Genomic DNA, 70,210 nt, shown 5'->3' on the forward strand with positions numbered 1-70,210 from the left:
TGTAAGACCCCCAGAAGCTCAGGCCTCCAGGATCTCAGCCCAGGACTGCGGTCAACCCAATCACCAGGCAGAGTCGAAAGCTTGATGCAAACTGCATCAAGGCTTTATTATAGTTGTTTAACGAGCTAATCCCATGTTAGCTCGGGTCTTTCATCCACCCACCATGGTGGATGGCTAGGAAAGACAGCTCGAAGCATCTGCATAGAGATCTTATAGGGCAGCGTAAGGGGAGTGTCTAGGGGTATGCACACGCTCAGGATTGGTGTGGATCCAGGCTTGGAGGGTTTGCCCTACGTTGATTGGTCAACTGGTTGTTATGGCCCAGAGGCCCTCCCAGGGTGGTTGCTATGCTCTGTGAGTCATTGCTGTGCACTTATCCATAAAGCACACCCAGAGCCGTAAAGCATAGCACCACCAGCTAGCTTCTGATTGGTTGCTTGCCACGAGGCGGGCATCTGACCTCCTAGTGACTAAGACTAGGTCAGACAAGCACATGTTCAGCTGTCATGGCTGCCGAAATGGAGAGCTGGTCTCTTCACTCCCTCTGTAGACCAGGATGGCCTCGAATTCAGAGATCCACCAGCTCCTGCCTCCTGAGTGCTGGGATCAAAGGCATGTGCCACCACCATCTGGCATTTTAGGCTCTTTTGAGAAAAAAAATTGAGATAGGTCCTCACTAACTAGCCCTGGCTGTCCTGAAACTCTCCAAGTAGACCAAACTGGCCTGGAACTTGCAGAGATCTAGCTGTCTCTGCCTTCTGAATGCTGAGATTAAAGGTGTGTAGTGTACCACCACCATGCACAGCAAAAAAACTTAAAAACTTTCTTACATTTTATTGTGCATCTGCATATCCACAGCATGCCTGTGACAGTCAGGGGCCAACTTTCAGTAGTCAGTTCTCTCCTTTCACCACGTCAATACTGTGAATCAAACTCAGGTCATCAGGCTTGGCAGCAAGCACTTTTACCTAAGGAGCCATCCAACTTTTTTAGAAAATGATCTCATGTAGCACAGGCTGGCCTTGCTATGTAGCCGGAGAAAACCTTGACCTTCTGATTTTTTTTAGGATTACAGGTTGTGCCACCATGCCCGGCTCCATGGGTTGCTGGAGATCAGACTCAGGGCATGTTAGCCATCACTCGATCACTGATTCTGATTTATATCCCCAGTTAACTTCTCTAGACAAGTATGCAATTTCAATTTGGTATATTTTAAAATAATTGGTTGCCTTGGTATTCTACATTCAAAATATATCCCACTTTTTGGAAGCAATAAATAACAGGGACTTTTCTTTGGAAGTCAGCTAGGTTTATTAGTATGTTTCTCCTGCTCTATATGTACTCCTGGATTTTTATTTTCTCTTTCCCCGCCTCTTTGTGTTTTTTCTTTCTTTCTTTTTTCAGACGGGGTTTCTCTGTGTAACAGCCCTAGCTGTCCTGGAACTGGATCTGTAGACCAGGCTGGCCTTGAACTCACAGAGTTGCAACTGCTTCTGCCTCCCAAGTGCTGGGACTGAAGGCATGTGCCACCACCTCCTGGCTCACTAGTGGATTTTTGTGCTGTGAAAGAATTTGACAGTCTTTCTCATTTCAGTTACGTTGAAGTGGAATGATCAATCCATTAGCATTGAAGGCATTGGCACACACCCTTTTTGACAGAGTAAGATGTCTCTTCTTGGGTGTGCAGGGGGCTTAGACAAAAAGATACTGGAAGCAAGAAGATAAACAGGAGGCCCTTGCTATTGTTATGGGGAGAACTTTCCCTTTTATTTGTTTATTCATTCTTTTTTTAAAAGATTTTATTTATTTATTATGTGTACAACATTCTGCTTCCATGTATATCTGCACACCAGAAGAGGGCACCAGGTCTCATAACGGATGGTTGTGAGCCACCATGTGGTTGCTGGGAATTGAACTCAGGACCTCTGGAAGAGCAGTCAGTGCTCTTAACCTCTGAGCCATCTCTCCAGCCCCTGTTTATTCATTCTTCTAGCCAACAAATGCAAAGTATATATGCTAGACAGACTTCATGTATCAATTCATTTCATCAAAACTCAATGAGGTATGGCCGGGCGTTGGTGGTGCACACCTTTAATCCCAGCACTCGGGAGGCAGAGGCAGGTGGAACTCTGTGAGTTCCAGGCCAGCCTGGTCTACAGATCGAGATCCAGGACAACCTCTAAAGCTACACAGAGAAACCCTGTCTCGGAAAAACAACAACAACAACAAAAAACCTCAATGAGGTAGATATTAATAGTAGTATTTTACATACCACTCACCTTTGAGAAGTGAGTGTAGTATTAAAGGCTGTGGAGAAACAAGTTCAAGGTCAAAAGCCAAAATAAAACCAAGAGTAGGTAGCACAGTGGTCAGAGATTGGGGCTGTGCCTAGTGTGTGAGGCTGAGCAAAGTCAGCATGTCTTTACATTGTGCAGGGCATTGAGTGATAGCATTTGAAATGAAAGAATTGAGGTGAACTTATGCAGGACTTTGGTCTTAACATTTGGCTGGCCAGGCATTTCTTGACTGCTGGTAGGATTCTTGTTATTGCCATGCCTGCTGCATCTTGAGATGTACTTATTCAAAAAGACATTTCTCCAAAGTTACAGTAAAAGCCTGAATAAAGCCAGGATTTGAACTGAAGTCCTGCTTTACACAGACAGGGCATAACAAGGGTTGGTGGGGTCAAGGGACGAGGCCTGTGTTAAATGTGATCAAGGGACTGGAAGCTGGGTGATGAGGACTTGGGTAGTGATAGTTAAGTTCATTGGTGGAGAATCTATACAGTGAATAAGGGGCACTGAGAGGTAAGGGACAGGGTTAATGATGGGGCCTATGGTGCAAATAACTAATGAGTCTGTAGGGGACTGTAGTTGGTTTTTAAGGAGAGTGGTTGGGGATCTGTAGGTGACTGATGAGGTGCTGACAGGCAGGGGCTGTGTAGAGTGATAGCTATCCACAGACACTGTTGTGCTGGCCCATAAGGTGAGTGATAGGGTATTATGTTGTGAGAGATTGGGGCTTGGGGAATAATGGTACAGCTGAATGAATTATGATAGGGTATCTGGGAGGTGAATGGAAAGGCCTATAGAGTGAGAGTTTTGAAAGGTTCATGATGGGTGAGTCTGTGGAATGAGTGAGTAGGAGTCCGGAAATGATTCAGGGAAAGCTCTGTCAGGTGAATGGTGTGGAGTCTGTGGAGTGATATGAATTATGTAGTTAGTGATGAGGCCCATGGGGTCAAGATGAGGTCTATGAATGAGTGATATCTGCAGGGCTAGAGCTGGGGATCTTTAGACTTTGTGGTGGGGATTTTTACAGTGAGTGTTGGGAGTTTCTTTGGCTGTGTGTAGTAGTGTGGGGGATATATAGGATTAATCAGAGTAATGCAATTCCAAAAAAAATCATGCTTAAGTTCTAATTCCCAGTATCTTATATCATGACTATATTTAGAGTTAGCGCCTTTAAAGAGATGAAATGAATTCAAATGAGGCCGTTAGGTTGAGCTCGAATGAAAATCTGGCTAGTGTCCTGATATGAAGCAATTAGGACATAGACATGGTTTACAGAGGGGAGACGACGCTATGAACACACAGTGAGACATAGCCATCTGCAAGCCAAGGGCAGCAGCCTCATGACAATCAAACAAAATGAACACGAACTTTCAGCCTCCAGAGCTGAGAAAACATGGCTTCTGTTTGATTGTTGTACTGTGGATTAAACGGAGGACCTTGCACAGACTTGCTGAGTACTCTACTATAGATTTATGTCCCCAACCCTTTTTTGGGGGGGCGGGGGAAAGACAGGGTTCCTCCGTAAAGCTCTGGCTGTTCTGGAACTATGTAGACCAGGTTGGCCTCAGAACCCAAACATCTGCTTGCCTCTGCCTCCTGAGTGGTAGGACGTCTGGCCCTCTTTTTACTTTTTGACACAGGGTCTCACCAAGTTGCCAAGGCTGGCCTTGAAATTGAGATTCTCTTGCTTTGGCCTATCAAATAACTTACCACACCAGATCCAGGAAATTACTGTTGTCTTAGCCACATGGAAGCCAGACACAACACCTGTAACCTCAGAACTTAAGAAATGCAGGCAAGGGATCAGGAGGTCAAGGTCAGTCTCAGCTATATGAGCAACTGTCTACACCCCCATTCCACAGTCTCTTGTTCTATGGTGTATTGTTAGTACATATTTGATATTGAGTAGGATGGATGCTACTGTAAATAACATCTAAAGACATGGAGGTAGTTTTGTAACTGGATAATGGGTAGAGGAAGAGCTTTGACATACATGCATTAAAAAGCCTTGATTTTTATAGTTGCAACGTTGTGTCACCCTATGTTAAACTTCAGTGTGACAATATTAGGAGGTGGATATAGGATTTAGTGCCAAATAAGAAGAGACCAGAGAAGCTGGGCCGTGGAGGCAGAGGCTGGGAGTTCAAGGCCAGCCTGGTCTAGAGAGAGTTCCAGGACAGCCAGGGCTGTTATATAGAGAAACCCTGTCTCAAAAAACAAACAAATCCCCCAAAGAACAAACAAAAGATGAAGTTCATTAATGAGTGATGAATATGGCTCAGGGATAGTCTTGCTTAAGACCCTGGATTCTCTTTGATCTCCAGCACTCCAACTTCACCCCAGAAAGTTAATTCCATAATGAGTGAAAGATTTCAGGATGAGGGATGGGATAAACAAAGTTTGCATACAAGAAAGATGTGGATTTAGGGAGACTAGCGGGCAGGAATGTTATGGATTGAACTGTGTCCTCTTCAAGTTCATGTAGTCAAGGCTTTACTTCCGGAACCTTGGAGATAGTGTCTTTTTAGGCCAGAAGAGGGTGCCAGATTTTATTCTGTGAGCCACCATGTGGTTGCTGGGAATTGAACTCAGGACCTCTGAGAGCGGTCAGTGCTGTTAACCACTAAGGCATCTCTCCAGCCCCCTGGAGATAGAGGCTTTAAAAGATGTGAGGAAGTTAAAAATGAGGCTGGTCTCTCAAATGACTGCAGAACCTGGAAAAGCTGTTGATGCATAACATACTGCTATTATTGTCTTTATGTATATATATATATATATATATATATATATATATATATGTGTGTGTGTGTGTGTGTGTGTGTGTGTGTGTGTGTGTGTGTGTGTGTGTAATTTGAATTTTTGGAAACTTTAGCTGTGCTGTCAACTTTGGAAAAAAGTATCTCAGTTTACCGTGTTGAGTTGGCATTGTACAGAAATTAACATCCATATTGATCTAGAAATGTTGAACTTAATTTTTTTCCATTCGTACAGGGGTAATGCACTGTATTAAATATGTAAGGTCTTATCTACGTGGGTTTGATTACAAAAACTAATAAAGTATTCTCTAAATAAAAAAAAATGAGGCTGGTCCAATGGGCCCTAATCCAATCTGAATGGTGTCCTAAGAGGAAAGTTGCTCACATACCAATAGCAGAAGCTAAGCACACAGGGAAATGTGAGAACACAGAATGCAATGCTAGGAAAGAGGCTTCAGGGAAAAAAAAGCCAAACCTTCCGACACCTACTGACCAGCTCCAGTACTGAGAACTTCCATGTCTGTTGCTTAATGCTCAATCCATATCATTTTGTTATGGTGGTCCAATCTAATATAAGGTAACTACAGGGTTACTGGCAGGACTTATGGGATAAGTGACAGGGTGACCTTGAAGCAAGGTCTGTGTTCAAGCTTCTACAGGGTAAATCATGGGAATGTGTGGAATTAGTGTTAAGGGTTTGTAAGGTCAGACATGGGATATCTATGTGATGATGGAAGCCTATGGATGATTGATTAAGTGATGGGAGAAGTCTGTGAGGTTAGTTACATGCCATTGCTAGGATTAGGAATTAAATATCTCTCAGTGTTATAAAGATATTTTATTACCCGGTTTTGAAAATTGCCACCATCGTGGACACCCCTTCTCCACCTTCTCATATCTTTTCTTCAATGGTTCCCCACACATTCCCTACTTTCCCCCACTGGCCCTTTTTGTACCCATCATCAGCCTGAGTGTGACAAATCAGATAGTTCTGACCCTCCAACTTGTGGGAGGAGGGCTTGAATCTTCTGGGAGGTGGGCAGGGTGCCTCATCAGTGGTGTTCCGGCCCACTATACTGCTCTTTAGTTATGCTTGCTCTTAGTTTTCATGACCTTGCTGTCCAGATTGGTCTGGGCATGAGTGAGATGCTTTATGGCATCAAAGATGAGGATTGCAGGTACCACCAGCCATATGCCATTTAAGAAAACAAAGTAAAACCAGAAATAAAGGGGGTGGCCTAGCTCCCCATGCTGAAATCCATCATGATACTCTGTCAGGAAGTACAGCACATCCCCGTACATCTGGCCTGTGGGAGGAAAGAGAAGAAAAAGCCCTTGTGAGGACAAGGAAACTAAGCCAAGGCTCTCTCCCATGGCATTTGCCAAGTCATATCTCAAGGACTCAGAGCCCAGCCCAAATTCTGATACTGAAGCTGGGTATCTGAGATAACAAAGTACAAATTGCAGAAATCAGTGTGGGAAATCTTTCTTCCCTTAAACCCTCCTTCCCTCCCGTGTGTGTGTGTGTGTGTGTGTGTGTGTGTGTGTGTGTACGTGCACGTGAGTGAGAGAGAGAGACAGAAACACAGAGAGAGAGACAGAAAGAAGAAAGACAGAGAGGTGTCTTGGTATGTAGCCTAGGTTGATCTCAAACTCACAATCATTTTGCCTCAGTCTTCTGAATGCTAGGATTACAAGCATGTACCTCCACACCCAGAAAGAGCATGGAGAATTCAACTCAGGAGACCTCGTAGATCTAGAATTGAAGGCGAGTATAAAATCCTAGAATTCATGACAACTTGGGATTTCAGGACTAAAGAGAGCTCGTATATGCAAAGGAAAAAGAGCTAACACTTTAGGTCCTGATCCTAGAGGACCCAGGAACTTTGGGCAGCATGGACTATATCAAGTAACTTTCATAAGACACTGATGGAGAGCCGGGAGGTGATGGCGCACGCCTTTAATCCCAGCACTCGGGAGGCAGAGGCAGGTGAATCACTGTGAGTTCAAGACTAGCCTGGTCTACAAGAGCTAGTTCCAGGACAGCCTCCAAAGCCACAGGGAAACCCTGTCTCTGTCTCGAAAAACCCAGAGAGAGAGAGAGAGAGAGAGAGAGAGAGAGAGAGAGAGAGAGAGGAGAGAGAGAGAGAGATGAGAGAGAGAGAGAGAGAGATTTGGATGTTTCAGAATACCAAGGATATTTAGCACATCTCACCCCTGAATGGACACTTATAAGATCTCACCCACAGGGATGTGCCTGTATCTATAGATTCCCCCATTAACCCTTGTAGTGGCAGGTATAGGTTTTCTTCTCACCCAGAGAGACCACGAGCTGTAGGATAAAGCGGAAGGATTTCTGGTGGAGAAAGGCAATCACTACCCACAGGCTGAGCGGTCCCCAGAGAAAAGCTGTGACAGTCTCCATAGTGATGATGAAGCCATCATTCCTGCAAGAGAAAAGATGGACACTGGCATCAATTGTACTCAGCCCACAGAACAACTGGTTAGTGTCCCCAGCTCACCACTGCCCCACGTCAATGCAGGTTTCCCCTGCAAAGTACTTACAGGATGTATCGGCTGTCTCCCTTGGAATACTCTTTCCCTGAGGCAAACAGATCCAAGAAGAATCAAGTCAGGAAAAGGAACTCATATTTCTGATAATCACTGTATGACAACAAACTATGGGGCTTTTTGAGACAAGGACAGCTCTGGCTGTCCTGGAACTCACTCTGTAGACCAGGCCGGCCTTGAACTCACAGAGATCTGCCTGCCTGTGCTTCCCAAGTGCTGGGATTAAAGGCATGCACCACCACTACATGGTGACAACAAACTTTATAATATCCCTATGCCTCAGGTCATTCAACTGTACAATGGAGATAGGAGCTTTGGTTTTAAGGCTTGTGTAGACTGTATAGACTGATACACAACAATGGTGCTACGACTGCATGGCACCCAAGGCATAAGGTATAAAAGGAGGCATATATAATGGAGAAAGTCAGATGTGGTGGTGTATCTTTTTTCAAGACAGGGTTTCTCTGTAGCTTTGGAGCCTGTCCTGGAACTTGCTTTGTAGACCAGGCTGGCCTCGAACTCACAGAGATCCAAGTCTCTGCCTCCCGAGTGCTGGGATTAAAAGCATCTGCCGCCACGGCCCTGAATGATGGTGCATGTTTGTAATCAGCACTTGAGAGGTAGAGGCAGGAGGATCAGAAGTTCAAGTTCATCTTTTAGTTAGTTACATAGCTGATATTTAGAGGCCAGCACAGACTGCATGAGATACTGTCTGGAAAAACAAACAAACAAAAAAACAAAACAAAACAAAAAAAACAGAAGATGGCTGCCAGGCAGTGGCAGTGCACACCTTTAGTCCCAGAACTTAGGAGGCAGAGCTAGGCGGATCTCTGTGAGTTCGAGGCCAGCCTGGTCTACAGAGTGAGTTCCAGGACAGCCAGGGTGACAGAGAAACCCTGTCTGGACCCCCCCCCAAATAAAGAATAAACACGAATCATTAGAGAGCACTTACTGCTAGCTACAATTCTAAGTGCCTTACATAATATGTATGGTATTTACTATTGTCCCCTTTTACAGTCAAGTAAATGGAGGCTTATTTGTATAGCTTATACATAAATAAACTTACTTTTTTGATGTTAGGGATGGAACTCAGGATGCTCTACAACTGAGCTACACCCCTGCTCCTAAAATATTGGAGTTTGGGAGAAACATGGTAGACAGAAGGTAGATTTTCACTGTATATTTCTTTAAATGGTTGGATATAGACTCATGTGAATATATGTGTGATTAAAAAGTTAACAGGCTGGGTGTGGTGGCAAAGACCTTTAATTCCAGCACTTGGGAGGCAAAGGCAGGAGAATTTCTGTGAGTTCAAGACCGGCGAGGTCTACATAGAGAGTTCCAGGCCAGCCAAAGTTATGCAGTGAGATCTGTCTCAAAACAAACAAACAAGGAAGTTGTGGGGGTGGATAGAGGGCTCAATGGAGGATAAAGCACTTGCTGCTCTTGCAGGAGACCTGGGTTCAGTGTCTGTATGGAGGCTTACACCGGTCCCTAACTGCCCCTAACTGTTGGGGGGGGGACCTTTAACGCAAGCACTTGGGAGGCAGAAGCTGATCTGTGTGAGTTTAAGGTCAGCCTGATCTACATAGCAAGTTCCAAACCAAACCAAACCCCAGACTCAAAAAGAAAAAAGAAAAAGAAAAAAGCCTATGATGAGCAATGAATGTCATGAGTGCATTTTGGGCTGGGAGAGATAGTTCAGCAGTTAAGAGCACTGACTGCTCTTCCAGAAGACAGGGTACTCACATGGTGGCTCACAATCCTCTTTAACTCCAGCCTTGTGGGGTCCCAATTCCCTCTTTTGGTCTTTGCAGGTATTGAATACATGCAGTATACAGACATACATGAAACTAAATTTAATATTATTAATTTTAAAAATTCAAAAAAGGATTTTGAAAAAGCCTAGCCATCCCTATTTCCAGTTTCACCATCTGGTTCCTTTTTCCTGCCTCCATAGGCATGCACACGGCACGAGAACACTCATACGCATAAAATAAAATTAACTATTTTATTTTTTAATTTATTTTGACTTAGGGGTATGTCCATGTGTGTGTCACATATATACCAGTACTTGGAAGCCAGAAGAGGTCTCAGATCCCATGGAGCTAGTTTACAGGCATTTGTGAAATGCCTGATGTGGGTGCTGGGAATTGAACTCAGGTTCTCTGGAAGGCAGTAAGTGCTCTTAACCACTGAGCCATCTTTACAGCCCTATTTTATTTATTTTCAAGTGTGTGTGTGTGTGTGTGTGTGTGTGTGTGTGTGTGTGTGTAAGTTCAGTAACCTCAGAGGCCACAAGATGGCATTGGATCCCTGGGACTAGAGTTACAGAGAGTTGTGAGCCACCATATGGGTGCTGGGAATTGAACCTGGGTCCTCTGCAAGAACAGCTAATGTTCTTAACCCCGAGCCATCTGCCCAGCCCAAAATTACTAAACCCTAAAAACTAAAACAAAACAATCCCAGCATAGATAACAACTGCTTAGGCTTTAAAAGGAAGTTAACAGAATAAAAAAGAAAGGAAGCAAGCAAGCAAGCAAACAAACACGGGGGTGGGGTGTGGGTTTAAATACCAAAACTAATCTGTACCCAGAAAATTCCCTCCCACAGTACAAGAACTCAGGACTCACAGAGTTGGGATAAGACAGCTTGGTCTTCAAGAAGGATGCCATGGTAGAAAGAGAACCAACCCTCGATCACAAGGTGAATGAATGCACACACAGCAAACCAGCACAGGGCCAGTCGACGACATTTTCCAAGTGGGGCAACGGAAGCTCGACTGGACAGCAGCCAAGTGGTCACAATTAGGACCCCAGAGACGGAGAACAGGCCAACCAGGATATACCAGGTAGGGAGGTCATTAGGCACAAAGTTGTCCAGCCTCAAGTGCCTGGGCCAGTATGGATGTAAGGGGCCCATATTGGTGGTCATGTTTCTATGGGCCGCTGGCTGCTTGGAGATAAACAGGAAGAAAAAAAGGAACAGAAAAACCTGGGCAAACAGAAAGCACATGGTGAGATAATTAAACCAAATCCAAATAGTTTGCAACAAGAAATGTAGATGAACTGGATCTATTATTTGACAGAATTACTGTAAGACTGGATTGAAAACAGGTCAATTTTAGTTAGACCTACTGTTGCAGGCATTTAACCCCAGCACTTGAAGGCATGTGGATCTCTGAGTTTGAGGCCATCCTGGTGTACATAGTGAGTTCCAGGTCAGGCAGGGCTACACAGTGATACCCTGTCTCAGAGGGAGGGGTGGGGAAAAAAGAAAAATAAAAAACCCTAATTTTGAGCCATTTCAAGAATATAACTGGGGCTGGAGGGATGTATCACTGGTTTAGACCACTTGTTCTCGAAGAGGACCTAGGTTCAATTCCCAGCACCCACATGGTGGCTCAAACCATCAGTAACTCCAGTTCCAGGGGATCCAACACCTTCTTGCTTCTGTGGATACATACATACATACAGGAAAAACACTCATACATATAAGATAAAATTAATCTTAAAAAACAACAACTAAAATATGAACCTGCATAAATAATAAAGGCTTGTCCCAGGCCTCTGGGAGGCATAACAATAAGAAATGGACCTGGCTGGAGACTGGTAAGACTGAAGAGCTAGTTAGGAAATAGAGCGGGCATGAGAAGGGAAAAGGTCCTCCTGGCTCTCTGGGAATTATGTCAGGGATTTTTGACATACTTAGCCAGTCCACCTGTAAAAGAACTATGCCCTGTTTTTGGAAAACAGCAAAAACAAAACTGTCAAAACCGGCTAATGGACTTAAATCCAAAGTCCTTGCCAAACGTGTGTAAGGATGCTTTGACCAACATGTTCTCCGCCTTCTTCACCTGCAAGTCTGTATGCTATACTGAAATCTGATCTTCAAGGACAGCGGCTTTAAAAAAAAGGAAAGACACAAGCACATACTTTCCCTAATTTTTCAAGTTAGTTATGACAATATGTGGTAGCACATGCCTGAAATCCCAACATTCTGGAGGCTGAGGCTGAAGGATTGAGTTCCAGGATAGCCTGGTCTATATAGCAAGTGCCAGGGTAGTCAGAGCTACACAGCAAGATCCTGTATTCAAACAAATAAACTTAGAGATTAAGTAGCTTCCCAAGAGCCCCAAATTAGATAAGATAGCTTCCGCTGGGAGAGGAGGTGCGTTCTTATCCTAACACTGTCGTCAAGTGCAGCTTTCTGCTTTGATAAACTCACAACTGCTTCACTGTAATACATTCTAACATTTTCTTACATCACAGATTTCAAGGCCTCGGGTGAACCAAAGCAGAGGCCCCTGAGGCTCCAAGGGGGCATCAGCAGGCGCACTGCCCGCTACAATGTGTTGTATTTCCTGTTACTAGTCACAGACTCAGCCCTCAGGGGGTCACAATCTAGTGAAGGACACAAAGAGATCAGTCCTGCCCACGGACCGCATTGGTTACAGTCTGGTGGGATAGTCACTGTCAGCAAGCCGGATCCCAGCACTTGGGGCTCAGTTTGGTGGAAAGATACAGGACCACAGATAGCCTGAGTCCACTGCGGGAGACAGTGGCTGGGATCATTCAGCTGGAAGCTACTGCTATCCTGGGGTCCAGGAAATGCAGCTGGCGGCGGAGGGTATGGGGGGGGGAGATGCAGAGACCACCAATCAGAGCTACAGCCCCCAGCATCACATTCCAGAAGTCAAAGACTCCAGGCAATTAGTGTGCCGTGCCGCCAACAACCCAAAATGAACAGCAAAGGCAGGGTCTCTCCGGCAGCGCTAACCGGGAGAAAGGGGAACCTAGCCCAAACACCACCAATCACAAACAGAACCTTTCACTGCAGATGCCCAACGAGAAGGCGAGTCTTCCATCGTCTGGACAACCGCTTTAGGGCCCAGGTTCCGCGGGGTAGGGCAGGGCTCGCATGCAGGCGACTGTCGTGGAGGGTGTGGGCACGTGTGGGGACTCGGGCACGCTGGCGGGCGGAGGGCACTCACCTAAGCGGCGCGATCTCAGAGCGACTTCTTAGCACCGGCTTCGGACTTGCCAGTCAGCGCCTATGGCTCCCAAACAGCCCCAGTTTTGTCCAGCCCTCGCGACTTCCCCGCCTAATGGGGCGGACCAATGGTGAAGTGGAGGAGGTTGTTCCTGCCAATAGGAGTCCTCCGTACATCTCAAGCCCTGTCCTCGACCGTGGTGCCATCTCCCCTGTTGGCTGAGACTAAATCAGGAGTGGGGAGGAGACCTGAACCCTCCCAGCAGGAAATCTACTTTATTCTGAGCTTCAATTTCCTCGCCCTCTTATCAATTGCAGGAGATGAGGATAATGAAGTGATAAACCCTCGACATTTGCTAATGAATGGCCCTCTATCTCTTAGTTTTCTAGGCAACCAATCAGCTCCCAGGCCCAGCCTCAGTCCGAATGCAAAGAAACTATGACAGGTAGATCCGCACAAACCAAGTGCCCACCTGAGTTCAGAACTCCCCAGTTCTAACAGCAGCGGCCATCCTCACCAGTCCCTACTTCAAATCGAAACTATTCAGAACCCAGAACCCTTGCTCCTGCTGACCAATTGGTGTGGAGATTCTCAACCGTGCCAGGTCTTCTTCTTCTTCTTCTTTTTTTTTTCTTTGAGACAGGGTTTCTCTTTATTATTTTGGAGCCTGCCCTGAAACTTGCTCTATAGACCAGACTGGCCTCGAACTCAGAGACCCACCTCACCTATCTCTGCCTCTCAAGTAGTGGGATAAGTGCCAGTTTTTTTTTTTTTTTTTTTTTTTTTTTTTTTTTTTTTTCCCCGAGACGGGGTTTCTCTGTGTAGCTTTGGAACATATCCTGGCACTCAGTCTGGAGACCAGGCTGGCCTCGAACTCACAGAGATCCGCCTGTCTCTGCCTCCTGAGTGCAGTTCTTTTGTTGTTGTTTTGTTTTGTTTTTGGACACAGGGTTTCTCTGTGTAGCTTTGGAGCCTATCCTGGCACTCGCTCTAGAGACCAGGCTGGCCTCGAACTCACAGAGATCCGCCTGCCTCTGACTCCAGGGTGCTGGGATTAAAGGCATGTGCCACCAACGCCCGGCTACGTGCCAGTTCTTAAGAGCAAAACAGAAGTATGACGCTAAACCAGCCAGTCGGCAATTCGCCAACATTCAGTCAGAAAACAGACTTTTCTCAGACTCGATTTATTTATAACCTGCAACCCTTAGTCCTGAGGACCAATAGGAATCTACCCTTCACGTCTTGCCCTCCCCCTCTCCTAATCTGAGCAACCAATCAGAATAGGGATCCCTCAATTCTTTATCATTTATTATTAATCCCCTTGCCCCAATCTGTTCCTGTTCCACATAAGCAATGGCAGGACACTGCCATCCTGAACCCTTTAGCCAGTCATGAACAATCTTAAATTCACCGCAAACAGATCATAATCGGCTTCCCTCCCACAGGACTTTCAGCTTCCCAACCCTCATCGGTGCTGTACATTCTTTGCTTTCTCATCTTCCCCTCCGACCAGTGAAGAACGAGCCTATTGTGCATTTCCACTTTTATTTGATAATAACAAACTGCATATAAAAAGGGAGAAGACAGGCGGGGAGGACCCTAGATCTGCTCCTCTCTGCTTCACCAAGTATCTACCACTCCTAGGCCCCACCTCCTTCCCGCCTGGTGGTGGGGTGGGGATTGACAGGCATGGAAAGGCTGTGTGTGTTTGTGTGTAGGGGTGCTGGGGCTCAAGAATGGAGAGGGGTCAAGGAGAAGAGAAAGGGTCTTCCCTCATTTGGGCTGGTACCCTAAGGAGGAGTCTTGAAGGGAATTATGAAGGTCATATGCCTCAGCCTATGAGACGGTAGAAGATCCAGCATCCAAAAGTGACCCAGTGACTGGCCCAGCTGAGCTCTGACCACTTGTGGACAGTATATGCCATGCCGTAGCCCTGTGGGAGAGAAAGAGGTCATGGTTCTGAAATTCCAGGATACAGTCTCTCAGGAAAACCCATCCTTTGCCCAGGGAAATTTGGTACTTCCTCATAACCCTAAGTCACAGAAGGGTCTAGGTATTTACAAAGAGTAACCAGATAAAGTTTGGTTTTTTTAAATTATTCTTTAAAGATCATTTTAAGGGGCTGAGTGTATAGCTTGATGGGAGGGTGTGTGTTTACATGCAGGAAGACCTGTGTTTTGCTTTCCAGCAGCAACAAAAAAAAAGTCATTTTAAAGACAAGATGATGTGGTGGGTTATGCTTGTCATCTAAGTCATTTGCAATATGAAAACATTGAAAATCTGAGTGTCTACCAATAAAGGACAGAATAAACCATGTTGAACTCTTGCAATGAAAAAGAAAAAAAAAGAATGAAGACACCGTGTGCTTAAAAAACTGGGGGAAGGCAGGTGTAGTGGCACACAACATTAATCCCAGCACTCGGGAGGCAGAGATAGGCTGATCTGTGAGTTCAAGGCCAGCCTGGTCTACAGTGAGTTCACTGTCTCAGGGAGAAAAACCTGGAGGAAAAAAAAAATATATTGTATCCATGTTTGATATGCTTTGAGGAGATAGTTGATGAATAAATGAAAATGATCGCTTGTGAATTTTGCAGTGAATATCTACAATGCTTACATTTTTGTTTTTGGATGCTAAGGATCACTTTCTAAGCATGGTACACAAGGGCTCTACCACTGAGGGCTCTACACTCCTAGAAAAAAGTATTTTTTGTCTGTTTGTTTTGAGATGGGGGTGTCTCTACATAGTCCTGGCTGGCCTTGAACTCACTATGTGGACCAGGATGGCCTCAGACTTACAGAAATTCACCTGTCTGCCTCCTGAGTGCTGGGACTAAAAGCATGTGCCACCACATCCATCCCTAAAATGTTTTAGGAATGTTAAAGAAAGCCTGGCATGGTGGAGCTTGGCTTGTAATCTCATGTATTTGGGAGGCTGGAGCAAGGAGGTTCTTTTTTATGTAAAAAGAAACCAAAGAGGGCATGATAGCGGACATATGTAATCTTTTTTTTTCCCACACAGAGTTTCTCTGTGTATCCCTGGCTGTCCTCCTGGAACTTGCCCTGGGAACAAACCAGGCTGGCCTTCAATGCAGAGATCCATCAGCCTCTCCCTCCCAAATGCTGGGATTAAAGGCATGTGACAACACTGCCTAGTGACACATGTAATCTTGGCACTAGGGAGATTTGAGATTTGAGAACAGTTTTCAAGCCAGCCTGGACTAATGCAGAATCCAAGAATAAAACAACAACAAAACAAAACCAAACAAACACAGATTTTTTGAGACAAGGTTTCTCTATGTAACCCTTGCTGTCCTTGTAATCACTATGAGACCAAGACCAACCTCTTGAACTCATAGAGACCTACCCGTCTCTGTTTCCTGAGTGCTGGAACTAAAGGTGTGTGCCACCATGCCAGGCTACAAACCCAAAATTTTCTACTCTCAATTTGAATGAAAAATTTAAAATGTTTTTAATTAGGAAAAAACATGAATGTTTATTTTCAGTTAAGAATTTAAAAATCAGGGCTGGAGAGATAGCTCAGCAGTTAAGAACACTGGCTGCTCTTCCAGAGGTTCAGAGTTCAATTCCCAGCACCCACATGGTAGCTCATAACCATCTGTAACTGCAGTTCCATGGGATATGATGCTCTCTTCTGGTGTACATACACACGTAGACAAAATACCCATACACATAAAATATATAAATGAACTTTTTGTTTTGTTTTGTTTTTCGAGACAGGGTTTCTCTGTGTAGCTTTGGAGCCTATCCTGGCACTCGCTCTGGAGACCAGGCTGGCCTCGAACTCACAGAGATTTGCCTGCCTCTGCCTCCCGAGTGCTGGGATTAAAGGCGTGAGCCACCAACGCCCGGCTTAAAATATATAAATGAATAAATCTTTAAAAAATAATCTAAAAAATAGTTCAAGGCTATCAGAGCAAGACAGCTAGGACTACACAGAGAGACCCTGTTTTGAAATCAACAACAAAGAATTTAAAAATGTAACTACTAGCAAGGTTAAGGCAGGATGTGGAGTTTCAGACTAGCCCCAGAAAGAAAGGCATTCTATCTCAAAAGAAAGAAAAAAAAATGCCCGGTGTTGGTGGTGCACGCCTTTAATCCCAGCACTCTGGAGGCAGAGGCAGGTGGATCTCTGTGAGTTCTAGGCCAGCCTGGTCTACAGAGGGAGTTCCAGGACAGGCTCCAAAGCAATACAGAGAAACCTTGTCTCCAAAAGTGAGAAAAAGTAAAACTTAACTAAAAGGAAAGCAAAATTTAGATTCTTCAAAAATCATATGAATTAATTCTCAAATTGTTCTCCATTGTAAAATGGATATACCTGGAATTTGTACACTTGACACAAATAAAAATATTATTGAAGCCCAGCAGTGGTGGCCTTTAATCCTAGCACTTGGGAAGCAGAGGCAGGAGGATCTCTGTGAGTTTGAAGCCAGCCTGGTCTACTGAGTGAGTTCCAAGATAACCTCCAAAGCTACAGAGAAACCCTGTCTCGAAAAACCAATATATATTACTGAGCTGGTATTACTGAGCTGGGTGTCGGCACATACCTTTAATCCTAGCACTGAGGAGGCAGAGGCAGGCAGATCTCTCTGAGTTCAAGGCCAGCCTGATCTATATATCAAGTTCCAGGACAGCTAGGGCTATGTAGAGAGAACCTGTCTCCAAAATGTATAGAAATTTTAAGGTGAATTTTTTTAAAAGTAGGATCTCAATTATGTTGCCGAGGTAGCAACATTCCTGGGCTCACATGACAGTCCTGCCTCAGTGTCCCAGTAGCTGGTACCCATAGGTGTGCATCACCATTCCAAGGAACATACATGGGAAAACAGAATCCAGGGCTATGGATGTAGCTCAATTGGAAGCACACAGGAAGCCCCGGATTGCATCCCCAGCACAGCATAAACTGGGCCTGGAGGTACATGTCTATAATCTAGAACACAGGAGGTGGGGACAGGACGATTAGAAGTTCAAGTTTGGCTTTGGCTAATAATGAGCTTGAGGTTACCCTGAGCTACTTGTGTGTCTCTGTTTTTCTCTCTTCTGGGGTACATGCGTATCTCCCCCAAATGCCTGCCTCACTCACACACACACACACACACACACACACATACACCTGGAGCTGAGGCTGGGGCTGGGGCTTTTAACACAGTAGAGTGCTTACATGTCTTGAACCAAGCCCATGGTTTTGATCTCTAGCAGCCCATAAAACTGGGTGTGGTGGTACATGCCTGTAATCCCAGCCCTTGGGAGGAGGTAAATAGTGAGTTTGAGGTCAGCCTGGAATACATGAAACTCTGTCTGAAACAAAAGTAAAACCTGGGGCTAGGAGTATATAACATGAGGGATGCTCTGGGTTCAGTTTTTAAAAAATAGAGAAAAGCTTGCATTTTGTGTTGTACCTTAATAGAATGAATTTTAGAGGGTGAATAAGTAAAAATTACAGTTTGCTCAAAGGAAAGAGCCAGCAGTGTAATTAAATTTGAGGGACAATGGGAAAGATGGAGCAAGGCATTTGTACAAGCTAAGACACATGACCTAGGCTTGGCCTCACTGCCTTGGTCTTCAAGGTTCTCCCAACTGCCATCCCTGGTCCACCTCCCAGCCCAGGGCCCCGCCTCACCTGCTCCTCTGTGGTGTCGTCCACATCGACATCAAACAGGGAGCCCAGGTAGGCCAGGTGGAAGATAGCCAGGGCCCCAAAGAGCAAGTTTAAGGCTCGTACCCCCAGGCCCTGTGGGGGACAGATGGATATATTTGGCAGCTGGACCTGCCCACTGTCCCCCACCACCACCTGTGCAGGGAAGCCCAGGGGGGGACACAAGGCACTGTGGGTCCCGGGAATGACGATGCCCAGGGTACCCCCAGATAGGAAAGAGATGGTTCAAGGAGCCTCTTATGGGAGCTCAGAGGCATCCAAGGACGAGGGTGTTGGTAACCACGAGGGCGTCCAGGTTGGGGGAGATGCGAGCGTTCAGGCAGAGGAGCAAGAATGGTGGGACTTTGAGCCAGGGGTTATGGTGATGAGCATCGTTGCCGGTGGGAGATAAATATGAGGTTGTCTGCATTTCTTATGGCAAATAGAATGAAAGCAACAACAAAACCAAAACAAATCCCGCCCTGACCTAGAGGGCCTGTCTTTCCCCTCTCCCCATCACTCTCTGCTCAAGCCATACTGGCTTCCTCACTGTTGCCCCAAGATTCCTCTGTTGGGGTGGGACTTTACACCGGGTATCCCCTTTTCCTGAGATGCTCCCCTCCCTTACCTCCTTCACTTAAAGAACTCACAAGCTGCCTCAGCCATGGAGGCTTTCCTGATCTTCCCAATGAAAAGGGAAAACCACCACCGCCATTCTTCCCATCCCCTTTCCCTTACGCTTGGCACTAGTCACAACCTGACAAACTACTGTTAGCCTTGACTGACTTTACTGTCTCCCCAATTAAAATCTTTGTCCCACGGGGCCAGGACTTTGGCTTGCTTTGTTCACCACTTTGTCTCCAGCACCTAGAACCAGCAGGTGCTCAATAAATGTTCAGTGGGGGAACGAATGCCAGGTGTGTATACAGCAGGTGCTCAATAAATGCCTGTTAGAGAAACAGATGCCAGTGAATAGAGGCGAGGTTTTAGGAATGGCTCAGGCACCAGAAGAGGAGGAGGCTGGGCACCCAGAGACAGATAACAAGATGGAGACAGAAGTGACATTTTGGAAGGGCAGTGTTGGGTACATGGTTACCCATGATGAACTCTCACCAAGCGATGCCGATGTGAACAGTCTGGCAGACAACGCTTCGACAAAATGCAGGCACTGAGGATCTGAGCCAGGCGCTTTCGGAGGACTGGACAAGGTAGAATGGCAGGCAGTGAGGTTAGCCTTAGGGAACACTGGATCCAGCCTCCCATGAACCTTCCACCTGTACTGTACCGGGCTCTACACTCACCGTGTTCCACATATGTGATAAATGCCAGGGACAGCAATACAGCAGCCAGGTGGAAACTGAAGCCCTGGAGACCCGGGGAAGGGGACAATGAGAGTGAAGAGGAGGCTCTGATACCCCCACCCAACTTCCCTTGGTCCAGGTCTGTCTTGCTCACATGCAGGAGGGCACTGGCTGCATAGGTGACCAGCACGGCTGAGAAGGTCCCCAGGCGGAGAGCATTCTTGAAAACATCTGCAGGTGAGAGGGATACAGGTCCAGATTGTCTGGAACTTTCACCAGCCCTTCCAGGGAGTGACAAGTGGGATGAGAACTATAATCTGTTGGGGCCCTCAGGATAAAGTCTTTTATGACATCCTCAGCTGTCACGAGCCTGAAAATTAACTCCCAGTCTTCCTTCCACCCTGCTTCAGCCAGACTTCCCAAGGCTAGTCAGTGCCAACCCTCCATCCTTCTAGGTTCTCAGGGTAAAATTCTACCTTCCCATCACATCCACACTCTTTGTTGTTGTTTTGTTTTCTCAAGAGAGGCTTTCTCTGTGTAGCTTTGGAGCCTGTCCTGGAACTCTCTGTAGACCAGGCTGGTCTCAAACTCACAGAGATCCACCTGCCTCTGCCTCTGCCTCCCAAGTGCTGGGATTAGAAGTGTGCACCACCAATGCCCAGCTCCACACCCACACTCTTAGCAAATCTTACCAGTTCATTCTTCAGAGTATACTAGAATCCCACTTCTCCCCGTGCACTTTGTTGCCACCACTATTGCTGATCTGGGCAGCCCCCTTCCTGCTGTCATCCTCCTTCCCTCCCCTTTCCTTCAACTAGCCAAAGGGATCCTGTTACAAAGATGCCAAAGGGATCCAGTTACAACCCACATGACTCTCCTCTGATCTCAGCCCTGCCCAGAGAGACTGTCATTCAGAGAAAAAGCCAAAGGCTTCTTCCCAGTGGTCCTGGAGCCTCTGGAGGATCTCTCTGATGTCATGTCCTACTACTACCCCATCTTGTGCACTGAGCCTGCCCAAAGATCTTTGTTCTTCCAATTCTGGGGATGCGACCTCAGGAGCTTGTGCATGCAGTCATGTTTCCGGTCCCCCAACGACCTTCTTGCTGTCTCGTACACACCAGGCAAACTCCCACCTCAGGGCCTTTGTACCTGCTGTCCTCTCCATCTGTCACATTCCTCACCCACATATCTGCATTCCTTTGCTGAAGTGACAGTGAAACTTGCCCTGGATAAATTACTTAACTTTCCAGACTGCTGCCTTATTCCTTCCTTCCTGTTTCGCCATCATTATTACTATTTGCTTCGGCATTTATCACTACCCAACTTGCTGCATAGTTTTTTCCTAATTATCCACCTTCCAAATTGCCAGTTTCACCAGGTTAGCAAGTGCTGTGTTTTTGTTGTTGTTCCTAATATACCTTGTTTGTGAGACAGGATCTCATGTATCCAAGGCTGACCTAGAACAGCTCTATGTAACTGAGGATGACACTGAACCTCCAAACCTCCAGCCTCCACCTCCATAGAGCTGGGATTACAGGCAGGTACCACACACCCAGTTTTTAATGTGGTGCTGGGGATCAAAATCTTGGGCTTCATGAATGCTAGGCAAGCATTCTTCAAACTGAGATACACTCACAGCCCCTGCTGTATCTTCAGTGCCCATCACATAGTAGTTGCTCACTAAATGTTTACTGTTCAGATGTATGAAATGGTCTGGGTTACAAACTTTTCTGGAGTGGTGACTTAGTGACTCACAGTTATTTAACCAATAAGACATGGGCAGGTTCCAGCTTGTGACAACTTCCACCATGGACCTGGGCAGCTCCACATTCAATGGTCTAGAGACTGTCAGGTCCCTGTGGACAAAACAGACATTCCATTAATAGCTGGCATCTCAAGCTATCTGGCTGCTATGTTTTTGTCTTGACTGATCCCTTCCCAGGAGCGCCTCCCACCACCCTACACTTCCTCCAGGCAGCACCCTGTGGGAGAAAGGGTCCCAAAGCCCTCCCCACCATTCCAGGTGGTCCTTCTCCTCCGTGAAGCCAGCCCCGGCCAATGTGGCTGTGGCCTCAGACAGAAAGCCCACAAAATAGTTGCTGAAGTGGAAGGAGACAGCACTCTCGTAGGCCCGTAGCCACCTGTGAAGAAAGGGCCAGGAAAAAAGTATTACATCCAGGCCCCCAACACGACCCCCCCCTCCATGTTTCAGCATCTGGTCTTGTGGACTCACCTTACCATGGTGCCCCTAGGGCCCCCAGGGGTCAGGAATGCAGCAGAGAAGAGAGAAAAGAGAGTCAGAGAGGCCCTGGAAGTTGGCCTGAGTTCTTCATAGATAAGACAGAAACATGGTAGCAAAAGAGGCAGACTCTGATGGTCACACACATACATGGTCAGGTGATTGATTTCACATGGCTCAAATGAATGCATGAGCTGGCATATGACATGGCCCTGTACACTAAAATGGCCACACAGCCAGACAAAAATGTTCTCAGCTTCTCAGCTCTCTAGCCAGATTTAGTCACCTTATAAGACAATAAAATAAAACCGTAGTGAGACACAGACAGTTAGATGGCCACTATGCACACATACAGTGTCAATTTCACAGACAACATCAAAAGCAGAATAGTATCCTGCATTGTGAAACACAGCCTGGGCTTTCTGCCCGGCTGTTTAACTCAGGGACACTGGTCAAGTGACTTCACTTTTCTGAGTCTCTCTCACTCTTTTCTTTTTGGTTTTTTGAGATATGGTTCCTCACAGTAGTTCTGGCTGTCCTGGAACTTTCTCTGTAGCCAAGGCAGGTCTCGAACTCACAGATATCCACCAGCCTCTGCCTCCCAAGTGCTGGGATCAAAGACGTGTGTCACCACACCCAGCTGTTTTGTTTTTTGTTTTGTTTTGTTTTGTTTTGAGCTTCATTCAGTATCAGACATAACCAGGAGCCAGTGAGTAAGGGGAGCAAGTCATACAATCAAACAGCTAGCAAACAGCCAGATACAGTCCTGGTCAAACAGGCACAGGCTCATAGCTGGAATAATCCTTTAGGCAGATAGCACCAAGCAGTCTGAGAAGGCAGACAAACTGGCAGAGTCAATCACAAGCAGGCACACTGCATGCTGTACAGGCAGACTAGAGTTCCAGATAAGCCAGAATCATCGACCCAGGTTTACCCTAGCCAGTGACAGCCACACAAGCCCACCACTGACAATGCACAGCCAGCCAGTCAGGATTTCAGTCCAACACTCAGGGAGTCAGTGGCCACAGGCAAACAATTCAACTCTGTTTAGTCACCAACTAATACACACTTGCCACTTTTCCATTACAGTCACATAACTTGTTTCTATTGGTACAACAGAAGGACATCCAGACACAGTAGTGTTGGAGTGTCAGTCATACACGGAGTCACTGAGCCAATCTTGGTCAAACAGACATCCACAGACAGACACTTGGTCTCTGTGCAGTAATGGGGTAGATGGTCAGTCAGATTCAGATGTCTGGAACCAAATGGTCCAAGGCTCTGGCCCAGCCCTGGTCATCCCACTTGCCCTCAGCACCTGCCCTCATTTACCTGGCTTTGCGTTTCTTGCTGTAGTAACAGAAGACAGACAGAAGCATTAAGAGACAGGCTCAGAATTGGGAAGACCCCAAGCTCCTACCCAGCCCCCTCACTGCTACACAGGGGCCTTGAAGGCTGTGCTCACTTGCGAAGGAGTCGATCACCGTCGAGGGGGATGAAGTAGGGGAAGAGGTAGGGGCCCACACAAGTGGACAGTACAAGGCACAGCAGGGCCAGCGCCAGGCTCCGGGCCACCTTCTTCAGCCATCGGCGGCTCTGTGGGATCAAGGATCCGTGAACACTGCCCCATGGCGGCTCCCACAGTCCCTGCCCACCTGGCCACCCAGGAGCTCACCAGTGGGCGGCCTTGGACAGCCTGTAGGTAGCTGTGGAAGGATATCCAGGGCCCAAAGACGATGGTGCCCACAAAGTAGAGGTAGCCCATGAACTCCACAGGTGAGGGCACTGCACCCACCTCGCCCCGGTCCAGGTCGAAGCCCAGAGACACCGCCTTCATGGCCACGATCATCTGGGCCCCTATGTGTGGGGCCCATGGTCAAGTGTATGGACAAGAAAGAATGTCACAATGAAAGATAGGGTGTACCAGGTGTGAGGTGACAGGAAAGGGAGACACAATGATAGGTTGAAAGAGACAAAGAGACACAGATGCCAGGGGAGAGGGAGGCCTGTACTGTAATGTGGTTTACAAAGGGGGAAAGTCATGGAGAAAAGAATCAGGGTGGGGGCTCTTAGGAGATGAGGAGGGGAAGGGGAGCAGAGTTACCCACCTCGCATCTTGTGCCATGTCACGGTGTCCACCATGTGCATCTCACTGAGGGAAAAAAAGGTAATGGTCTTGGCCCTGTACCTCCTAGGGATTTGGACACTTGGGGGGGCACAATGGTAATGAAGGGGTTCTACTTCTCTGACCTCTACTTCACACTAAAGAAAACATCCCCAGGCCCTCCTCCAGGGGAAGCCCATGATCAACCCATCCTGTACCACTTCATGAAAGGACAATTGTTCAGGCTGCCTTCCTCAGGAACACTTCTCTCTGTCTCTGTCTCTGTCTCTGTCTCTGTCTCTGTCTCTGTCTCTCTCTCTCTCTCTCTCCTCTCTCTCTCTCTTTGTAGAATGATGATCCCCGACTCCTCTCTTTCTCCTTAGAATCCCATGCCATCCTATCTTGGACCACTTCATCAAGGCCTTGGGGACCCGCCTGCCTTCAGGGTGAGGGTGAGGATGCACACCCATACCCCATGAGTAGGTAGATGAGGATGGTGATGGAGAGGAAGACGCCTCGGTGGGAGGAGTGTCGGCAGAGGAACAGCACGAGGTAGCACAGGAGGCTCAGCAGCACGACCCAAACCATGTGCAGCTGGAAGAAGTGGTAGAGGCTGAAGAAGCCACCTGCCACGGTGCTTGCATGCTTCAGGTAAGACGGTAACCCTTAGGGTGAGAGGGAGAGAGAAACAGAGACAGGGAGGGAAAACAAGAAGCAGGAGGTTGGTGGGCTGGCAGAAAAGGAAGGAGGACTTGGGCAATAGGGCCCGCCTGGGCAAAGGCCTAGAATGTGATGGGGTTGAAGGGGACCCAAAGCTGGTACTGGAGAGCTGGCAAGTGTGCCAAGGTCTGGATTTAAAAGGAACATCTACTAAGGACATTTCAGGGACACTGAAAAAAAAAATTCTCAGTCTATCTTCCATCCAATTTAAAATTTTGCAGGGGTGGGGATGATGTTTGAAGCTATGGTTGTGTGTGGCGGTAGGGTGTGTTTTTGTTCTCAGGGATCATATACTGAAGGACTTGGGGTGAAGTGTCATGCTACCATCAGGTTATTGAAATGATTCGGGAAGATGACAGCTGGATGGACAGGTAGGAAGATAGAGCAAGCTGTTGTGGCAAAATGTGAACTACAGAGAACTTGGCGATTGATGAGTGTGTGTGTGTGTGCGTGTGTGTGTGTGTGTGTGTGTGTGTGTGTGTGTGTGTGTGTGTATTACTATTCTTTGAACCTTTCAGTAGCTTTGATATGTACCAAAATAATAAAACTGGAAACAAGAAAACATCCACTGAAGATGAAAAGGAAAATGAAAGAGGGGAAACTTTGGTTTTCAGAAATCTCTGTATCCTAGAGGAATCCTGGGGATTCAGAGCTTTCTCATTTGGATATTGACTTGCTATGATTGTGAAAACTATAGACTCTAAGAACCCAGAAAGAATCGTGTCCTGATTATAGAAATTCATAATGTCAACATTTTGGAAGCCCAGCATGTGAAAATTTCAACTTGGCAGACTTTTCAAACCTTGTAACTATGATACTTTGGGATAGGATACTTGTAATATCTTCCTTGGAATATAGACAGTTGAGGATCCCACACTCCCAGAGTGCAGGAATGCTGAAGGTCATGTCTTGGACAGGATGTGGCTTGGCATAGTGTGGCTTGAGGTGGCTGTACATAAAGAATGTGTTGTGGTGGTCTGGGACTTAGCTGAATGGGATGTGGTGGGGCTGGACCTGTAGGGGCCTGATTTGGCATGGCAGGATGTGCCATGTTAGGATGGGGCAGGGTAAGGTATAGCTTGGTATCCATGAGTGTGGCAAATAAGATACAATCTGATGTGGTGGAACAGTGGCAGACACTTACCCAGCCTCCAAAGGAGGCGGCAGGCGAAGCAGATGGTAAGGAGCAACCAGATCTGGTCAAGGCCCTGTTGGACAGTAGGCAGGAGACAGCCCTGCAGTAGCTGCTGGAAAAATTCCTGGCGGCTGAAGGTGGCCATTGTGGACCCACACAAATGGATGGACAGACGGATCTGCCAAAGGAAGGACACGGAGGGTGTAAGATGTTCATGGGGCTGCTCACAATCAAGGTTTGGACTCGAGCACTCAGGACTTCAGCTTCGGGCTGCCAAGCCCCCAGCATGGTATTGGAAGGCTTGGGGGAAGATGTGAATCAGGTACATCAGGCTGAGCCACCAACTGTGCTATCAGTGGATGCTTTGGATGCACTATGACCCACAGAGAATGAAGGACCAGTGTATCTTAAATGCTCTGACCAGTCCAATCCAATGATGATAGAATAATATGCATTCTAGACCTATATACCAAATGGGGCGGAAGAAGTGGGCTTCTTGGTTTCCAAGGTAGTCACTCAGTGTGGAGAGCAGAAAGGGGGAGTCTGTGACACTTAGGGGCCGTGTGCATCTCTCCTTCTATGGATGTATCCTCCGCGAGCTTCATCTCACCCCAATCAGCGAAAAACCGCCAACAAAGCCCTGCCCTGGTCTAGGGACTGCAGGAAAGTGGAAGTGTTGGCAGGGGACATAGCAGGGAGGGAGTCCTATAGGTGATGCGGACGAGGTCCCAGGACAGGAGGTACAGATCAGTACCCGGGAGGCCAGCTTAAGGATGGGAATGTGGGAGCCGCGCGCACACTACTGGAGACATACCTGGCAGAAAGGAAGACGTGGTCCTGGGGGCCGGGGACGCGCACTGCTGCCACCTTCGCCACCTCCTCCGGGCAGCCTCCCCCGCAGGCCGCAAAGCCGGGACCAGCAGTGGCTCCCAGGGCGGCGCGGCGGAGCGGGCCCTTTAAATCCCGGGGCGGGCCAGCAGTTGAGTTCCTCCAATCGGAGAACGGGAGCGGGGCGGGGACCGGGAGGAGTGAGCCAGAGCATCGCGAGGAGGAGCCGCAGGGTTGAGGGGCGCGGGGTGCCGGAGCACGTCGGCGCACGGAGGGTTCGCGGGTGCCTTTTTCAGGCCAGTTGCCATTCCAGCTTTGGAGCTTTCGAGACGCAAGAATTTCTTAACTTCCAAGAAAACGCTTCCTAATGATTATTTTGTAATCCTTGAGAACCAAGATGGAAAAGATAAGGGGGGGAAAGGAGGCTAGCCCCTTCTCTACCAAAAGCCCCCCCCCCAAGATTCCTCTAGTCTAGATACTAGTGTGACCGTGTGACCCTAGTCACAGCTGGAAAAAGCCGCGGACGTTCGCTTTTCCTATCTCTTGAGGGATCTGAAGGAATTTCCAGTCTTCCTTAGCCTCAGGGACCAGCCAGGAGCTTTTGTAGGTAATGACTGTGTCACCTAGGAGCACTCACTAGGTGCCTTATCGACCCCCTAAGGGCTAGCTGTGGCATTTGGCTTATCATTAACTGATTAGCTTGCTTAACTCCCCACCAAACTGGACCCTGCAAAAAAGGTGAACTCAGCTGATATTAAGTGTTTCCAGTCAACTAGAAGGAGGCTAAGAACGAACGCTTAAAAAATTGACCCCGACAATGATCTGTATTGCTCTCTGTACCAACACAAAGGGTTTGTGCAGCACGGTTCTCTACCGAAACTACACTGCAATTGTGGGCATTCAGTTCTATTCCTAGGCTAATGAAACCTCAAACTCCCCAAGAAGAGCCCATTTTTTTCCTAAGGCGCACTTATAGGGCATTAAGGGGCTTAGCTCCAAATGTGAATGTGAACAGAGAAGCATGCCCAGGTCAATCTTGACCTCATCCTGACCCCAGGACCTAAGGAAAACAGGTTCTAATAAGATTAATGCCTGGCTGTATGGAGTTAAGGAAGTTGTGCCCATTCACTCTGGGCGGTGTCTCTTTCTGTTAAACAAAAGGGCGGGATTAGCAGTTCTTGGCTTGGAGAAACTCTTTTGCCTGTCTCTGTCCCCGGCAGTCTGAGGATGCAACCTAGGGCCCTGGGTTTTCTAGGTAAATGTTCAGCTGCTGATCTTTTTAAACATTAATTTAAACTGAATAAATTAATAGTTATGTTTACAAGTGAAAAATATTTAACACTGGGGGTATGTGTATCTGTACATATAAGTGAATACTTACACCAGCCAGATGCACAAATATTAAGTCATTTCTTCAAAGGTAGAATACAGGGCTGAATGCTCAGTGGTTAGGAGCACTTGTTGCTCTTCCAGGGGACCTAGGTTTGATTTCCAGTGTCCAAACAGGTGGCTCACAACCATCTGTTACTCCTAGATACTCTTGTGCTTTGTATTCATACATAAAATAATTCTAAAACCAGTAGAATACAGCTGGTGTGGTGTCATACGCCTTTAATCTCAGCACTAGAAATGCAGAGGCAGCTGGATCTCTGTGAGTTTGAGGCTAGCCTAGTTCACTTATTAAATTTCAGGTCAGCCTGATCTACATACTGAGTTCCAGGATTTTCAGTGAGACCCTGGGTCAAAAAAAGAACAGATATCTATATTTTGGGCCATATAACAAACATATATAAATCAATAAGAAAAGGAGAAAACAATAGTGAAACAAACAGGTATATATATATATATATATATATATATATATATACATATATCGATCTCTTGTTTTTGGAGAAATTAAAAACTATACGAGTGAGCTGTTTCATATCTAGAATATGTAGTGCTTGTTTCCTTCAGTGCTAGGGATGGAGCATAGCAGTCAGTACGAGAAAGTCTGTACATTTGAACTAGATTCGCTAGATGATGACCTAGATGCCTTTTTGGAAGGAGGGCAGAGTCTCACTATCCATGGCTAGTTTGGAACTCAGTATGTAGACCAGGCTGGCATTGAAATCACAGGGATTCACCTGTTCCTGCCTCCTAAATTCTGGGTTTAAAGGTAAATGCTACCACACCTGGCCCCTTTTATCTTTTATTAATTAATTAATCTATTTATTTATTTATTTATTTATTTATTTATTTATTTGATTCTTCAGCTGAGATGATGAGAAAGATGGTTTGTTGTACATGAGTTACACTTGGCCACAGGTGAGAACAGAACGAGTCCAGAATGCCACAGGTCCCGGGCTGACGGCCACCAGGACTGTTTTGGTTGTAATGAAGGCAGGCAAGTCTCTCAGGTGGTCTCTTCAAGCAGATGGTGAGGTTCCAGGTCCATTGAGACGTACACCGACAGTAGCACACAGTCCAATAACTTGTACCAGCCTCCTGGCCTTCATCATCTCTTACTTCTGCTCCTCAGCCTTCATGGGGGGACAAGATGGTTTTCCTTGGATCTCCGCCTCATCTTTCTTCTCTTGCGCTTCAGTCTGCACATTTGCTTCTTCCTCCACTTTGCTCTCAGCACAGGAGTTTCAAGGAAGATGGCTAAAGCCAAGACTATTTGTTTTGAGGCAGGGTTTCACTATTCAACCCTGGTTCTTCTGGCTGTGTAGAACAGGGTGGCCGTGAATTCACAGAGCTCTGCCTGGGATTAAAGGCGTGTCCCACTTTGACAAACTCCGTTTCACTTTATTTACTTTTTTATGTGTATGGGTGTCTTGCCTGCCTGCATGTCTGGGTATCACATGTATGCCTGGTGCCCAAGTAAGCTTGAGGAACCTTGCATGGGGGACCCTGGTGGATTCCATGGCAGGCAAGGGTGACCTAGGCAGGGAACAAGCACACCAAACAGACAGAGCTTAAGTGAGAAGTTTTATTAGAAAGAGAAGGGAGGGGGAAGGAAAGAGAAAAGAGGTAAAGAGACACAGAGACACAGAGAGAGGACAGAAGAGAAGGGGAAGACAGGGAAAGTCCTGTCTGCCCCAGGGGAACAGCAGGAAAGAGAGCCTAAGTAGGGGGGGGCTCTGTCTTTTAAAGGGGTCCTTTGCACCTGCTTGCAGACTAGTACTCATGGAACCCTGGGCTGACCAGAGTACTGCCTGAGTGCATTCTGCCAGGTGACAGGGCAGGCCAGCATAATGCCTGAATCCTTACAAGAAGAGTGCTGGGACTGGGGTTATAGACAGCTGTAGGCTGCAATGTGGGTGCTGGGAACTGAACCCAGGTCCTCTGGAACTACTGATTTATCTCTCCAACTTCCATTTTGCTTTAATTTATTAAAAAATTTGTTACATGTTATTGAGAGGGAGGATGGGTACACACAAGCCATGACAAATGTATGGAGTTCAGAAGCCAACTTGCAGGAGTTGGTTCTCCCCTTCTTCCATGTGGGTCCTGGGGATTGAACTCAAATCATCAGGCTTGGGAATTAGTGCCTCTGTCCTCTGAGCCATCTTGACAGCAGCGCTATTTCTTTTTCAAGACAGAGTTTCTCTGTGTAACACCTCTGGCTGTCCTGGAACTCACTATGTAGCCCAGGCTGGCCTCAAACTCACAAAGATCCGCTACCCCTTCCTCCCAAGTACTGGGAATAAAGGCGTGAGCCACCAAGCCCAGCTGCCCCCTCCCTTTTTAAAAAACAGGGTCTCATGCGTCCTAGCCTGACACAATATGAAGCTGAAGAAAAACTTGAATTTATGATCCTTTTTGTTGTTGTTGTTGTTGCTTTTTTTTTTCAAGACAGGATTTCTCTGTGTACCTATGGAGCCTGTCCTGGAACTCACTATGTAGACCAGGCTGGCCTCGAATCCATAGAGATCCTCCTGCCTCTGCCTCAAGAGTGCTGGGACTAAAGGTGTGCGCCAACACTGCCCAGCTGAATTTACCATCCTCTTGCCTGCATCACTCAAGTGCTTGAATAAGAAAAAGGGGAGCCTAGGTTCTGAGCTGTTATACTATTAGTTTTATTTTGGTTTTGGTTTCCTTTTTTTGAAAAATTTTAAAATATTTCTTTTTTATTTTTTACATTCTAATCCCAGTTCTCCCTCCTCTCCTCCTGCTCCCCCTCTTCCCCCCACCTCCCATTTGCCCCTCGGAGAGGGTAAGGTGTCCCCTAGGAAGTCCACTAAGTCTATCCCATCATCTAGTTGAGACAGGACCAAGGCCCCTCTCCACCCCCACACCCCTGTGTCTAGGCTGGGCATGGTATCTCTCCATACAGAAAGGGCTCCACTAAGTCAGTTTGTGTATTAGTGTTACATCTTGGACCCACTGCTTCAGTCTTTCCCAGTTCATGATCTTGATGGGTTTTCCCATTTGTTTTGTTTTTGTTTGCTTGGATGTTTATGAAGAATGTAGGCCAGTTCGTGGGAAGAAAGTCTTTCTTGGTAGGTTTATCTGATATGATTAGATTTAGATTATGTATTTGTGGCAAGAATTCCACAGAGGTGATGCTGTATGCTCAGTTATCAGTAGTCACAAGATACTGATTAGTCTCAAAATTCTTGGTATTTGCTTCGGTCAGTGGGTTAGGGTGATGGTGTCCAGGTTTCTCTGGCTTATGTCCTTTTCCATGTAGCTTGTATTTTACTGGGAGTTTTTTTTTTTTTTTTTTTTTTTTTTTAGACAGGGTTTCCTTATCTTGCCTTGGAGTTATCTAACCACCAGGAGATACTGGAGATTGTGTAATTGTTTCTCAATCCCAGAGTAGACACTCGACTTTAGTATCCCTTGGTGATTTTTGCCTGAGGGATATGCTAATCTGATGGTGGCTTTTTTTTTTTTTTTTTTTTTGGCTTTCCAAGACTAGGTTTCTCGAGTAGCTCTGGCTGTCCTGGAACTTGCTCTGCAGACAGGCCAGATGCCTGCCTCTGTCCCTGAAGTGCTGAGATTAAAGGCATGCACCACTACTGCTTGGCTAACAATGGCTTTCTTTTACATGGAATAACTGGGATGTTTACGTTCTTTCTGTATAGCACTCATAAATCTTATTTTAATTGACACTTCAAAACTAGTGTTTCTTTCTTTCTACAGATAAGATCTTGCTAGGTTGGCCCCAAATTCCTAGGCTCAGTCTTTCTTCTTGGCTTCCCAAGTATTTGTGACCACAAAGAGGTGTCACCATTGTGCAGTTTGTTTGTTTGTTTGTTTGTTTGTTTAGTTTAGTTTAAAAGAAGAACCAGGATGGTGGCGAACACCTTTAGTCCCGGCACTAGGAAGGCAGAGGCAGGTGGATCTATATGAGTTTGAGGCCAGCCTGGCCTACAGAGTGAGTTCCAGGACAGGCTGCAAAGCTACACAGAGAAGCCCTGTCTCGATAAATAAATAAATAAATAAATAAATAAATAAATAAATAAATAAATAGCTAGGTGGTAGTGACACACGCCTTTAATCCCAGCGCACCACAGGCAGAGGCAGGTAAATCTTTGTGAGTTTGAGACCAGCCTGGTCTACAAGAGCGCTAATTCCAGGACAGCCTCCAAAGCCAGAGAAATCCTGTTGAGGGGGGAAGAATTTCCAAATGGGGTCAATGAGGTGGTGCAGTGGGTAAAAGCACTTGCCACCAAATCTAATGACCTGACTTTAATCCTCAGGTCTCAGTGGTGGAAGCAGAGAACAAGAACCAGCTCATGCAAGTTGTTCTCTGATCTCCACGCACAAGAGGGCATGCACACACACACACACACTAAATGTGCAATTTAAAATACAAAGGCTTTAAAAAGAGGTGGGGCCACAGCACTAATTTCACTCCAAATTATAAGCCAAAACAAAACAAAATAAAACAAACAAATAAAACAAACTCACTACAATCTAATTTTAGGATATTTCAGTTGCTTGCAAAGAAACTTCATGCCTGTTAGTATCAATTCCTATCTCCTAGTGACAACACTGGCCACTGTTAATCACTAGCTATCTATAAATTTATTACTTTTTAAAAATTTGAGACAGGGTCTCACTATATTGCCTTGGCTGTGCTAGATCTCAACATGTAGTCCAAGGTAGCCTCAAAACTCATAGAGATCAGCCTGACTCCTCCACTTCTCAAATGCTGGAGTTAAAGGTTTTGTGTCACCATGCCAGGCAATGAATTTGTTTATTCTGGATATTTTGTTTTCGATTTTTCAAGACAGGGTTTCTCTTTGTAGCTTTGTAGGCCAGGCTGGCCTTGAACGCACAGAGATACTCGTGGCTCTGCCTCCTGAGTGCTGGGATAAAAGGTGTGGGCTACCACAGCCCAGCTTGCATCAACACCAGCTTGGATATTTTATATAAGGGAGTTGTGATAGTTAATCTTGTTTCTTAATTCAATTGATCTTGGATCAAATAAGAGGTACTCCCCTTATTTGTGGCTTGGTTAGGGTTTCTATTGCTGTGAAGAGACACCATGAGCACCGAAACTTTTAAAGAGGAAAATAGTTCATTTGGGTGGCTTGCTGACAGTTTCAGAGGTTCAGTCCATTATCGGTCATGGCAGCATGCAGGCAGACATGGTGCTGGAGAAGGAGCTGAGAGTTCTACATCTTGATCCACAGGCAACAGGAAGTGAACTGAAACACACTTCCTCCAACAATGTCACACTTACTCCAACAAGGTCGCAACTCCTGATAGTGCCACTCCCTATGATCTTAGGGGGGCAATTAAGTTTGTGTGGAAGTGTCTGTCCCACAGTGGGTACCTAGTGGGGCAGACTGAATAAAAACAGGTCTGAGAAATAGTGCTTTGGTGCTGGAGAGATGGCTCAGAGGTTAAGAGCACTGGCTGTTCTTTCAGAGGTCCTGAGTTCAGTTCCCAGCAACCACATGGTTGCTTTTGACTATCTATAACTCCAGTTCCATCGGACCCAACATCCTCACACAGACATGCATGCAGGCAAAACACCTATACACATCAAATTTAAAAAAATTAATTAAGAAAACCAAGTAGCACTGATTGCCTGCTTGGTGACTGTGTCTGTCCTGCAACCATTGCCCCATCCTTTGATGCCATCGGAACCCAGCTTCTTCAGCCTTCCAAAGCAGACTGAAGACCAGTGGCTCTTCACGAATCTCCAGGCTTTCGGTGCTACACTGGAAATGCTGAGGCACCCAAACTCATGGAGACTTTAGTTCCAGGTTGGCCAGGGCTACACAGAGAAATCCTATCTGGCTTTTAGAGCCAGAGAAGGGTACCAGATACTCTGGAACTGGGTGCTGGGAACTGAACCCAGGTCCTCTGCAAGAGCAACTGCTCGAGGACTGAGCTTTCTCTCCAGCCACTTCTGCTCCCCTGAGTTGTACTTTCTGTCTGAGATTTTGACTATTCTAAGCACCTCATGGAATTATGATATTTGTACTTTGGGGACTGGTTTATTTCACTTAGTATAATAATGTCCTCTAGAGTCATCTTTCCTTTTCAAAGTCGGTCTGTATGCTATCATAGACCCACACCCCATCTTGTTTGTCCCTTCATCCATCAAAGGACACTTGCGTTGTTTCTTCTTTATGGACACCATGAAAGCTGTTGCTATGAAGATGACTTTGAAAATATTTCTTTAGGTCTCATGTAGCCCAGCCTGGCCTGCAACTTGCTATATAGCTCGGATGCCCTTGAGCTCCTGATCTTTCTGCCTTTACCAGAGCTGTTTCTTTTTGTAAAGAATACATGTATATATGTATTTTAATTTTATTAGAATTATTTATTGTAAGTATGTGAGTGCTTTTCCTGCATTTGTGTACGTATGTGCACTATGTGTGTGCCTGGTGCCTGAGGAAGTCAGAGGAAGGTGGGTGTTGGATGCCCTGGAACTGAAGTTAAACATGGTTGTGAGCTGCCATGTGGGTGCTGGGAACTGACTCAAGCTCCTTTGTAAGAGCAGCCAGTGCTCTTAACCACTGAGTTCTCTCTCCAGCCCGATATTTTATTTTAAAGGTTTCATTTTTAATTTATTCTTTTCTTTCTTTCTTTCTTTCTTTCTTTCTTTCTTTCTTTCTTCCTTCCTTCCTTCCTTTCTTTCTTTCTTTCTTTCTTTCTTTTCTTTCTTTCTGGTTTTTCAAGACAGGGTTTCTCTGTGGCTTTGGAGGCTGTCCTGGAACTAGCTCTTGTAGACCAGGCTGGTCTCGAACTCACAGAGATCTGCCTGCCTCTGACTCCCAAGTGCTGGGATTAAAGGTGTGCATGCCACCAACGCCCGGCTATTCTTTATTTTCATGTGCTTTGGTATTTTGCCTGTATGTATGTCTGTGTGAGGGTGTGAGATCCTCTGGAACTGGAGTTATAGACAGTGTGAGCAGCCATGTGGGTTCTGGGAATTGAACCTGGGTCCTCTGGAAGAGCAGCCAATGCTCTTAGCTGCTGAGCCATCTCTCCAGCCCTTAAAGGTTTCATTTTTATTTGGATGTGTCTGTATGAATGCCACATGTGTTCAGGTACTCGTGGCGGTCAGAAGAGCTGGAGTTACAGGTGGTTATGAGCAGCCACACTTGGGTGCTGGGAACTGAACTCACGCCCTAGGAAAGAGTAAGCTATCTCCTGGCCTCATGTTTATTTACTTCCATCATCTTGTTTTATAAACAAAGGTGTGAATGTTACACATTCTTTAAAAAAAATTTACTTATTGAGACAACATCTATGCTATTCAAGCTGGCTTTGAACCCTTGAGATGAGACTCCTGTGTCAGTCTCCCAAGTAGAGGAGCACAGGTACATACTACTGCACCTGACTTCTTTTTCTTTTTTTTTTCTTTTTGGTTTTTTGAGACAGGATTTGGAGACTGTCCTGGAACTAGCTCTTGTAGACCAGGCTGGTCTCCAACTCACAGAAATCTGCCTGTCTCTGACTCCCGAATGCTGGGATTCAAGGCATGCTCCACCAATGCCTGGCACTGCACCTGACTTTTATTACACATGTGTTTTGCACTTTGTTTTTTTTTTGTTTGTTTGCTTATTTTTCTTTCTTTGGTGTTGGGAATTAAACCCAGAACCTTGAACATGCCTGGCAAGCACTGTGACATCAAGAGCCACATCCCTAGACCTGTTTTTTTTTTTTTTTTGACACAATGTCTTTCTATGGAGTCCAGCCAGGTAGTAAGGTTGACACCCTCCTGCCTCTGCATGATGAAGTTGATGGTACAGGTGCTTGCCACCATGCCAAATAGAAACAAGTATGATTATTTTTTTAATTTATTGTGTGTATGCATAACGAGTAGGCATATATGCCATGACACTTGTGGAGGTCAGGACAACTTTGTGGAGTCACTTCTCTCCTTCCATCTTTGTGTGGGGTCCAACTCATGTTGCCAGGTATTGCTCGGTAAGCACATTTACCTGCTGAATCATCTCCCCAGCTCAAAACCCGTCTTTCTTGCTGCTATCTAATAGTCCATGTTGGCTTTAAGATTGGGGATTTAATTCCACAAAGACTTGTTTTTACAGAGTGATTATCACATTGTTGAAGCCTTGGCTGATGGCTACATCCTCCCACACAGGCCCTCATGCTGCCATAGAAGCCACCCACAGAGGTAGCACCTTAAGATCTGATGTGGGTAGCAACCCAAGTGGCCATCTGTGGATAGACACACATGACCTAATGCCTGTTCAGGGGCTGAGGCTCTAGCTAGATGACCACTTGACTGGCCATGTGTAAAGCTTTGGGTTCCAATCAAAGCCTCTAAACTACAGCCAGCTTTAGAGATTAAGCATTTGTTTCTCTGCAGGAGCCCAGATTTCCCAGGGCTTAGACTATGACAAATTGTGAGAAAAACAAGATCCGCCTGTAATCTTGCCTGAGAACAGATAAGTGAACCTTGTCCAAATAGAGTAAATGACCAGATAGCCCCTAATCCTGATTATGAACTTTGTTTCGTTTTCTTCCTGCAGTGCTGGGGATGGAATACAGGGCTGTGTGTATGCTTGCCAAGTGCTCTAAGCTATCTGCACAGTCCCCCCACCCTGGTTAATAAGCATTCTTTTTTTTTTTTGGTTTTTTTTTCGAGACAGGGTTTCTCTGTGTAGCTTTGGAGCCTATCCTGTCACTCGCTCTGGAGACCAGGCTGGCTTTGAACTCACAGAGATCCGCCTGCCTCTGCCTGCCGAGTGCTGGGATTAAAGGCATGCGCCACCAATCCCCGGCATTTAATAAGCATTCTTACTACCAATTACAGCTTTACACTCTGCTGTATTCTATCTCTTTGACATGACTTTGGAGGCATCCAACCAAATATTTACCACTACATCCTATTCAGAGCAAACCTTTAAACACACTCACCTGGACTGGTCATGCTACCAGGTACTCAGGAATCTGTGTGTGTGTGTGTGTGTGTGTGTGTGTGTGTGTGTGTGTGTGTGTGTGTGTGTGTGTGTCTGTCTGTCTGTCTGTCTGTCTGTCCATCTGTCCTCCCCCCACAGAGGGTCTTGTTATATAGCCCAGACTGATGTCAAACTCAACAATGATCAACCTATCTCAGCCTTTCAAGTGCTGAGATGACAGGCATGTCATCACCAATGCAGGATAAGATGGAATCTCTTGAGCTAAGAACTTCAAGAACCAGAGCCTTAGCTCAAGAATTAGTCAGGGGCTGGAGAGATGGCTCAGTGGTTAAGAGCACTGGCTGCTCTTCCAGAGGTCCCAGGTTCAGTTCCCAGCAATCACATGGTGGCTCACAACCATCTATAATGAGACCTGGTACTCTCTTCTGGCCTGCAGGGACATATGCAGGCAGAATGCTGTACACATAATAAATAAATAAATAAATAAAAATAAAATAAAGAGTTAAGCATGGTGGCAAATGTCTGGAATTCCAGCACTTAAGAAACCAACCAACTGCGGGCTGGAGAGATAGTGCAGTGGTTAAGAGCACTGACTGTTCTTCCTAGAGAACCTGGGTTCAATTCCAAGCACCCTCATGGTAGCTCAAAGCTGTCTAACTCCAGAATTGAACACCCTCACACAGACATGCATGTAGGCAAAACACCAGTGCAAATAAAGTATAAATAAATAAGTTATTTTTTAAAAAAGCAACTAACTACCAAACAACTAAACCAAGAAAGTAAACAAGCTGGGTGGTGGTGGTGGCATCCGCAGATGCGCACCTGCCATTAATCCCAGCACTTGGGAGGCAGAGGCAGGTGGATCTCTGTGAGTTCAAGGCCAGCCTGGTCTATAGATCAAGTTTCAGGACAGGCTCCAAAGCTACACAGAGAAACCTTGTCTTGAAAAACAAAACAACAAAAACAAAAACAAAAACAAAAAGAAAGTAAACCCCCCCCCCCAGAGAGCTGGTTACATAGCTGAGTGGTCGAGTATTTGCTTGGTATGTGTTAGGCCCTGGATTCCAACTCCATTCCCGGCAACACACAAACACACCCACACACACTGAGGATGTGCGAAGGGGGGCGAGGGATAAATAAATAATGCAATAAAAATTGCCAAGAAAGAATACCATGAATCAGGTAGAAAAACTGAGGTCTAGATAGCTCACATTGTATCCCAGGTTGGTCTTGAACTCATATCATTTCTACCTAAGCCTCCTGAGTGGTGGGATTACAGGTGTACATCACCATGCCCAGCTCTTAAATGACTTACTTCTTCAAGTCCCACAGTGAAGTGGTAGCTATGTGGGGTCTAGAAACTACAGATAGTGACCCAAGGGAAAGGTATATCCAAAAGACATGGGCCTGTCTCCAAGCCTATCGTGACCAAGAATGGGTCATAGACCTCACTGGCTTCATCACCAGCCCGGCCAGTTTCTCTGTTCAATGTGACAGTGAGACCCCTAAGTAGAAGTGAGGGATAAGGAAACAGGGAGCCTCACGGTATAGAGGGATGGAGTCTTGAATAAAGAATCCTTGTTTTACAAATCTGTTCCATCATCAAGAGTCACCAGGAGCTAAACAGACCTCATTCCCTTGCCTTGATTTCCTTCTGATATGCCTCCACCCCCCCACCCACACACACACCTCAGCTGCCTTTGGCAGGGCAGGGCCTTCTGGAAGGCCCTCTCTTCCCTTCTCATCTCGAGCTCACACCCTTTCTGCCGTGACCCAGCTGCGTCTTACCTCTGAGGTAAAGAAGGCTTCCCTCACTTCCTGTTTCTTGACACCCTCACCATGGAGAGATCTCCTTCTATTATATACAGGCTTTCTTCCCCTTCTGCCCGACTGTCTCCCCAAACAGTATCCCATCTTTGTCCTAGCTGGAGTCCCAGTGCCTCCACTGGGTTTCCCCCTCCCCAGGTCAGTGTAGACTTATGGGACTCCCTCCATTAACGAACAGTGGGGATATTGCTGGCCTCTTTCTGCCTGGTGAGCACTTGGGAAGAACTGCAGCAGGAAGTCTGTGGCTTTGGGGTTCCACCGAGGCCTCTTTTCCCTGTCACCCCATTCATTGCCCTTGGCTTTCTATTTCACCCCATCTGCATGCTGCTGGCCTGTTTCTGAGCCAGTGGGGCCTCTGTAATGAGCCTTGTCAGGGTGTAATTTCTAGAAGACACTACCATTCCAGTTCTCACTTTCTGTGAGAAAGAAGGCTTCTGGTGGAGCCAGCAGTGCCCAGTGCCCCTGACCCAGATCTAAGATGGTGATTTTGTTGTTGTTGTGGGAAACAAAGTTTCATGTAATCTGGGTCGGCCTTCAGTGTAGCAGATGATGACCTTAAACTAGCGATGTTTCTGCTTCTCAACTTCTAATTATCACGTCCAAGGAAACTCCACTCCACTCCCCTCTACCAAAGGAGCTGTTCCCTTCTCACTGGTAGAAGGAACAAACGGCTACCTGTGGTGCCATTAGCATATGAAAGTGCATGCTGGTCTCCAGGCTCCCTCAGTATCAAAAGCACCCAGATCTTCTAGTCGCCTCCCTTAGCCTAAACTTCTTCAGCTCAGAATCTGCCCTGACCCAGCTTCTCATCATTCTTAAAACTTATTTCAGCCATGTTCTCTCTCTCTTGCCCCTTTCTCTTGGTCTCCTTTGCCCACAAGCTCTTTGTTTTCCTAGCTTGCTTTCCCCCTCTCCTCATGGCCTGTTCTAGTCTGCTGGCCATGTTGAATCTACTGCTTTCTTTCCCTGCTCTGGACTCTTCCAGCTGTCTCTGTCTGTGCTCTCCCTCCTATTGACAATAAAATCGTTCCCCTCAACCTTACCTTGGAACAGTCACGCCATCCACTTCTACACCAACCACCCAAGGGCTGGGACCAGAGGCATTTACCAGCACATCTGATTTGTGTGTGTGCCACAGCACACATGTGGAGGTCAGGGGACAACTTGTAAGAGTCACTTTTCTACCAGCTTGTGGGTCTTGAGGATCAAACTCAGCTCGGTAGTGTTCTTACTTCCTGAGCCATCTTGCTGGTCCTAGGATGTTGTTGCTGTTTAGTTTTTAAAACTTTTTAAGAATTATGGGGCTGGAGAGATGGATCAGGGGTTAAGAGCACTGCTTGTTCCTCCAGAGATCCTGAGTTCAATTCCCAGAAACCATATGGTGGCTCACAACCATCCACTATGAGATCTGGCGCCCTCTTCTGGCCTGCAGGGATATATGCAGACAGAACACTGTATACATAATAAATAAATGTTAAAAAAAAGAATGTGTTTGTGGGGGTAGGGCATGTACACATTGAGTGTCGGTGCCCAAAGAGGTCAGAGGTGTCAGATCCTCTTGGTGTTGGAGTTAGTTACAGGTGGTTTTGATATGCCTGACATGGGTGCTGGGGACCAGACCTGGATCCTCAGCAAGAGAAGAATGACCTCTGAACGACTCAGCCATTTCTTTAGTCCTGTTTTCCCCACTGAAGGTGGGGTTTCACTATGTAACTGTGGCTAGCCTTGAACTCACAGAGATCTGCCTGCCTGGACCTCCAGAGTGCTAGGATTAAAGAGACATGTGACACCACACTCAACCCTATAAAACTGAGCTAGTTGCATTCAGGGAAATTCTGAAGCTGCTTCCCTCAAGGAGATCCTCAGAGACCCAGCTGGAAGAAGTGTTCTAAATGCTGTCTCTCAGGCTGTTTAGTGTTTGTCAACTTGATGCAGATAGGGTTATCTGGGAAGAGGGAAATGCAGTTAAGAAAATGCATCCATCAGATAGATGGCCTGTAGGCACATTTGTGGGGCTTTTCCTCCTTCTTCTCCTCCTCTCCTCCTCTTCCTCCACTTCTTTTTGAGACAGGGTTTCTCTGTGTAGCCCTGCTTGTCCTGGAACTCATTTTGTAGTCCAGGCTGGCCTCTGCCTTCTGAATGCTGGAATTAAAGATATGTGCCACCACCTGACTCATTTTTTCCCTTCCTTCTTTCCTTCTATCCATTCTTCCCTTTTTTGAGAAAGGGTTTCTTGTGTAGCCCTGGCTGTTCTGGAACTCACTCTGTACAATAGGCTAACCTCCAAACTCAGAGATCTACCTTCCTCTGCATCCTGAGTACTGGTATCAAAGGTGTGCACCACTATACCTGGCTATGTGGGGCACATTCTTGATTGAAGATTGAGGTGGGAAGGCCCAGGCCCCTGTGGGTGGTATCATTCCTGGGCAGGTGGTCCTGGACTTTATAAAAAAAGCAAATGAGCAAACGAGGTGAGGGTGGGGATGCCCACCTTTAATCCCAGCACTCACTCGGGAGGCAGAGGCAGGCAGATCTCTGTGAGTTTGAGTCTAGCCTGGTCTACAGAGTGAGTTCCAGGACAGCCAGAGCAGTAACACAGAAATCCTGTCTCAGAAAACAAAACAAAACAAAACAAAATAACAAATAAAGGAAAAAGAAAAAGCAAACAGAGCCAGTAAGCACCTTTCCTTCTTGGCCTCTGCTTCGGCTCCTGCCTAGAGTCCCTGCCTGACTCTCTTTCAATGATGGAAGCTGTAATCTGAAATAAACTCTTACCTCCTCAGGTTGCTTTTGGCCATGATGTTTATCATAGCAATAGAAACCTACATAACACAACAGTTCAGGGCAGAATCAAGCTGCCAGGCTCACAGAAGGACAGATGGAATCCTCAGAGGAAGGGAGAGCCATCTGCTCTACATGAAGACACAAACTAGTAAGGAAGCTGCTTTGTCCTTTTCTGCTGCCTTTGAGACTCTAGCTAGATCTTCTGAGTAGTTGGAAATTCCCCAAGAGATCCCCTGATGGGAGATGTCCTTCTGTATATTTGTTTCTCTTATTGGTTGATGAAGAAAACACTGATTGGCCAGTAGCCAGGCAGGAAGTACAGGCAGGGCTAGGAGACAAGGAGAATTCTGGGAACAGGACGCAGGGAGAAGAGGCCAGAGACTCCATGTAGCCAATGAAAGAGTAACATGATGGAGCCTAGCAACCAATAAGAGAAACATATATACAGAAGGACATCCCCCCCATCAATCCCCCACCCCATCCGTTTTCCATTGCCCTAAATTCTGCTAGAAGACTAACTTCCTCCTTTTTGTAGACAGTCTCTACCACAAATGTGGGTTTCCAATTTTGAGAATCCTTGCCATTCTATTACAGATTTATTGCCATCTGTCATGGATGGCAAAATTTCCGGTGGCAAAGAGAGACAAGGCAACTTGTGGTGTAAAACTGAGGACTTCTGAATGGTATAGTAGAGAGAGACCAGGAATATCCGTGGGTTTCCTGAAGGATTCATTGGTGGCATATTGTAGCAGGCATACATTCTGTTTGCCAGCTCAACTCAGCATTTCTCCCTTCCACTAAACACCGCAGTCCTCTTTACTTTTCTTTTTTTTCTTGGTTTTTTGAGACAGGGTTCCTTTGTGTAGCTTTGGAGGCTGTCCTGCAACTTGCTCTGTAGAGCAGGCTGGCCTTGAACTCACAGAGATCCACCTGCCTCTGCCTCCCTAGTGCTGGGATTAAAGGCATGTGCCATCACTGCCTGGCAGTTCTCTTTCTTTCTCTACCCTACCTTCCCATCATCGGCAAAGGGCTGAGGATGAAACTTGGGAATACATGAGCAATCCAAGCCAGGCCACATGATAAAGCTGGAACAAAGGGAGTCAAGCTTGCCCATGGCCTGAGGCTCCTCACTGTGAGAGGTGGTGAGATTACCCATGTGTGGGAGAGCCTGCTGAAGGCCAAAGAATCACAGGCAAAACAGATCCCCTTTGCTGGAGCTGCTCACATCTAGGGCTCATTTGGCTCAGGCCTCTCCCATTATCTTGTAATTCCCTTCTACCTTAAACTGTTTTTACTTGGATTTCTGCCACTTGCCACCCACACATTCCCAAAGAGTACATCTGCCTTCCTGCCCAGTCAGGTCAGATAAGGCTGCTGTTCCATTCCCCAGCTTGATCATCTAACGTCAGGGCATGTTAATGCCATAGACAGGAGTTATGACTAAGATTCTTTAAAGCCACCGAACCCATTCCCAGTCTCCTACAAGACTGGCAGGCAGGACTCAGAGCTTCTGTTGCTCCATCTGCTGGGCTGCTTTCCTGTTGTGACTTTGCTTGAAGGAATGTCTTACCTGCTTGTCTAGTGGATTTTGTCTTCAAGAGCAGGGCTTGGGCTGAGGGAGTCTCAGCCTCTAGCTCTTAGAATCTTGGAGCTTGGAGACCAGCTGTTCTTCCCTGAAAAGATGGCTACAAGGGTTCTCAGCAGGTCACAGCTCCAAGAGCCTACTATATAAATGTGGATATCAACATCCTTGAGGTGATGTTTCAGGGCACCCTATACGTACCTTAGCCTGTACTTCTCTACTTTTGTGGATTTTTGTTTGTTTGGTTTTTTGTGTTGTTGTTTTGTATTGTATTTTTCGAGACAGGGTTTCTCTGTGGCTTTGGAGCCTATCCTGGCACTTGCTCTGGAGACCAGGCTGGCCTTGAACTCACAGAGATCTGCCTGCCTCTGCCTCCTGAGTGCTGGGATTAAAGGCGTGTGCCACCAATGCCCAGCTAATGAAATATATTTTTAAAAGGCCCCCGGGGGAAAGATTTTTGTCCATCGAAAAGTTTTTCACTATTTTTAATACTGTAGTAGACAATGGCTGTGCAGTTTTCCATTTCAGAGCTACCTCCAGGCTGAAGCCTGCCCATCCCTCAGGCTATGTCCACTTCTGCCTTATCTCCAGACTTCATACATCTTCAAAGATCTGGATGCTGGACTGTGAGATGACTCAGCAGGTAAAGGTGCTTACTGTTGAGCCTGATAACCTGAGTTTGATCCCTGGACCACCCGTGGTACACGGAGGAACCTGACTCCTGCAAGTGGTCCTCTGACCTCTAGGTGCTCCTTTCTTAAAATAAAACAAACAAACAAACAAACAAACAAATAAATGTATGTATGTACAAAAAGCTTTTAAAGACCCGGATGCTGAAAGGCCTCACTTGTTCATGTAGTGCCTTGGTAACTTAGTAGGATACACAAAACAAAGCTAGGACCCAGGGATGCTAGAGGAGTTTGGGCTGTATTGTATACCTGCTTTTCTTCCCTGGCCAGGCAGCCTTTGTTAGGGCATATCTTGCATAGCTGTGTATCGTGGCCCACTGCTGTCTGACATTCCATATTCAGTATTATCCATCCCTTCCCTTCAAGGATCTGGAGGCAAGCTGTTGTCTTCGGGTTGAGGTAGCAGCACCAGGTCTTAATACTGCATCTGGTGCTTTTGTTAAATGCAGATGTATATGGGGGTATGACATGGGGAGGGATGAGATGTCAAGATTAGATGGGGAGATCCCCTTGCCTTCTCAGAATCTGTTCTCTCTCTCAGCCAGATTGGGAATTTAGGGCAGCAGCCATCTTTCCCCAGCCAGGGCTAGGAGGAGGCCTGTGTCCTAACTACTATGGCCAAGTAGGTCAGGGTGATGTAGGACTAGGAATGGATATTCCTCTTTTAACCCAGGCTTACAGTCCCATCAGGCTTGGCTTCTCCCATTATGGGCTGATGGGGATGGGGGAGGCTATGACTACCCTAGTCTATTTCCAAGCCATGTCATGTCCTTGGGGATAGGTCATGAAATGGCAGGAGAACAGGAGTGAGGCTGGGTGTGGGGAGCAGCCACTTGGCCTGTGCACTGCCCATAGAACATTCTTTCAGGCTAAATGCTTGCCTTCGCAGCCGACAGGCTGGCTGTTTGGCAGTTTAGAATACCGAGGTTCAGAAAAGGCAGGCAACACACAGTAGGCACCAGGGGCTTGTGGAATCCTGAGTAGTTCTTTAAGAAATAGGGGCTGCTCCAGTAGCAGATGCCTCCCACCCAGCCCCTCAAAGCTTCCTTGTCTCTGGGCCCCTTCTAGGCCTGGGCATTTGATTTCCCACAAGTGATTAGCAAGCTGGGCAGAGTGTCCTGGGCAACCTGCTTTCCCACTCCTAGGTCTGAGCTGTCTGAGTACCCTCTGACTTAGTGTTGGTCCCTAGACCCCAGCTCTGCATGCCCAGCATCTCCCTATTTCTGTAGAGGCCATTTGCTGATTGTTTTATTCTACCCTTAGGAAGTTTCTCCTGAGCATCATGCACGATTACTTTCTCCATGCTCTGAAAGGCTGACTTCCTGGCACCTCTGCCTCATACCCTAGTGGCTTAAAAGCTGTCTCACTGTCTTACATTTGTCTCAGGGTTACCACAGAGCTCTCAGAATTGCTCAACACAAGGGGACGTAGCTGAAGGAAGAAAGCCATGCTTTTCAGGCTCTACCCTTGCTCCAAATGATAAGCTTTGAGACACACAAAATGCTTTCAAAGTTTACTCCTGTGGCTCTGCCAAAACCTACATTCTCAGAGGAGGTGCATTCCTTGGTTTCCCTGACAATCTTCAGCTAAGTATAGTTGGAAGTAAAATTTCACAACTATCTATCTTCCCTCGTGGCCTTGATTTCCAGGGGGTACATTTCCACAGACACCAAGATCCAAGATCCCATAGGTACAGCTGAATACATGCCCTCATGCAGAGATCCTGGGGGTATGTATATCTTCTTGTTTAGACCTAGTACACCTGACACATACACACATACAAGCATGCCCTAGAGTTACAAATGGAGATATACAGGCCTAGTCTGTTGGTATACCTGTGTATACCTAGTCTACACACACACACACACACACACACACACACACACACAGGTATGGGTATCCAGAGATAAATGTATACAGCTACTAAGATCTAGGTTCAGCCTGGTCACTTCCATATATGCATGCATTCACATGAGGTATATGTATACAGACACCTAACCACAGGCCTATGGACAAATTTACATATGCACACATACATATTTATGGATACTTGAAGTACACATGCACTACTCTTAGGACAATGGAAATCCCTGCAGAGACACTCTTTCTCTTGCCTAGCCTATGCCTTTATGCAATTTCCCAGAAAGACAGAGAGAGAGAGAGAGAGAGAGAGAGAGAGAGAGAGAGAGAGAGAGACATCCAGGTCCAAGCTTGTGTGTGCACTTGTTCACTCACACTTGCACACACATAGGCACTCAAAGGTATGCATACACATATACTAGAAATACCAGCCTTGGTCAGTGGACTCCTGTGAATGCACACACGGCTATGTATAAGCACTTTGATGGGTACATGCACACATACAGACATGAGCATGCACAGCATACAGCACAGGTGGCATGCACAAATGTGTTTAAGCACCGGTGGTGCTTTCAATAGGAATGGCCCCATAGACTCCTGTGTTTGAGTGCTTGACCCATAGGGAGTAGCACTATCAGGAAGTGTAGACTTGTTGGAGAAGGTGTGTCCTTATTGGAGGAAGTGTGTCACTGGGGGTGGGCTTTCAGATTTCAAAGTCCCAAGCCAGGCCAAGGGTTGTTCTCTCTTTCTGCTGCCTGGGATCTAGATGTAGAACTCTCAACCACTTCTCCAGCACCATCATGTCTACTTGGATGCAGTTGTACTTACTGCCATGATGTCAATGGACTAAACCTCCGAAACTGTAAGCTACACCCATGTAAATGCTGTCTTTTATATAGTTGCCATGGTCATGGTGTCGGTTCACAGCAATAGAACACTGACTAAGGCAGAAGTTGGTACCAGGGAGCAGGGTATTGCTGTGATAGGCCTGACCATGCTTTTGTTTGGAGAAATGTGGACTTTGGGGTTTGATTTAGGAAAGCAGTTGATGCTTTAAGGGGGACTTAATGGGCCATCCTAATATGAGCCTGGAAGACAGACGTGCTGGGGTTGATTTGAACTGTGGGAGCCTAGTCCAAGAGGTTTCAGAGGAGAAGGATTTGAGTAAGTGACCTAGAGACTGTCAAAGAATGTGACTGCTCTCTGCCCTTGTTCATAAAATCTGCCTGAGGCTAAAATGAAGAGTTATGAATTAATGGATTTCACAAGGGAGATTCTGAGACAGCCTAGTATTGACTGAGTTGCTTGGTTATTAGTGGCCACACGTATGCAGATCTTTAATAAAAAGGAGCAAGCTGAGCAAGAAAAAAATACAAAATGTACAGATTGAGGAGAAAAGGAGCACCAGGAAGTAGAATGGAGCTAAGCCCAGTGCGAGATAAGAAATTTAAGGAAGGGCTGGCTTAGGGGTTAAGAGCACTGACTACTTTTCCAGAGGTCCTGAGTTCAATTCCCAGAAACTACATGGTGGCTCACAACTAATGAGATCTGGTGCCCTCTTCTGGTGTGCAACCATACATGCAGGCAGAACACTATACATAATAAATAAATAAAGGTTTATTTTTAAAAAGTTTAAAGAAAAGCCTAGTGATAAATGGAATAAAGGGAGTGGTGACCCCGGGGAAAAAACCCATCCAGCTAGGGTTCCACTCGTAGGAAGGAATTAAAGAAAAGCTTAGCCGGGTGTTGGTGTTGCAGGCCTTTAATCACAGCACTCGGGAGGCACAGGCAGGTGGATCTCTGTGAGTTCGAGGTCAGCCTGGTCTACAGAGTGAGTGTCAGGATAGGCTCCAAAGCCACACAGAGAAACCCTGTCTCAAAAAACAATACAAAAACAAAAAAAGAAATGCTTAAGCAGTGAAGGAAACCATTGAAAGTAGAAAGCTGGTATTTGAACAAGGGGACTAAGTTCCAGCCCCAGCAAACAGAAGAACTTGGCAGCTTCAGTCGCATGGCTCTGGCTGTACTTGAGAAGGATTAGGAGGTGTGGCCTTGTGGGAGGAAGTGTGTCAATGGAAGTGGGCTTTGAGGTTTCAAAAGCCCAAGTCAGGCCCATTGCCACTCTTTCTCCTGCTGCCTGCAGATTCAAATGTAGAACTCTCGGCTACCTCTCCAGCACCACATCTGCCTGTGACCCACCAGGCTCCCTGCCATGATGATAATGAACTAAACTGAAACTGTAAGCAAGTACTAATTAAATGCTTTCTTTTATAACAGGTTCCACGGTCAAGGTGTCTCTTTATAGCAGTAGAAAACTAAGACAGTATGCATTTCTTCATAGTTCTAGAAGTAAAGTCCAAGATGAATGCAGTCACAGGGTTGGTTTCAGGAAAGGTGTCTATAGAAACTTCCTAAAATATATGCATATACCAAAAGAATATAAATGGGAGTCACCATATAATGGAGAGACAATATCCCAACTAGATATCTTTTTTTTTTTTTTTTTCCCGAGACAGGGTTTCTCTGTGTAGCTTTGGAGGCTATCCTGGCACTCGCTCTGTAGACCAGGCTGGTCTCGAACTCACAAAGATCCTCCTGTCTCTGCCTCCCGAGTGCTGGTATTCAAGGCGTGCACCAAGTTGGGCCACCAACGCCCGGCCCAACTAGACATCTTATACCACCAAGTAAAACCTCCAGTGCCGGGGCTAGAGAGATGGCTCTTCCAGAGGTCCTGAGTTCAATTCTCAGAAACCACATGGTGGCTCACAACCATCTGTAATGAGATCTGGTACCCTCTTCTGGCATAAATGCATGCATGCAGATAGAGCACTGTTTACATAATAAATAAATCTTGAAAAACAACAAAAAACCCTCCAGTGCCAGGAATGGGTTACATCATAAGTCATTGGCTGAAGGGATCTTATAGACCTTTGAAACACTATAGGTTATTGTCAATGCTATTTGGTACCCTCCATAAGTTGATATAAGGTCCTATTGTGGAAGATACCACATACTTAAGAACTTGGAGAAATTGAGCTGGTACTCAACTGGAAGCTTCACCCCTACTGGTTAGAAAGAGCTACACATGCTACTAGTAGAGAAAAGTAGTCATCAGTGTCACCTGGTTAAACTCTGTGAGCTATACTATATATCTTATAAGATATGCCCAATGGTGCAATGGTGGCATGGATTTTAGGGGACTAAGTAGCCACTTTTATTATTGGATTTAAGGCCCAGGAGATGGGACTCAGAAAGATTACTAAAATGACCAAGAACCTGTGACTAGATAGGTCATGGACCACAGGGGAAAATCTACTACTATTATTGTGTTAAATGAACATGACAATAAAATGACCCCTACTGACTCCAAATGACTCATCACTAAGGAATTCCTTTTTAAACATTTATTTAATTGGGGCAGGAGAGATGGCTCAGAGGTTAAGAGCACTGCCTGTTCTTCCAGAGGTCCTGAGTTCAATTCCCAGCAACCACATGGTAGCTCACAACCATCCATTATATGAGATCTGGTGCCCTCTTCTGGTGTGCAGATATACATGGAAGCAGAATGTTGTGTACATAATAAATGAAATCTTTTTTTTAAAAAGGATTTATTTAATTATATTGAGAAAGGGTATCACTGTGTAACTCTAGCTAGCCTAGAAATGGTTAGGGAGACAGACTTAGATGACCTTGATATAGAGATCCACTTGCCTCCGCCTCCCACATGTTGGGATTAAGGGTGTGTGTCACCATACCCAGCAAGATTTACTTCATTTTTTTTCTTTTGGTTTTTCAAGACAGGGTTTCTCTGTGTAGCTTTGGAGCCTATCCTGGCACTCGCTCTGGAGACCAGTCTGGCCTCGAACTCACAGAGATCTGCCTGCCTCTGCCTCCCGAGTGCTGGGATTAAAGGCATGCACCACCAACGCCCAGCGTAGATTTACTTCATTTTTTTCTTTAAGTTTTTATTTTATGCACATTGGTGTGAGGGTGTCAGATTCCCTGTAACTTGAGTTACAGACAGTTGTGAGCTGTCATGTGGGTGCTGGGAATTAAACCCGGGTCCTCTGGAAGAGCCGTCAGTACTCTTAACTGCTGAGCCATCTCTCCAGTCCTACTTCATTTTTATTTGTGTGTGACTCATATATGTCAAGTATAAGCATGTGTCCTTGGAGGCCAGAAGAGGGTGTGTGGATGTGGATGTGGTAGAGGCTAAGGCAGATGGCTCAACAGATACAAGTACTTACTGCTCTTGCAGAGGACCTGGGTTTAGATTCCATATAAGGCAGCTCAAGACCACGTGCAACTCTAGTTCCAGGAGATCAGATGTGCCCTTCCACTTTTTGCCTCCTAAGCGCACTTGCATATATGTGATGTGCATACATTCACGAACACAGGCACATACACATACATTTTTAAAAATTCTAAAAAAGCCAGGCGTTGGTGGCGCACGCCTTTAATCCCAGCACTCGGGAGGCAGAGGCAGGCAGATCTCTATGAATTCGAGGCCAGCCTGGTCTCCAGAGCGAATGCCAGGATAGGCTCCAAAGCCACACAGAGAAACCCTGTCTCGAAAAACAACAACAACAAAAATAATCTTAAAAAAAAAAAAAGGGTTGGGCAGAGTGATAGTGGTGTATGCCTTTATTCCCAACACTCGGGAGGCACAGGTAGGTGGATCTCTGTGAGTTCAAGACCAGCCTGCTCTATAGAGTGAGATCCAGGACAGCCAGGGCTACTGGGAGAAACCCTGTCTTGAAAAACAAAACAAAATCAGCAACTCAATGCAATACACTATCCTGGAACAGTAAACGGACATTTGTGGTATCCCGTAATGGGATGTAAACTCCCTTGGGTATATATGCTCAGGAGGGGTATAGCTAGATCATACAGTAATTCTATTTTTGAGAAGCCTCTTTTGATTTCCATAGTGCCTGCATCAGTTTACACTCCTAGCAACAGTAAAGGTTCTTTGTTCCACACTTCTCATTAGCATTTAATTTCCTTCCTTCCTTCCTTCCTTCCTTCCTTCCTTCCTTCCTTCCTTCGTTTTTTTGAGACATGGTTTCTCCATGTTATTGCTCTGACTGTCCTGGCACTCACTCTGTAGACCAGGCTGGCCTTGAACTCACACAGATCCACCTGCCTCTGCCTCCAAAGCGCTGGTCAGATCCCCTGGAATTTGGTTACAGACAATTGCTGCCACATGGGTGCTGGGAATTGAACCACCACTGCCCAGTAGAATTTGTTTTCTTGATGGTGAGATTTTGGTTGGGGTGAGATGGAATACCAATGAAAGATTTTAGTTTGCTGAGAGAAAAAGTTTCCCACAGGCCTTGGCCCAGGACAAGGAAATTGGCCCCAACTCGAGGGCAGACAGACAATCCTTTTTGGGTCATACCTGGCCAACAATCAGAGACTTTCCAGGGTACATTCTGTGGTTTTTCCTTTGTAAAAAAGCAGGTCACACCTGGGTGACCACTCTAACATGAGATCATACTTTGTAATCAATCACTTTGTGCCCCTTGCCTGTATGCTGATCTGCGTTTTTTTCCTATATAAGGAGCTTAAACCCCATGCTGGGGTGTGCAGCTTTCCCAATATTGCTGACACTCGAATGCGCATTCGTTCAATAAACCCTCTTGCTTTTGCAGCTCTTGGTCTGGTTTCTGAGTCTCCGGGGCTCCTCCGGACCCTGTGCCCCATAGGAGTCTGGGAGTCTTTCACCAATATAGTATATTTTGGTTTTTTGAGGCAAGGTCCCGTGTACCCTGGGCTGGTCTCTAGCTCCCACTGTAGCTAAAGGTGATTTTGAACTTGTCTTTCTGCCTCTACCTACCCAGAGCTGAGATTACTGTAGTGTGTGCCACCATGTCTGGTTTCATCGGAACTAAGGAGTTGAACCCAGGTTCGTGCTAAGGAAACCTACCCAAAGGAGCTACATTCCTACCCCTTCAAAGTTTACATTTCTTTACTTTTTGTATGTGAGTAGGTGTGCTTATGCCACAACATGAATGTGTAAAGGTTAGAGGAAAGCTTCCAGGAATTGGTTCTCTTTCTACCCTGTGGGCCCTGGGCACTGCACTCAGGCTGTTAGTGTTGGCAGCCAGTGCCTTTACCTATTGAGCCATCTTGTCAGCCCTCAAAGTAGTTTAATTTGCATTTCTCCGATGACTAATGATATTGAATATTTTAAAAAGTATTTATGGCAACTGGGTGTGGTGGCACACGCCTTTAATCCCAGCACTTGGGAGCAGAGACAGTATCATTGAGTTCAAGACCAGCATGGTCTATAGAGAGATTTTTTCAGGAGAGTCAGGGATGTTACACAAACTCTGTCTCAAAAAGGCCAGGCAGTGGTGGCAAACCAGCCTTTAATCCCAGCACTCTGGTGGCAAACACAGGTGGATCTTTATGAGTTCAAGGCCAGCCTGATCTACAAAGTGAGTTTCAGGATAGCCAACGCTACACAGAGCAACCCTGGCTCGGGGGGGGGGGGGAGGATTGGTTATTTGTTGTTTTTTTCTTCCTGTACTGGCTGTCCTGGCCTCGAACTCACAGAGATCCACCTGCCTCTGCTCCCTAGTGCTGGGATTAAAGGTGTGGGCTATTACTGCCTGGCAAAATTGGTCAATTGTATTCCCCTACCCGTTTTTTTTTTTTTTTTTTGAGAATTACCTGTTTGGTTCATTTGGCCTATTTATTGATTGGCAGGGTTTTCTGACATTTAATTTTTGCAGTTTTTTATATATTCTAATACTTTTTAAAAATTAATTTTATTTAAATTAAAAAAATCTTACTTTACATACCAATTATATATTCTAGATATTAACTCTTTATCTGCAGTATAGCTGACAGAAATTATCTCCTACTCTATAGAGGTCTGTTCATTCTGATGACGCACACCCCCCATATTTTGGATGCAGAAGCCTTTTAATTTTATGTATGTAATCCCATTCGCCAACTCTTTTCTTTAAAGATTTATTTTCTTTTACACATCCGTGTGTTTTACCTGCCTGTCTGTCTGTCTACCACATGCAGTGCCTGGTATCTGTGGAGGTCAGAAGAGAGCATCAAATCCCCTGAAACTGGAGTTATGGATGATTTTTGGCTACCTTGTGGGTGTTGGAAACTGAACCCAGGTCCTCTGCAAAGAGCAACAAATGCTGTTAGCAGCTGAGCCAGCTCTCCCGCCCCTCAATTCTTGGGCTATTTTTTGTGCTATTGGGTTCTATTCAGGTAATTCTTGTTCCTATAGGTGCTCTGATCTCATGTCCTACTACTGGTCCTCTGGCTGACTCTACTCCAGCTTCATTCTTGGCTCAAGGAATGGGCCAAGCACAGGTTTCCTTTTTGCCTGGATCACTTGCTCCACCCCTACCCCTCCTAAGATCACAGCCTGGGACAGGGGTACTCGTGATGTCTGGCAGGTTTTTTTTCCTAGGCACTGTAATGGGTGTGGAAGCACCAGAGATCAAATGGCTTTTGTGTGGACACTCCTGCCACGCATTCCTGAAGTCAGATAGCCTGAGTTGTAGACATTCCTGTGGTTACATTGATCTGAATGAGAAGACTCATCGAGGATCAAATCACTGTAGTGTGAACACCTCTAGACAGAGTGGGGTGCAGGCTTTCCTGGAATCATACAGAGAGGTGAGGCTCTTCCTGTGGTCAGAGACTAAAGTGCAGATGCACCTACAGACTTGAAAGACACACGATTAAGCCACAGAAGATGGTACCCTACAGTTTAGGGAGTTCATATCAGCTCCTGCTTGTTGGGCTGTAGAAATTCAGGACCGAAGTCAAGGAAGACTTTCTAACACTTCTTTAGAAAACAGGCCTTCCTCCTAGACCCTCTTATTGGCAGTGCTGGGATACAATTCAAGGACTTGTACATGTTAGCTAAGTGTGGAGAAAAGACTCTGAACCTAAAAACTTGTTCCGGTAAATTAGGCAGGGTGAAACATGTCTTTAATGCCAATAATTAGGAAGTACAGATAGGAGGTTCAGTATTTCAAGGTCATCTTTGGGTATACAGCAAGTTTGAGGCCAGCCTTGGCTACATGAAACCCTTTTTCTTTTTTTTTCTCTTTTGTTTTTTGACACAGGGTTTCTCTGTGTAGCCTTGGCTGTCCTGGAACTCACTCTGTGGACCAGGCTTACCTCTGCCTCCTGAGTGCTGGGATCAAAGGTGTGTACCACCACAGCATGGCATGAGATCATTTTTCTTTTACTTTTCTTTTTTTTTTTTTTTGGTTTTCCGAGACAGGGTTTCTCTGTGTAGCTTTGGAGCCTATCCTGGCACTCGCTCTGTAGACCAGGCTGGCCTGGAACTCACAGAGATCTGCCTGCCTCTGCCTCCCAAGTGCTGGGATTAAAGGCGTGCACCACCAACGCCCGGCAAGATCTTTTTTCAAAAAATAAAACAACAAAAAAAATTGTTTGAGAAATCCTTTGGAAATCTGCTTATATCTGTGGACTAGTTCTAGTTCATAGATTTTTTTCTTGTCTTTATTTTTTGAATCAGGCTCTCACTATGTAGCCCAAGCTGGCCTCAACCTCACACCCCTCCTGCCTCAGTGTTCCACATTCTGGGATTATAGGTGTGTACTACATTCGGCTTCAAATTTTCTTTCCTTTTTGAAATGGGGCCTAGCTATGTTGCCCAGGTTGACATTGAACTTCTGGGCCTGAGTATTATTTTGTGTACCTGAATAGCTAGGATTACAGATGGTGGTAGCATGACACCCAGCTAACAGAATATATTTATTTATTTATTTATCTATCTATCTATCTATCTATCTATCTATCTATCTATTTATTTTTAAAGAGTCTATTTATTATATATACAGCACTCTGCCTCCATGTATATCTGCAAAACAGAAGAGGGCACCAGATCTCACAACGGATGGCCGTGAGCCACCATGTGGTTGCTGGGAATTGAACTCATGACCTCTGGAAGAGCAGCCAGCGCTCCCAACCTCTGAGCCAACTCTCCAGCCCCAGAATTTATTTTTTTATTTTGTGTATGTGTGTGTACTCTACCACTGAGCTACATCACCAGCCCATCACAAGAATTTTTTGAAAACACACCCATATATGCATACAAACACACATGAATAATAATGAAAGCCAATTACACTGAAATAGTTATCACTGTATATTTCATTGAAATAAAAGTGGGATACAGTAGCCAGGTTTAGTGGCACAGGCCTGTAATCTCGGCAGTTAGGGGGCAGACGCAGGATCTTTTTCTTTTTTCCAGGGCTGAGGACGGAACCCAGGGTCTTGTGCTTGCTAGGCAAGCACTCTGCCACTGAGCTAAATCCCCAACCCTGACACAGGAGGATCTTGACTTTGAGGGAAGTCTAGGCTATATAGGAAGATACTGTCTTAAAAATACCTGACCAGCCAATCAGTAAAAATTGGGATGCAGCAATAGATGGGATGTTTAATTAATGGACCGATTTATAAAATCTGTTATTATCCAAAGCAGTGAGAAATATGAGCAGTATTTCAGATGTCTGTGAATTTTATGTATACAAAAAGTATGTGACTTGCATAGCTAGGGCTTTTACTGATTTGCTATCAATGTTTGTTGACTGGCAATAAAGCTGAACTTCAGGTACCGTGAAGATGTAACATTTTTCTTCATCCAGTTGGTAGAAGTCCCTGATGTTTATCCATGCTAAGAACCCCTGCTTTGTGGGGAAATCCTGGACCTATTCAGGACACCCCAGGAGAGGCTGAGAGAAGAGGCATGTGCTCACAGTCTCGTGAAATTCCTCCTGCAGCTCCGCAGACTTTTTCAATGTTTGTTTCTTGTCAGAGTTGTTGAAGATCCCCCTTCTAGGCTTGTCTGTTCAGGGCCCATAGATGGTATCTGCAAACAAGCTTATCAAGCCAGCTTCTGGTTTTCCTGGCAGGCAGCGGCTTCTGACTTGTATGAGTTTGACTTTTACTGCCAACCCTAACATAAAGGAAAAATGCATAAAAACGTGTGTCAAATTAACTACAAAGTGCTATTTCATTCTCATTACTGCAAAGCTCCCCCGAGAGCAGACGATGCTTTATTTTTTTAAAGATTTTATCTATCTATCTATCTATCTATCTATCTATCTATCTATCTATCTATCTATTATGTAAACAGTCTTCTGCCTGCAGGCCAGCAGAGGGCACCAGATCTCATTCAAGGTGGTTGTGAGCCACCATGTGGTTGCCGAGAATTGAACTCAGGACCTCTGGAAGAGCTGAGCCATCTCTCCAGCCCCAGACGATGCTTTAGCAGGGGTGCTACAAACATTCAAGAACTAATTTCTCTAAAAGAATTGCTTTGTACATTTCTTTATTGTATGGATATATGGATGTGTGGACGCACGCCATGGTGTGCATATGGAGGTAACAACATGTGGGAGTCAGTTCTCTCCTGAGGGTTACAAGGGTTTAACTCTGGTTTTCAGGCTCAGGTGGAAGAGCCTTTTCCTACTGAGCTATCTCTACAGCTCTAGAACTAAGTTTTTAGACATGTAGTTGGGGGCCAGGTACAGTAGTGCACATCTTTTAACCCAGCAACCCAGGGTCTTATATATGCCAGGCAAACCCTATCACTGACCTATACCCTAGCACTGTTTCGGTGTTTTTTTTTCCCCCCAGACAGGGTTTCTCTGTGTAACAGCTCTGGCTGTCCTGGAACTACCTCTGTAGACCAGGCTGGTCTCGAACTCAAGAGATCCAGCTGCCTCTGCCTCCTGAGTGCTGGGATCAAGTGTGTGCCATCACTACCTGGAGGTTTTTGTTTTTAAGACTGGATTTCTCTATGTAGCCTAGGCTGGATTCTCTCTCTCTTGTGTGCTGGGATTAAAGACCTGTGCCACTATAACTGGCCTGTTTCGATTTTTTAAAAACATTTATTTATTTCCATTTTATGCATATGACTGTTTTGCCTGCTTGCATGTATGTAAATGGCTTGCATGCATGTTTGGTAAATATGGAGGCCAGAAGAAGGCATCAGATAGATCCCTTGTAACTGGAGTTACACATAGTTATTAGCTGCCATATGGGTGCTGGGAACTGAACCCAGCTCCTCCGAATAAGCAACAAGTGATCCTAACCATTGAGTCATCTCTCTAATTCCCTGTTTCAATTAAAAAAATTAGATTACTTATTCAATTATTTTATGTGTATGGGTGCTTTGCCTTGTATATGCGTACCATGTGTGTTAGGAGGCTGTGAGCCTGTGTTTCAAATTTTTGTTGTTGTTTGTTTTTTGAGACAGGGTTTCTCTACGTAGCCTGGCCTCAAACTCAGAAATTCGCCTGCTACTGCCTCCCAAGAGCTGGGATTATAAATAGTGCACCACCACTGGCTGGCCAGTTTGATTTTTATATTTGTTTTTCTCAGACAAGGTCTCTCTACATAGCCCTGGCTGTCTTGCAAGCCTCAAATTCACAATCTGCCTACCTCTGCCTCTCAAGTGCTCAACTATAGATACTTAAAAAAAACTCCACACTAGACTTTGGGGAGCCCCTTTTGAGGGCTTTACCCTGCCTGGGGAGTGGAGGGGGGGATGGCTAGGGGCAGGTGGGATGTTGGGGGGGAGGGGAGAGAGAGGGAGAAGGGATTGACATGTGAAGCAAGCTTGTTCCTAATTTGAACTAATAAAAGAATAAAATAAAAACAAAAAAACCACAAAAAAGCAATTTGAAAGACACAACACACACACACACACACAGACACACAGACACACACACACACACACACACACACACACACACACACACACACACACACACACACACACACACACACACACACACACACACACACACGAGAGTTAGGATTTTACAAAATTCAATAAATATTTTCCCTTTAAAAAAAGAAAAAAACTGCCGGGTGTTGGTGGCACATGCCTCTAATCACAGCACTCGGGAGGCAAAGGCAGGTGGATCTCTGTGAGTTCGAGACCAGCCTGGTCTACAAGAGCTAGTTCCAGGACAGCCTCCAAAACCACAGAGAAACCCTGTCTCAAAAAGCCAAAAAGAATTTAAAAAAACCCTCCAAACAGCTATTTCTATATTCTATGCATTTCTTCATTGTGCTTTACTTTTTCCTACCTTCCGTAGCCTCTGTTACTTTTACATGTGCAGTCATGCATTGTAGTGAAAAGGCGTCATTGTGGGAAATACACCTTTGTCATTGTGTAAATATTAGAGGAGTGTACTTAACAACACAGCAATCACTAGATAGTATCTTATGAGACCATTGTTGTCTATGTGGCCTGCCATTGAACAAACTGTTATTTTGTAGCAAATTGTATCATAGCCAACTACAAGCTACAATGTATAAATTCAGAGTCTTTGTTTCCTGCTGCAGCTCTCAAACTAGGATCCATTCTATATATATTTACTAACCCTCTCAACAGGTTACAAAGTCTCTGGGGGTAGGAGGCTGGAGAAGTTGGCTAGAGTACATTGGTTACTCTTCCAGGGGTCCTGGGTTTGATTCCCAGCACCCACATGGACCTGATACCATCTCTGGCCATTTTTATAGCCCTACCTTTGTTTTTATTTAAGGTAAGGTCTCCATATACTCCAGGCTGTCCCCAAACTTGCTGGATACCTGTGGATGACCTTGTACTTCTGAACTCCTGTGGTGGTTTGAATGAGAAAGGCCCCCAGAGGCTCATCTATGCCAATGCTTGGTGCCCCATTGGTGGAACTGTTTGGAGGAGGTATGTCATTTGGGGACATGTTTTAGGTTTCAAAAGCCCAGGCTATTCCCAGTAATCTCTCTCACTCTGCCTTGTGGCTTATATCTCTCAATTTTTGCTCCAGAGCCATGTCTGCCTGCTTGTTGCCATCCTTCCTGATGTGATTTTCATGGATTCATCCCCTGAAATTGTAAAACCCTAATGTAAACTTTCTTCTAGAAGTTGCCTTGGTCACCGCGCCTTATCACAGGAATCAAAAAGTAGCTAAGGGGCTGGAGAGATGGTTCAGAGGTTAAGAGCACTGGCTGTAGTAGCACAGACCTTGAGGTCTGCGATTAATAAATGGGACCTCCTGAAACTGAGAAGCTTCTGCAAGGCAAAGGAAACAGTCAGTAGGACAAAACGACCACCCACAGAATGGGAAAAGATCTTCACCGATCCCACATCTGACAGAGGACTGATTTCCAAAATATATAAGGAGCTCAAGAAGCTAGCCACCAAAACACCAAACAATGAAATTAAAAAGTGGGGTGCAGAACTAAATAGAGAATTCTCAACAGAGGAATCTGAAATGGCTGAAAGACACTTAAGAAAGTGCTCAAAACATTGGCCATCAGAGAAATGCAACTCAAAACAACCCTGAGATACCACCTCACATCTGTCAGAATGGCTAAAATCAAAAATACCAATGACAATCTATGCTGGAGAGGATGTGGAGAAAAAGGAACACTCCTCCATTGCTGGTGGGAGTGCGAACTTGTAAGACCACTCTGGAAATCAGTATGGCGGTTGCTCAGAAAAATGGGAATCAGTCTACCTCAAGATCCAGCCATTCCTCTCTTGGGTATATACCCAAATAGTGCATGTTCATACAACAAGGACATATGTTCAACCATGTTCATAGCAGCATTGTTTGTAATAGCCAGAACCTGGAAGCAACCTAGATGCCCCTCAACTGAAGAATGGATTGAGAAAATGTGGTACATTTATACAATGGAGTACTACTCAGCAGAAAAAAAGCAATGGAATCTTGAAATTCGCAGGCAAATGGATGGAACTAGAAGAAACCATCCTGAGTGAGGTAACCCAGTCACAAAAAGACAAACATGGTATGTACTCACTCATATATGAATTTTAGACATAGAGCAAAGGATTACCAGCCTATAATCCTCTTCACCAAAGAAACTAGGAAACATGAAGGACTCTAAGGGATAAATGGTCCCCAGGAATGGAAGTGGCATGAACTCCTGAACTAATTGGGAGCATGAGGGTAGGGGAGAGGGAGCTAGCACAATAAGAGCAAGAGAAGAGGGGTAGAGGTGAGGAAATGGAGGGGCAGAAATATTGAGTTGGGGGAAGAATAGAGGAAAGAGAGCAGGATGAGAGATACCATATTAGAGGGAGCCACTATAGGTCTGAGAAGAGATCTGGAACCAGGGAGATCTCCAGAGACCTACAAGGATGACACGATCTGACAATCCAGGCAATGGTGGAGAGGATAACCTAAAAGTCCTTCCCCTAAAATGAGATTGATGACTTCTCTTTATGCCATCCTAGAGCCCTCATCCAGTGGCTGATGGAAGCAGAGACAGACATCCACAGATATACACTGAGCTGAAATCTGGAATTTAGTTGAAGAGAGGGAGGAATGAAGAGTGAAGGGGTCTGTACCAGGTTGGAGAAACCCACAGGAACAGTTGGCCTGAACAAGGGAGATCGCATTGACCCCAGATGCTGTCGGGGAGGCCAGTATAAGACTGATCCAGACCCCAGAACATGGATGTCAATAAGGAGGCCTCTGCACTCCAGGGAGCCTCTGGTGGTGGATTAGTATTTTTCCCTGGTGTAAGAAGGGACTTTGAGAGCCCATCCCACGTGAAGGGTTACACTCTGGCCCTGGACACATGGGGAAGGGCCCAGGACCAGCACAGGAAGATTTGGTGGACTTTGCAGAGCCCCCGTTGAGGGCCCTACCCTGCCTGGGGAGTGGTGGGTGGATGGAGTGGGGGTAGGCTGGGGGTGGAGGAGGAGGGATGGGGTTGAGGGGAGGGGAGGGAGAGGGAGAAGGGACTTACATGTGAAACAAGCTTGTTCCCTAATTAGAACTAATAAATAAATTTTAAAAAAAGCACTGGCTACTCTTCTAGAGGTCCCAAGTTCAATTCCCAGAAACCACATGAGAGCTCACAAACATGTGTAGTGAGATCTGGTGCCCTCTTCTGACCTGCAGGCAACATGCAGGCAGAACACTGTATACATAATAAATAAATAAAACTTTAAAAAAGTAACTAAAACAACCTCCTACCGCAGGATTACAGGTATGGGCCACAACAGCCAGGTTCTGTGGTTCTGGGGATAGAATCCAGAACTTTGTGCATTCGACCAACTCAACACAGCTCCTAATATGTTTTTGTTTGTTTCCTTGGTAGTATTGAAGATTGAAACTTTCAGCCCTTTGAAGATGTATTTTTATTTTATGTGTATGAGTGTTTTGCCTGCAATTATGTACAATAAATAAAATGCTAAAAAATTTTAAGCCAAAATTTACTGAGGGCTTTCATCTTTTGAGACAGGTTTTTATGTAGCTCAGGCTGTTTTCAAACCTGCTACATATCTGAGCCTTGTTTTGCATCTGAGTGCTAGGAATATAGGCACTACTACTATGCTTGTTTTTTGTTGTTTTTGTTTTGTTTTGAGACAGGGTTTCTCTGTGTAGCTTTGGAGGCTGTCCTGGAACTCACTCTGTAGACCAGGCTGGCCTGGAATTCAGAGATCTGCCTGCCTCTGCCTCCGGAGTGCTGGGACTAAAGGTGTGCACCACCACTGCCTGTTTTTTTAGATGGTGCTAGAGATTGAACCTACGGTTTTGTACATTCTAAGCAAGTATTCTATACACTTAGCTATACTCCAAACCAATGAAGGATCTTTCTTTTCTTTTCTTTCTTGGTTTTTCAAGACAGGGTTTCTCTGTGTAACAGTCTTGGAACTTAATTTGTAGATCAGGTTGGCCTCAAACTCAGAGATCCATCTGCCTCTGCTGGGATTAAAGGCTCAGGATGGAATTTTCTTTTTCTTTCTTTTTAAAAGACAGGGCCTCATTATGCATCCTTGGCTGGCCTGGAACTGTTCAGACCAGGCTAGCTTCAAACTTGTAGAGACCTGCCTGCTTCCCCTCCACCTCCCAAAGTGCTGGGATTAAAGGTGAGTGCCACCTTGCCCAACTATTTTTATTATTTTTAATTGTGTGTCCTTGTCCTGGGTATGTGCTTTCGAATGCAGGTGCCCAGGGAGGCCACATTCGTCCAATCTCATGGAGGTGAGCTGCCAGATATGGTGTTGGGAACCAAACTCTGATCCTCTGCAAGAGCACTACCTGCTCTAAACCAGTAAGCCAGCTTGTAGTCCCATTCAGCTTTTTCCCAAAGATGCCCTTTATTTGAACTTTGGGGGTAAAAAAAAGAAAAACTTACCTTAATGTGTTAAGGTGAGCAATTGATTTCAGTGTCTTCCACCTGCTGAAAAAGAAAAAGAAAAAGAAAAGGGACTCAGCTACTTGATTACATTTTTCCACTTGTCAGATTCTTATAGTTGTTGCATGGCAGGAGAGAACCATGTGAGTCAGGACAGAAACAGGCATATGGGGAAGGCATCATGGTGGGCTCAGAAGTGAGTATCCATACCTTGGGAGCCAGCACGGTATGACACTGAGGTACAATCAAAGGCTGGGGCAACTTGTCTACTCTGCCGATGGAGCATTCTTGGGGGAGGAGCTCCTTGGCCAGCTGCCCATTCTTCTTCAACCTGCAGGCCTCCTGGTATGGGGGTGAGATGGGGGGCTGTGTGGGTGGAGTATATTTGTACTCGGAGCCATCTTCTAGCTGTGGGACACAAGGAGCAGGGAGATGATGAGGCTCTGAGCATCTGAGACAGTCTCCCTGACCCATGTCCTAATGATTGGACACTCACATCCAGAGGATAACTGCGATCGGAATCGTAGGCACTGAGGTCCCCACAGGTCACAAAGGGCACAATAAAACGGGCAGGACCATCCAGCTGGTTGAAATCTAAATCTTAGAAAGAGGTAGAGTGAAGACTAAGACCAAGGCCAGTTATGGCACAGGTTACAGGAGCGTTAAGCCCTTCCCAATTAACTGGTCTATCATCAACTAGTCCTCTAGAGCAGATGGTCTTCATGGGGGCTTGTCTGATCACTGATTCTAAAATGTCAGCCCCTACTCTGGCTTTTTACTGTATTTTGTCCACTCAGCATTTTACCAGCACATCCCATCAGGACCTTGTTTCATTCCAATAGGATCTGCCTTTGCTGAGCACAGGTGAGGTTTCCACCTGAGGGCCCTGACAGGGTCTTCCTAAGACAGACATGATCTTCCCTGGGTGAATGCTTAGGAGTTTGAAGCAAGAGAATCTGCACTAGGACCAAGCGTTACTATTGGAGGACTATGTGAAGCTCCCTTTAGAACAAAATATCCCTAAGATGCGGTAAACTGCCATCAGGGTGGGAGGCTAAGGGCCCTCGAGAGACATTAGATGCATGTTGTTGGTGCAGTTTCCCCAGGCATGGGTCACCAGCTCTGGCTCTCACCGTACGAGTAGTCCAGCAGGGGTCTGGTCAGGTCTGGAATGAAGCCCTCAGGAGGGTCATAACCCTGACAAACAGCAAAGGCCTCTGTGGGGGAGAACATGGAGTGATGGGTGGCTCTTTGTCACCTCAACCTTGTGTGGACACATGCCCAGTCACCCCCTTGCCTATCAGGCCTCCGTGCCACTGACCAATGCTGGAATTCCGGCTGCTCTTGGGCTTGGCACAGAGCACACTGGAGAAGAAGACCCGCAGTTGGCCGTAGAGCAGTGTTACATCTCGGCCTCGGAATATCTGTAGGGTGTGGAAGGCAACATGGAGAAGGGTGCCCCGCCCCCGGACCTTTCGTAACACTCTCCCAGGTCCTCCAAGGCTCACCTTGGCTACAAAGCAGCCCCCTAGCTTCAAGACATGCGTAGCAATGTTGAGGGCCTGTGGGAAGGACAGATGGGTACGGTGGAGGTTGTTGAGGCAGAGGCAGCGAAGAGAAGGGTAAAGGAGGGCAGGGGTGGCCACCAGGGCTACTCACAGCTAGCAGAAGCTGGGCCTGCATGTACTCATCCACATCATGGAGGCCGGTGACTGTAGCGAGAGGAACAGCATTAGGGGACATCTGATTTGATATATCTTTTTGTACCACAGATTAGAAAACTAAAGACACTTTTCAGGCCCTCTTACTGCTAAGGTTCTGGAAACAAAGTACTGCCTTCCAACTGGATTTGAACTCTGACCCCTAGCACCTGGGAAGTCATTTTAATTCTGGAAACGACTTGTGCCACAAGTGGCACTCACATTTCTACCTCTAGCCCAGATGGTTCCTCTGAGTCTTATTTATAGACCAGTCCCATAGGCTCAACAAGTCCAAAGTTAAATTTCTACTATTCTTTCCTTCTCCTCTTATGTTTCTCAGCTCATCTGATCCTTCCAGTTATTTGTGTCAAAAACCTTAGTTCCTGTGACCAACTCTGGCCTCCATCATCCTCACATTCCAGACTAGCAAATCCCACCAGCTCTATTTTTCAAAATGTGACCTCTCCTTCCCCATGACTGGAGCCACCACTGTTATCAGTCACTCCTTTTCACTACCACAGGGGCCATTCCTGGTGTCCCTGCTTTCACCTCTGCCCCTCATACTGTTCAGCAGCCTGAGGGATACAGTCACAATCCCAGCCAGGCAGGGTTCCTTGGTCTACAACCATCAGGGTTTTCTCCGAGTTCTCAGTACCAAGAGCAATGCTGTAACTATTGGCCCATTAGCATGTTTTCTATCAATTCTCTTTGCTGTCAAGTCATTGAAGCCTTTCTTGTCTACTTTATTTAAAATCCCAACAGGTACTTTTACTTCCTTGGCCTGTTTCAGGGACTTCCCTATCATATCTATTACCATTTTTGGTTTATTTAATTATCTTTGTATTAAAAATGATAAATTGCTATTAGTTTTGCATATTTTTAAAATTAAAAAAAAATTATGTATGTGTATGTGTGTCTGTGTTTGTCACCTGTGTGTGCTCATGGAGGCCAGAAGAGAGTGTCACATCCCCTGGAGCTGAAGCTACAGGCAGTTGTGAGCCACCGGGCATGGATGAGTCACAAATGAACTCGGGTCCCTGAAAGAGCAGCAAGCACTCTTAACCACTAAGTCAGCTTCCCAAACCCCTAGTTTTATTTTTTGAGACAAGTTCTCTCTTGTCCAGGCTGAGCTTGAACTCTAGTGATCTTCCTGCCTCCATCTCCCCAGAGCTGGAATTACAGGCATTGAGCTGCCAGATGTTTCTTCTCTATGTATTCCCACTAAAACATTGACTTCACAAGGCCAGAGGTCAGTGGAATTTGTTTATGTGCAACAACAGATATTGTTCTGAATAGATAGCTGGCTGAAAAAAAAGGAACACAGGATTGGACAAACAGTCATATGCAAAGGCAGAAGGGTGGACAAAAGCACAAAGCTGAAGGCAGGAGGTATACCTTAGCGGCAGAACACTTGCCTAGCATACACGAGGTCCTTCCATTTCTAGCACCATGAAACAGTTAAAAAAAACTTGAAAGGCGATGAGAAGGAAGATGGAGAATGAGAACAGGGAGCAAAGGTAGAGAGAGATTGCCAGAAAGGAGGAAATGGTGAGAGCAGAGGGTAAGAGCTAGGAGGTAAATGTCACCCCACACCCCATTTACCATCAGGAGCCCCGTCACACACTACTAGGTCAGCAGGGCAGCCCTCAAAGTGCTGGATGATCTCCTTGGCAGTGGAAAGCTATGGAGAAATGGGGATGAGTGGCCTCAGTGTCCCTCTGTGGCTTTCCCCCTCAAATCCCACCTGCCCACAGCCCTAGCCTCAAAGCCCCTGGGGCAGCCATGCCATGTTCTTAGGCTTTGCCTGTCTGAGACCACGTTCCATCTCTAGGGACCCATTCTCACCATCTTTTGGTGTCTCTGTAATATGATCTGGCCATTTGTCTGCTGTTTATCTGTCTTTCTCAGCTTCTGTCTGTGATATGGGGATAGAGCCCGGTATGCTTTGCTTGTGTTAAAAAGTGTTCTAGTGCTAAGCTACATCTCCAGTCCCCCTCCTCTTTTCTATTAAAAAAAATTTTTTTTAAGGGGCTGGTGAAATGGCTTAGTAGGTAAAGGTGTTTGCTGGCAGGCCTGGTGACCCAGAGTTCTATCCCGAAAACTCACATAATGGAGGGAAAGAATTGACTCCTCCAAGCTATCCTCTGACCTCTATATGCACACCATAGCGCACAAGCACCCACATACACACACAGAATAAATAATAACAAATATTAATTTACTAAAAATATTTGGATTTCCCTCTCCCTTCCTTTCTTTTCTTCTTCTTTTAAATGTACATAGGTGTTTTGCCTGTATGTATGTTTGTGTCCTACATGTATGCCTGGTGCTGGGGACGCCAGAAGATGGCCTCACCATCCGTGGGACTGGAGTTACAGCCATTGTATGGGTGCTTGGAATTGAACCTGGGTCCTTTGCAAGAACAACCAGTGCTCTTGGCTGCTGAACCGTGTCTCCAGCCCCTAAAATACTTTAAAAACTGCATTTACTTATTCCTTTACTGTGTGTGTGTGTAGGTACACATGCACGTGGATGGCAGAGGACAGCTCTCAGGACGGAAGGCGGTCATCTGGTTTGTCGGCAAGTACCTTTCCCTGCTGAAGCCACCTTGCAGTCCTTTTTCTTTTTAATTCTGAGCTACAGCCTCATTACATAACTCAGACTAGATTTGTGTTTAATTATCCCTCCGCCTTCTAAATCCGAGGATTATGTATTTCTTGCGCTGGCTTTTCTTTTTCTTTTTTCTTTTTGGTTTTTCGAGACAGGGTTTCTCTGTGTAGCTTTGGAGTCTATCCTGGCACTATCTCTGGAGACCAGGCTGACCTCGAAGTCACAGGGATCTGCCTGCCTCTGCCTCCTGAGAGCTGGGACTAAACCTGTGTGCCACCACTTTTGCCTGGTTACTTTTGCTGTTTTTTTTTTCTTGTTTCTCTTCCACTTTCCATAACCCCCAAGTAGAGCTTTCTCTCAGGATAACCCCGATATTCTCAGTCATGCGCTCACCTGAGTGATGTCCCCCTGTATCTGTATCACGCCTGGGAGTGGAGCCATAGCCTGCAAGTCCACAGCTACCACCTGACCAGAACTCTGGCCCCTGTGGACAACACAGTCCATGTCAGCACAGTCTTTACTCCCAGCCCTTCCTCCCACCAGTCCACCCTCCTAGACCTCCACTCACCCAATCTTCTGGCTCAGCACCTGGCTCCAGCTGCCTGGGGCTGCACACAGGTCAACTGCTCGCTTCACACCTGCGCACACACAGTAAAAACATACTTTGTCAGCTGCACAGACCTTTCTCACCTGAGAACCCTGCATGATCCACCTCTCTCTCCTATAGCAAACCTCTGTCGACCCACTGCTCTTGTGCTACCTCCTCTATGGTTTGTGGCCCATCCTCTTCCTGTCTTCCTGCCCTGGATATCCTTGAAGTTAGCGCACCCACTACAGTGAGTTCTGCAGAAGCAACCTTCTCCTCACTCCCAGGTCACTTGGCCACCAAATTAGACACCTTGGAAGAGTTGGAATTCCTCATCAAGTTGAAGTAGCTTGAAGGCGCTTCGGGCCCGCCAGCCATTCTCCTTGGCCAGGCGGTAGTAGACATCCCGTTTATCCTTTGATGTTCGTCCCATCTCACTCTGCTGGTAGGCAGTGGGCTGATGCTGTCCTGTATGAGTAAACAGGGTAGGTGGTAGGATACCACCTACCTGCACAGGGCAGAGGAAACAAAGTACAGCTAAGTGAATTCATGTGACCCATATGACAGCTCATTCAACACACGAAGACTGAAGCCCCAACAGGGCCCTAAGTCCCTTATCATGCAGTCTTAGGGCCTCTTTCTCATCATATAGGCTCCATTACTGTGGGCACCATAGATTCCACAGTTAATGACCTACTACTGACCTTCCCAACCTCCAACTACTCTCACTGACACTCTACACAAGTAATCTCTCTCTCTTTCAACTATTTTCTCTGCCCATTTCATCTCTATTAACACCTAGTTATTTCCAGTGGCTCTGGATTCATAGAACCCCACTACTCTCTTTAATCCCATGCTTTTCACACCTAATACCCCGATACAACCTTGTTTCATTTCCCACAGCCTAATCTCTCTGTCTACTATGAAGTCCATCAATCCCTTCAAAGATTAGGCCTTCAACCATTAATTACTACCATGGGAATCTCCACTAATGCCTAGAGGATCATGACCTGATACGTCTCTATTATGCCAATTTATCAGTTAAGTCCTCCCACCGGCCTCTCGAAGGTCACACTAGTGGCCTTCAGTATCCTTTTCATCAATACACACACTACCCAGGATGTTCACACAGCTTCTATTTCTTCTTTCATCACTTCCCCCACTAGTCCTTTTATCACTCTGCCTACCCATCTCTGTTATTCTCTCCATAACCTCACCATTATCAATTATTATATAAACTGCTGAATATCCAGAATGCTCAGGAATCATACTCTCATTAGTAATTCATTCATTATCCAACCAGTGAGCATACTCCACCGGTCCCCAAGAACAACTCAACTAAATTATTATTAGCCTTCATTAATTTTCCGGTGGACATAACACCACATGTCTAATACCTTAAAGAATCATCTTCTAATAACAGCCCCAAGTCCGTCTTCATGATCTCAAAGACCATCACCTATCAGGACCACCAGATACCATTCCAGGTGGTCCAGGGGATAGCAGATCTGTTGTGTAGCTACATGTTGCACCCCTAGAGTTCATCCAGCATTCTAGTTCTTGCTCTAGGCAAGCTTCCCAGGGCTTGGCTGAACTATGCGGTTGCAACACCAAGAATGAAGCCCTTCCATCCCGATAGGGCAGCATGCCTTCAGTCTTGGTCCCAGTTTGTCCTCGGTGCCCCAGGACCTACCTTAGCTCTTCGATAGGGAGGGAGACTGAATTACCAGCTTCAAGAAGAGTGTGCAAATCGGTGAGAAAAGGTAGGGCTTCCGTTGATGTTAGGAGTTGACCCGAAGGCCTGTAACATATGCCTAGAGGTTGTAACAACGTGGCTAACTTTGCATTGTGAAACACTTAAGTTTTACGAAGGTCCAGACCAGACCAGAACGTGTGACGTTAGTCTCGTCATCTTTTGTCGACATATCCGGGTCACAGGAATTGCTAGTCCCAGAATGCAACTGACGTTGCTTAGCCAATAATGTTGCAAGGCTCGTGAACCGGCTCTTAGTTCTTTGTTGCAAGGCCAAGGTCGTATAGCTGCGCTCAGGAGAACGAAGCAGCAAGATCGCGAGTTCTCCGTCAATCTGGGTTATATAGAGAGACCTTGGCATGGGAAATTCCCACCGCGCTCCACACACTCGCACAAAAAAAGCAAGAAAAAAAGGAGGCCAAGATAACTTACTTAGCCGCTTCTTTTTACATCTTAGCGGTCATTGAGTCTAAGTACTACATTTCCCAAAATTCAGCGCCACGACCACGCCTAGTCTCTTAGTCTGGCGAAAAGGGAAATTACGTAAGGGGGCGGAGTGTGACCTTGTGGAGGACGAAAGCGCGTTGCAAAAGTAGCCGAGAAACTACCGCGTGCAATTTTGAATCTTCTACTGGCTGATTGCGGTACTTCAGTTTTGCCATCTCAGAATTTTAGTTTCCCCATCTGATAAATGGGGATAATCACTGATGAAGAATTCACGGTGTTAATTGGAGAGTTAGAAAGGTGTACACCCTTTCCTAATTAGATATTTTCCGAATACTTCAGGAAACATTTTAACCACCACGCATCACTAAAAAGCTTATCTATGAAGCCGGGCGTTGGTGGCGCACGCCTTTAATCCTAGCACTCGGGAGACAGAGGCAAGGGGATCTTTGTAAATTCAAAGACAGCCTGGTCTACAGAGTGAGTTCCAGAACAGTTTCCAAAGAACTACAAAGAAACCCTGTCTCGAAAAACAAGCAAACAAACAAAAAGCATATCTATGAATTTCTGGCACAGCACACTGGGTAAAGGCTCTTGCTGCCTCATCGGACCATTTGAGCTCTATTCACCCACCCATGCCCCCACATGCATGCTGTGGCAAGGCCCTCTCCCCTAATAAGTGAATAAATAAATGTATGAATGAAGAAAAGTTTAAAGCATATATTGTATTTGTATATGTTCGCGCGCGTGTGTGTGCTCATTGTGTGTGCTCATATGTCATGACCTAGTGCAAAAAATACAATAATTGAAACAATATTTACCATGTATTAGGCACTAAGTACTTTCAGTGGTGTGCTGGTAAATGGTTAACTGACTTTTGGCAGGGTAGGGGGATGGTTCTGTTTGTAGCATTTACCAGTTTCCATGGTTTACATATTATCTATCATCTGGTCAGATTTTAAGTCACCCGTGTGTAGTCTGAACACAGATGCAGCATTAATGCATTAACTGAACCGTACAATAGGAGAAATGGCTTCAAGGGCACAGAAAATGAGCAAAATACAGGAAGATAATTAAGAAGTGATAGATTTTAAATATCTATTACCTTTAAAAATCCAATCCACTTATTGTTAAATTCACAGTATTATATTTCTTTTTCTCTCTTTCCCTGTCTCTTTCTCTCTCCATGGTTTCAATGTAGGTCAAGCTGGCTTCCAATCCATGAACCACTCCCCACCTTACAGGTGCTGAGGTTTCAA

The 70,210-nt window shown here is 45.9% G+C and overlaps 3 protein-coding genes across 15 annotated transcripts; all 3 read right to left on the reverse strand.

Moving 5' to 3' along the window:
* Nucleotides 1-5,869: 5,869 nt before the first annotated feature.
* Nucleotides 5,870-12,743, reverse strand: Ebp (EBP cholestenol delta-isomerase). The gene is made up of 5 exons (XM_027433289.2): nt 12,615-12,743; nt 10,255-10,615; nt 7,616-7,652; nt 7,367-7,497; nt 5,870-6,357 (listed from the first exon to the last, which is right to left on the reverse strand). The coding sequence occupies exons 2-5, from the start codon at nt 10,553-10,555 to the stop codon at nt 6,134-6,136; spliced, it is 693 nt and encodes a 230-aa protein (XP_027289090.1). The 5' UTR covers nt 10,556-10,615; nt 12,615-12,743; the 3' UTR covers nt 5,870-6,133.
* A 1,399-nt stretch (nt 12,744-14,142) lies between these two features.
* Nucleotides 14,143-26,738, reverse strand: Porcn (porcupine O-acyltransferase). Of its 7 annotated transcripts, XM_027433293.2 has the most exons (15): nt 26,581-26,738; nt 25,776-25,944; nt 24,384-24,576; nt 23,916-23,959; nt 23,483-23,664; nt 23,273-23,403; nt 23,140-23,157; nt 21,802-21,816; nt 21,584-21,709; nt 21,324-21,424; nt 19,723-19,799; nt 19,569-19,632; nt 19,381-19,466; nt 18,253-18,363; nt 14,143-14,547 (listed from the first exon to the last, which is right to left on the reverse strand). In XM_027433293.2, exons 2-15 carry the CDS (start codon nt 25,909-25,911, stop codon nt 14,446-14,448), a joined length of 1,386 nt encoding a protein of 461 aa, XP_027289094.1. In that variant the 5' UTR covers nt 25,912-25,944; nt 26,581-26,738; the 3' UTR covers nt 14,143-14,445. The 7 variants fall into 7 exon arrangements, with proteins under 7 accessions (XP_027289094.1, XP_035305999.1, XP_027289095.1 ...); XM_035450108.1 differs by lacking the exon at nt 23,140-23,157; XM_027433294.2 differs by lacking the exon at nt 21,802-21,816.
* A 28,077-nt stretch (nt 26,739-54,815) lies between these two features.
* Nucleotides 54,816-68,961, reverse strand: Ftsj1 (FtsJ RNA 2'-O-methyltransferase 1). 7 transcript variants are annotated; one of them, XM_027433270.2, is made up of 13 exons: nt 68,448-68,961; nt 67,067-67,262; nt 66,737-66,806; nt 66,562-66,652; nt 65,161-65,239; nt 63,518-63,570; nt 63,367-63,420; nt 63,180-63,282; nt 62,992-63,075; nt 62,355-62,458; nt 62,069-62,200; nt 61,859-61,903; nt 54,816-55,649 (listed from the first exon to the last, which is right to left on the reverse strand). In XM_027433270.2, exons 2-12 carry the CDS (start codon nt 67,185-67,187, stop codon nt 61,868-61,870), a joined length of 927 nt encoding a protein of 308 aa, XP_027289071.1. In that variant the 5' UTR covers nt 67,188-67,262; nt 68,448-68,961; the 3' UTR covers nt 54,816-55,649; nt 61,859-61,867. The 7 variants fall into 7 exon arrangements, with proteins under 7 accessions (XP_027289071.1, XP_027289072.1, XP_027289067.1 ...); XM_027433271.2 differs by having other exon boundaries at nt 62,355-62,452; nt 68,448-68,958; XM_027433266.2 differs by having other exon boundaries at nt 61,859-61,900; nt 62,069-62,266; nt 68,448-68,958.
* Between the last annotated feature and the right edge of the window lie 1,249 nt (nt 68,962-70,210).

Source organism: Cricetulus griseus, chromosome X (genome assembly GCF_003668045.3).
Source record: "Cricetulus griseus strain 17A/GY chromosome X, alternate assembly CriGri-PICRH-1.0, whole genome shotgun sequence".
Classification (NCBI taxonomy): Eukaryota; Metazoa; Chordata; class Mammalia; order Rodentia; family Cricetidae; genus Cricetulus; species Cricetulus griseus.

Excerpts from the sequence above, each read along its gene's own strand:
- Ebp (XM_027433289.2), bottom strand. The coding sequence starts at position 10,555 with ATGACCACCAATATGGGCCCCTTACATCCATACTGGCCCAGGCACTTG. Across the intron at positions 7,653-10,254 it reads AGCTGTCTTATCCCAACTCT|GGAAAGAGTATTCCAAGGGA; the intron begins GTGAGTCCTGAG and ends TGTTTGCCTCAG. Across the intron at positions 7,498-7,615 it reads GGAGACAGCCGATACATCCT|GAATGATGGCTTCATCATCA; the intron begins GTAAGTACTTTG and ends TTTCTCTTGCAG.
- Porcn (XM_027433293.2), bottom strand. The coding sequence starts at position 25,911 with ATGGCCACCTTCAGCCGCCAGGAATTTTTCCAGCAGCTACTGCAGGGC. Across the intron at positions 23,960-24,383 it reads CTCATCTACCTACTCATGGG|TGAGATGCACATGGTGGACA; the intron begins GTATGGGTGTGC and ends TTTTTCCCTCAG. Across the intron at positions 19,467-19,568 it reads TATCACATATGTGGAACACG|TCCTCCGAAAGCGCCTGGCT; the intron begins GTGAGTGTAGAG and ends TACCTTGTCCAG.
- Ftsj1 (XM_027433265.2), bottom strand. The coding sequence starts at position 67,187 with ATGGGACGAACATCAAAGGATAAACGGGATGTCTACTACCGCCTGGCC. Across the intron at positions 63,283-63,366 it reads GGGGCTGCTTTGTAGCCAAG|ATATTCCGAGGCCGAGATGT; the intron begins GTGAGCCTTGGA and ends CACACCCTACAG. Across the intron at positions 62,267-62,354 it reads ATCGCAGTTATCCTCTGGAT|CTAGAAGATGGCTCCGAGTA; the intron begins GTGAGTGTCCAA and ends TGTGTCCCACAG.